The following is a 72,089-nucleotide window of genomic DNA, read 5'->3' as shown; positions in this document are numbered from 1 at the left end:
TACTATGGGGTCATCTATTGGATGTTCCGTATCGATGTACTTTGATTCCATACTTTTATGTGCTTCCCGCCAGACCTTTATCACTTGCGTGACCAGGGGTGGGTCTACCGCCCGGGTATTGCCCTGTAGTATTCTGCCCCAGGGACAACTTATCGTAGATCTGAACCTCACCAAAGCTCTGGCCAGATCTCTACCTCCGTCTTCCACTATCCATGGCCTCGTTTGAGCCAATTGCGTCGCAATATAATAGCTCCTAAGGTCAGGTAGTCCTAACCCCCCTTCACCCTTCTCTCGCATCAAGTTATTCAGCTGTACCTTCGGACGGGCGTTTTTCCACACGAAGGAGGACAGCATACTGTTCCATTTCCTAAATAGGGATTTGGGGAGGAAGATCGGTGCTTGACACAGAATATATAATAATTTGGGGAGGATGATCATTTTCACCAGGTTTACTCTACCAGAAACCGTTACCGGCAGCCTACCCCATGTTTTAAATTTCCCTTCCATCCATTTAATTGCTGGTTGTATATTCAATTGAATGTACTCCTGGGGATCTCCGCTCACCCAAATCCCTAGATACTTAAATGAATCAGACCATTTTAATGCTACAGGGGGAAGGGAGGAGTGGTCGAAAGCGGGGAAGATAGAGGACTTTGACATATTTATTCTAAATCCTGAATAGTCCCCGTATTCCTCAATAATTTTCATGACCAGTGGTAGGGATTGGGTATAATCAGCCAGGTAAATCAGAACATCATATGCATATAACGATACTATATCGCCCCGGTCCTCTCTCCCCATCCCCCTAATACCAGGACTCTGCCTGAGCAGACATGCCAAGGGTTCAATTGCCAGAGCGAACAGAACAGGGGACAAAGGGCACCCCTGTCGTGTCCCTCTGGTCAACTCGAAAGGTGCTGAAGTCCAGCCATTTACAGACACGCGTGCTATGGGTTTAGAGTATAATAGTTTGATCCATTTTATAAAATTTGGACCTATGCCAAAGGCTTCAAGGGTCGCCCATAAAAAGGGCCATTCTACAGCGTCAAAGGCCTTTATCGCATCTAGCGATATTATCGCTGGTTCTTTGTCGCACGCTTCAATCATCTGTAAATGGCTAAAAAGTCTACGTATATTAATGGAAGTGGCTTTTCCGGGCATGAAGCCCGTTTGATCTGGGTGGATAATTTTCAAAATTTGCGAATTTAGCCTATTTGCCAATATTTTGGCTAGGATCTTGGCTTCTGTGGCCAGGAGGGAGATGGGGCGATAGGAATCTAGCTCTGTTTCTATTTTACCTTGCTTTAGTAGGACCACTATTTTAGCCTCTAACATCGAATCGGGGATACTATTCTCCTCAAAGCATTGTCCTAAGGTCTCATGCAACATAGGGGCCAGTGTGTCCGCAAATTTTTTATACACCTCCGATGGTATGCCATCTAACCCAGGAACTTTACCTGCTGGGAGATCTCTGATTGCATTTCTCACTTCCTCTATGTCGAGGGGGGATTCCATTTCCAGACTATCTTCCCTACTTAAAGTTGGAAGAACAATTTGGGCTATGTAACGCTTTATTTGGAGAGTATCTGCTTCTAACCGGCTGACATATAATTGGCTAAAATAATTTTTAAATTCCTGACCGATCTGTGGGGTAGAGCTAATTAAATTCCCTGCTACATTCCTGATAGCCCCAATGTTATTTGAGGGTTGTTCAACCCGTGCTATGTAAGCGAGATATTTTCCTGCTCGGTCCGAATTCTGGTAGTTATTCTGAGATCTATAGGCCATCATTTTTACATTTTCCTCTTTTATTGTGTCCAGCCATTCAGTTTGGGCACCCCGCCACGCCTGTTGAGTTTCAGGAGTATTCGCAGTTAGGTATTTAATTTCTGCCTCAATACAGTTCTTTTCCTTCCTCTCAATCGGTTTTTTACTTGCACTTTTTATACCAGATATAAGTTTTTTTAGAGTCCCGCGTATAAAGGCCTTGAGGGTGTCCCAAGTTACAGCCGGACTTGCCGATCCTTGATTTATCTCCCAGAATTCCTTCCATTGGTTTATTTGTTCACCCTCAAGATCTATATACTTTAGCCATCCTGCGTTGAATCTCCAGAAGCCCCTGCCCCCTGTATCTGTCTCGGAGAACTCCATCAGTAGAGGGGAGTGATCTGATATTCCCCTAGGCTTGTATTCTATCTTCTGAATTTGGGGCATGAAACCGCTGGAGACCAACGCAAGGTCTATCCTGGAGAATGTGTGGTGTGTTGCGGAATAACAAGAAAATTGTACTACTTTAGGATTACGTACTCTCCAGGGGTCAATCCACCCCATATCTTGCACAAAATTTGTAAAGCCCATATTACTCCGGGCTACTCCCGGCTGGCCTTTCCTCCATCTATCTATCTGAGGATCTAGAGTATTATTAAAATCCCCCATACATACAATGTTGGCACTTGGTGATGCGATTACAAAGTCAGAGGCTCTTATCAGGACGTCGAAAGAGAATGGGGGGGGATATAAATTGCCAGCAGAAGCAGAGGTACGGAATTAATAACGCAATCAATAAACACATAGCGACCGCCTGGATCTATACTGACCCTGTTACATATGAATGTCAGTGTTTTCCTAATGAGAACAGATACACCCCGCGATGAAGAGGTAAATGGGGCATGATATGTGTATCCCACCCAGGGTTTCTTGAGGGTCATTAATTTACCCCCTACCAAGTGTGTCTCGGTTAGGCACACAATATCAGCCCCATAGTGCCTGAGTTGGTTTAGAACCAAGGATCGTTTTATTTTTTCGTTAATCCCCCTCACATTCCACACCAGTACCTTAATCATCTAGTGTTAGGGGTAAAACAATTTTCCAGCTTGTTATATACCAATAAAGTAGACCGTACTTTTTCATCCACTAAAACATTGTTACTATTTTGCATTTTTAGTAAGGTTATGCCTGTACAATTTTCATACACACCACAGACATACCAACCCCACAGATACCCCCCCTCCCCCCGCCCTGTATACCTATTTGCCCCTGGCATACCTAGACCCCCACCCCCACACCCATTCTGCTGACAAAACCTTAAAAACAAAAAAAAGAGAAAAAACCTGGAAAAAACAAAAGAATAAAGAAAATACATAGAAAAAGACATATCTATCAACATTGACATCTCCCACACACTGGGAGGCTATTAATAAGGCCACCAATATGTGGGGAGCTCCCTGGCAGAGAGACTATATTATAAGTTACATTGGCCCTTATTCTGATTGATGCGTACTTTTCCGCATACTTTCGGATAGCGTCTTTACGGCGTCTGCGCATGCGTGGAGAACGCAACGCGCATGTGCCACGCCTTGACTCCGTACCTGTTCGGCCAAATCCCGTACAAAACTGTGCACCGCAATCAGTCTGGAAATATGGGCGTATTATGGGCGTCATGCGGAATGACACATGGGCGTAGTTTAAAAGTGGGCAAAACTGGGAGGAAACATGGGCGGACACGGGGGAGTACACTTATGTTGGGGGGCGTGCATTCGGATAGCACTCCGAATGCACGCGAACAAAACCGATAGAAATGTGCGGTGTCCATAAGTCAAGTATTGCTTTGCGGAAACCACTCGGTCTTGCGGTAGGCGAACGGAACGCCTAATGACTACAAGCATTAACACCTGAACCCAATACAATCGACTCCTTTACTCATTACTCACTAATAGGACGCTTGTCAGTGCTTTAATTGAAACCATTGCTGCTTCAAGGAACCTTTACTAAACACACACATATGCTGTACTTGTCCCACACTTTTAAACTGCTAAGAATGGACATCACTGAATATTAATACTATCAATACACATGTGTATTCTACATGTACTAATTAAACCACACAATTTTGGTAAAATAAAGACATTTATTTAAATACATTTCACAGACAATTACACTGTGAAGCAATTAAAAAATAAAAAAAAAAATAATACCAAAAACCATGGCAGGAATGTACCAAAATAAATTATAATACAAAATAAATATAATTGCACACATTCATAGCCACAGCAGAATCATTTGGAACACAAAGGGACTTAGCAACATCACTTCAAGTACAGCTGACAGTAATGGCAGGCAAAAGAGGGCAACAGGGGAACCAAAAATGACATATGAAGCAAGGGCTCATCTGGTTACCCTCAGCACGTGATTGGACACAAGAAGCTGACACACACAGCACAATGAAAGAGTTGGGATCACATAACGGTGGAGATTAATGCAGCCACAAGTTCATTTGCTAGCACGTTTGCCCTTGGTAGGCTCCTTGGCCTGTGCAGCAGCTCTTCGGCCACGGCCAGATGCTGGGGCAGGTGGAGCAGATGCTGGTGAGGGGGTGGATGGTCTACCCCTCCTGCCAGCAGGGAGTGTTGCTGGTGTTAATGCACCAGAAACGGATGACATTAGGACCCTATTGCTGTTAACTAGCTCCACCATAAGCTCATTATGGTGGAGGAGGAGATCATTTTGACGCGTGGCTTGCTCGGCCAGCACCTGAACACTTGCAGCCATGGCCTGATGCGCCTCAGCCATGGCCTGCATGCTCCCAGCGATGGACTGCTGGGTGCTGACCAAGCTCGCCATGACCTTCTCGGTCCTACGCATCCGTTCTGATGCCAACTCTCCCTGCTGGTTAATGTCCCCAAGCATCTGGGCCAAGCTGGCATAATCGGCTTGGACCGATGCCTGCTGCTGCACAAGCCTACCACTGGGGCCAGGTGGCACGGACTCCTCCACCTCCTGAGAAGACTCTTCACCAAGCAGTGGGGTGTCTGTTGAAAATGATAAACACAATTAGGACACATTCTAAGATAATTACTTGCACAAGCTTATGCCATGACAAATATTTACCTTCCAGAAAAGACGCAAACACTTCAGCTGGGGCCTCGCTATCCATCGTGCTCACCCCCCTGACCTCCTCAACTGCTACACAGCACTCGGCCATCAACTCCAGGGGGGTGAACTCTAGCCCTGATGGCTGGGCCCGGCCCCAGATCTCTGGCTGTGTTCCCACCGCTTGGTCATCTTCCTCTTCAGGTTGGTTTTAAAGTCGTGCCACCTGCAATGTAAGTTGACATATTAATACAAGTCACTCCAGATGTTTGCTGTTGCAGCCATTGCTCTGTGCTACATATTACGACATATGCTTAATGTCAAAAAGATAACATTACATTCAACTATGATATCAACCGTTACAATACACATTCACACTCACCCTACTCTAACTGTCAACTAAATAACATGGCAATAATGTCTGTGTATCGTACCAACCTCACCGGCCATTTGCCAAATCCATCTAAGCATGAATTCAAACATTACTTGTCTATTACTGGGCACATGTATGACAAAACAACTTGCCTCTTCTTGACGTGCTCCGTCTCACGAACTTGTGGCGCCACTTCATTAATCTCTGCCGTTATGTCTTCCCAAATCTTCCATCTGCGTGTGTGTTTCATCTTCTCCGGTGGACACTCAATCCAATCACGTGCTCGCGGAACCAGGATGGCAAGCTCCTGTGCTTCATATGCCTTATTTCTGGAACTTGGTTCCTCTGTTGGCCTCTTTTTCCCCCTGTCACGTCCATGCCCACGCCCACTGGCACGTGTCGCTGTACTTGAAGTGCTGGCCATGGTAGTATCTTGTGAAGTCCCCGGTTGTGTTCCAAATGATTCTGCTGAGGCTGCATATGAGGCAGCTGCAGGTTGCCCTGCTGTAGAAGGGCCAGGTGCAGGTTGCCCTGCTGTAGAAGGGCCAGGTGCAGGTTGCCCTGCTGTAGAAGGGCCAGGTGCAGGTTGCCCTGCTGGAGAAGGGCCAGCAGCCTCATCATTTCCCACTGGCTGCCTGTGCAGTGGCACATAGGAGGTGCTGGAGTCCATCCTGTCAAAAAGTAGCTGCAACTCCTGGTCCACCTCTGATTGGGATCCAGACATGTTAGCAGCAACTTTGTCACATTCTAATACACCTTTATATACTGTTTGTGTATCCTGTTTGGCGTACATCAGCGGCAGCTGCGTTCCGTGCGCGAGCGTAACGGGCGCCTGCGTACGGCGCGTTTTTTTCGCGACGCATACGTTGCGAAAATTCCATTGTGTAAAACCTGGCGAAACTTCTACATGAAATATTGGTAACCAATTCTAACATTGCATAGAATCTTCTGATACACCTGTGACTATCGCACAATATACATGCTATTTGGTAGCATGACATGACATTGGGTTCATGACTACTGTGGTACAGATGGGTCACGGTCCATCTTTGCTGGGGATGGCGCTGGCGTCGCCAGCCGCCATCCCCCGCCAGCGCCATGGCGATCGTGAGAAGGGGGCGCGCGCGCACGAGAGGCGCGCGCGCCCCCTTCCGACGGCGCTTCCAAACGTTTCCCCGGGTTGCCGGCGGTAACCCGGGGTCCCCGCCGCCTGCCCGCATCCCCCCTAACCCCCCCCTAACCCCGTCCGTCTCCCTGAGGCGGAGACGGACAGGGTTTCCGCCACGCTAGCGACGGAGACTGAGACGCGCGTGCGTCTCACGCGCACGCGCGTCTCAGTCTCCGTCGCTGCTGGCGAGGCTGCTGGCGGGTCGCCAGCGCGTACGTTCTGGCGACCCGCCAGCAAGGATGTACAATGACCCATCTGTATTGTTGAGTTTGATTGCAATCTAAAAGTAGCCCAATCCCTTAGAAAATCCAGGCCACAAGTCATGCAATACTCATCACTACTGTTATAGACAACACATGTGAGAGGCCTATAAATAGTGAATTGCTGCTAGAATCATTTGTCTCCAGATCTGTACTTGTCAGGGTCTAAGGTAAGCTCTTCCATGGTCCTTGTAGATATGATATCCATTAACAATGTAAGTGTATGAATGTATGCACCATTGCCTCACTGACTACAGATTGTTGGGCCAGCAAAGTCTTTGTAGCATTATTGCAACATGTCACATGTTCACTATTTCACTCACAGGTCTTAAACCTGTGTGTGTCCATCTATTGCAGGACAACATGTCCCAGCAATAGGTGAAATGTGTCAGAGTACATGATGTCGGCAACAAATGCAGACACCTTTGATACTCAAGTAGTGTTTAGTAGTTCGATGTTGTAAGCATCTGTGTGTTTAGGACGGTGTGTATTGAGTTCATATTATTGTTACATCATTATAGAGTCAAATGGATATTCGAGATTTGACGGGGCGGCCATCTATTGTACGTATTGAAGCCTACAAATCTATTTGTTGTCGGATATGCCCATTATGTGCATAGGTGCATCATTATTTATGTTCATTTCTTTATAGGTTGCTGAAGCAATGATGGCATTCATGGCAAGGAGGCTAAGGGCACTTGCGGCTCTCCCCACTCGTCGGCCAAGGAGGCCAGGACGTGCTAGAATCTATCGCACACGGGTGACTCTGTTTAGTATGCCCGATGATGAGGTACTTACTAGGTACCGGTTACCGCCACATGTCATTCTGGATCTGCTCTCGTTAATTGAGAGTGATCTGGAACCTCTTCACGGGATCACAACAGCAATTCCGCCTCACACACAGCTGCTGGCGGTGTTGCATTTCTGCGCCTCAGGATCATTCCAACAAGTAGTGGCAGTACTTGCTGGAATATCTCAGCCGGCCTTCTGCCGAATCCTGAGGCGTGTGACGTCGGCCATGTTTAGGCGCAAGGGGCACTTCATGGCCATGACATTTGCCACGAGACCCTGCGCAGAAGCCAGCAGGCCTTCCATCAAATTGCTGGCTTCCCTAATGTGATAGGGGCTGTGGATGGCACCCATGTACCATTTGTGCCTCCATCTCGAAGTGAGAAGATATATAGGAACCGCAAATTGTTCCACTCACTGAACGTGATGGTGGTATGTGGCCCATCCATGGAAATTCTCTCCTTCAACTCGAAGTTTCCCGGAAGTGCCCATGACTCTCATGTTATCCGACAAACCGGGATTTGGCAAAGACTACAAGAGCTGGAAGGCCGTGATGCGTGGGTTCTGGGTGACTCCGGTTACCCATGTACGCCCTGGCTACTTACGCCGTACAGCTCCCCAGCACCGGGCCCACAGGAGGCATTCAATCGGGCGCATGTTGCCACCAGGCAAGTGGTGGAGCGCTCAATTGGCCTTTTAAAGGGACGATTTAGAGTGCTCCACCGCACTGGTGGTGACTTACAGTATGCGCCTGAAATGGTGTCGAGGATCGTGGGCCTGTGTATATTTTTCCATAACATTGCTGTGCGGCGTGAGATACCCTTTGATGAGTGGGAGGTTCCATCTGAGCCGCAAGATCCGCCCATGCGCCCATCCCGCGCCCCTGAATGCCGGAGGGGATACCAGCTGCGGGACTCTGTGGCGCAAAGATTCTTCAGGTACATTTTATATAGTTGACCAGAACACACCAATTGTTGTAAAAATCACCCCTTCAAATAAGTACAGTGTGTTAGTTGTAAGTCTTACAAAACGACAATTAGCCAGCCTGCCCTCCTAATGGCAAAGAAATAGGAGATATTTTTCATATGTGCTTAGTTTTGGTGGAAGTACAATATAGGTGGTCATTATTATACCTTGTGCAAGGGATCTTATGTGTTTGTTATATCTTCATTATTGTAGTTGATACTATCACTGATGTCTGGTGAGCACATTGATTTATTCTCTAATGTGGTGGTGACTTTTTTCTGTGTTGATGTATGATTTGTTTGCAGATATATATATATATATATATGATATTTGAATTTATTAACATGTTTAGAAATTTCAAGGAGCAGGCAGGCAGCCAGGCAGGCAGGCAGCCAGGCAGCGCTGGTGTATAATGGTGGACTCAGGATACCTGCAAGTATGTGTATGTGTCTTTTAAACATAAATGTACGCATACACATAGATGCATAGAGTAAGTAATGCGAAGTACAGCTACGTTGCTAAGCTATAGCACGCGTTGCTTGGCGGTGCGATGCCTTATTCGATTTGCAAAGTGCATACACACTGTGTTTTATATATATCAGATTTGTTCATTGCCACACATCAGCACTACCGTTTTTAAGGCATGCGAATTTTTCGCCATGTGTGTTGGCGCAGAGACGCTGTTCATGTAAAGATGAACAATAAAGTTATTAACACAAATAACTGTGAGAAACCAATGACAGCACATGATTGGTTGATTGATGCCATTGTTAACATGGCGGAGACACGCAGAGCAGAGGCGTTTTCACCTGCGGAACTGAGGGCTCTGGTCTCCGTCATGGAGACAAGGCTGGGCCGTGCAGGGCCCTTTATAACAAATGGGCAGAAGCGGCGGGCCTATGCTGCGGCAGGGCGCCGGATTTACGCCCGCACCCGGGTGCGGAGGAGCATCGGCCAGTTAGAGAGGCGCTGGTCAGACCTCCGCAGGCGCCAGCCCCAGCTTCTCGAAGAGATTAGGAGGGAGATAGCTGTTTGTGAGTATTTTCGCTATGAAATTTCGCACTTACATCATAGCATATATAAACAATAAAAGTTGTCTCATGAAAAGTGGGTGGGTGTCCATGGGTTTAAAAGTCCATAGACTGTTATGTGTGCTTCTTCCTGGTTAACATGCAGTCATGTGGCTTTTATATGTAATTACATAGCATTCTTGATTCTGATGCATACAATGTGCCAGATCTAATATGTGTTAAACATTGATAAATGCAAGGGTTGTAATGATTGAACAAATTACTAACAATCACATAATAACTTTAATGTCACATTTTGGAGTCCATTAACAGTAAGGAGCAACTTTCAAGCATTGTTTTCGATCATTATCACCCTTCCATGTATCTCTTGTTATGGATTAATACATGTGCCCCAATGACCCTACATTGACAATGATGTTTGTTTTCTACCACACAGCACGAGCCCGAGCACGACAGGCACGGGAACAGGCCGAGGCAGCACGGGAACAGGCCGAGGCAGGCCAGGCCGAGGAGGAGGTGCAACAGCCTGATGAGGAGGTGCCGGCGATGGTCGAGGAGGAGGAGGAGCAAGTGGTGGAGGAGATGGTGGAGGAGGAGGAGCAAGTGGAAGAGGAGGAGCAAGTGGTGGAGGAGGAGCAAGTGGTGGAGGAGATGGTGGAGGAGGAGCAAGTGGTGGAGGAGGAGTATGTGGTGGAGGAGGTGGTGGAGGAGGAGGAGGTGCCTGAGGAGGTGGCGGAGGAGGAGGTGGAGGAGGTGTTGGTGGCGGAGGAGGAGGTGGAGGAGGTGTTGGTGGCGGAGGAGGAGGTGGAGGAGGTGTTGGTGGCGGAGGAGGAGGTGGAGGAGGTGTTGTTGGCGGAGGAGGTGGCTGAGGAGCCCACGCTTGTCCCGGAGTCGGCCGAATCAGAGGGGGAGGAGGCGTGTGAGGCGGTGGAGGCCCAACAGATCGGTATGTATACATAATGCATCATTCATGAATTAGTTGTACTGGTATTTGTTATGTAGCACTGGTGATGATAAATTTTGTTACAATACTATTAATACAGAACCCAAAGTGGGTAGCTACAGATACAGGTACGGGTTAGATGGGGTGTCCAAGGCATCCCTTTCATCCAGGACACCTCTTAATTACACAGGTTTGTGGGATGGCTTGGAGCTCCATTTTGACTGCCACATAACCGTTGTAGTTAAACAGGATCCTGGAGTAAAGGGATGAGTGTATCATTTGTGGATTAAATTCACCTGCTGCAAGCGTAGATTCTGTCCCATCATATAGCGGAATATATGTTTTAGGTGAATGTTATTTATAAACTATATGATGTATGCTATAAATGGAGTATGGGCCGGCCTACCTTGGAATGGAGTCACAAGTTGACAGTGTCCCTGGAGCCTCCTCTACCTAAACACCCCCTGTAGTTCAGATTGTTTTTTTGCCCTCACAGAATTGTAGGTTGGTTTAGACTGAATTATGATTTTGAGGATGTGTACTGTGCATTCCTGACATTTGCATAACTCCCATGCCACGAACCATCACTGAACTTATACTGAGGAGATTGTGACAAGTTGTTATTGACGGAGGCCATGACATGCTTGTCATTGGTTAGTCATGGGTGGGTTGTGAATGAGAAGAAACACTATGACTGTTATGTCTTCTGCAGCGTAAAGGGTAGAGGGACAAAAACACAGTATTTATTAAATAAGTTTGCATGTATGTATATATGTATGTGTCATATTTATTTATCTATGTGTGTCTCTATCTCTCTACATATATATATATATATATATATATATATATATATATATATATATATATATACACATGTCACCTAGCATTTCTGCGATTTATGTAGCAGTATGTGAAATGTATGCATGAATATCATGACTAATTTTTGCCCCTTTGACATGCCCACAGATGACACAACACCAGCAGATGAGGGTGTTCGTGGGGCCCTCCTGCGGATGGGCCACCATTTGCAGCTCCTAATTGCGGATCTTCAGGACCTCCGGGATTTGCTCCTTTAATTTTTTTTTTTTCTTCATTTCTATTTCTATGTTTCATAGTACTATAAATAAATATTTTATGCAAGTTCGAAGTTGTTGGTTTTCTTTGCACATTAAACAGTATATGTGTAGATTGTTTATAATATTTTACACAGGGTCAAATACAAACCATTGCACTTCAATTGCTGTAAGGGTTAATGTGTGCAATGCATGTGTTAGGCATGGTTGTAAGGATATATTGGCATATAATTGATTCCAATTCCAAATAAACATTTTTTTATGAGGATAGGTAATTGAATAAGTGGGTCATGTGATGTATTGCAGAATAGACATAATAGTGGGTATTTTTGCGTAAATACACCGCTTCCGTGCGGACGGACCGCTTGCCATCCGTTCGGATGCGGTATTCCCGTGCATACTCTGTAATACCGTGCAGAATCTGAGTGTTTCCCCCGCACACGCATGGTTTGTATGTCGTCCGTAAACACGCCCTGTTCTTAAAGAGTGAGCCCGTCCGAATGCGGAGGACACGTGGGCGTTTCTACGGACGATGGCCGCACGCGGCAGCACAGCGTGGCGTGCGGACCGCACCGTAAGAATTCGGGAATATCCGCATCAATCAGAATAAGGGCCATTGTTATCATCTGCCTACACCGTCGCCAACTGCCGGTCTCCCGGGACCTGGCTATCCAGCCATTTTGCAGCTTCATTTGGGGTCTGGAAGAATATTACTTCATTATCTGCTACTACCCGTAGCCTGGACGGGAACATCGTAGAATATTTCAGATTGCATTCCCTGAGCCTTTTTTTGATCACATTGAATTTGGCTCTGTCCTTCTGGACTTCCAAGGCAAAGTCCGGGAACACTGATACCCTTGTCCCGTTCCATTCAAGTGCGCCCTCTGTCCGGATTAGGCGTAGTATATTATTTCGGTCTTGAAAGTTCAGGATCTTTACGATTAGTGTGCGTGGGGGGGCACCTGGCGGTAGGGGTCGGGATGGCACCCGATGGGCCCTTTCTACCGCAAATTGGTCTGAAAAAGAGTTTTTCCCAAATTTCTCTATTAGCCATTTTATGATAAACCTAGGTGCATCCACCCCCTCCTGTAATTCAGGCAGTCCAACAAATCGGAGATTGTTTCTCCTTTATCTGCCTTCAATATCCAATAGTTTGGACTTCATTTCTGCCAACTGCTGAGATAGATTTTTAACTTTGTGGACCCATTCATTGTTCACATCCTCCAGGGCTGAAATTCGCACCTCAGTTTCTGTGATTCTCTCCGTTGTAATTTTAAGCTCGCCCTTAATTAATGACATCTCCGTTTGCACAGTAGTTATTTGCTCAGATAAACGTTGCTCACTGTTCTTTATTGCCTCCAGTACTTGCTGGAGAGTGATTTCTGGGCTACTGGGGGGGCTTTTATTTTTTGACGGAGTGGATTGTGGTGTCGACGTCGGGGTTTGTGGCGGATTACCACCCTGGGCACGAGCATATCTCTCAAGGCGGGCAGCCGCCGCAGTGTTACCAGTCTTGCCCATTTTATGGATATATGCAAAAGCTCTGTCCAGTATTGGGCACTACCAAGGTATATTAGTTATGTCCAAATGATCCTATATCGGAGCCTCGCCTATATAGTTTATTAGGCCCTTGGGAGTTTTTTTTTTTTTTTTTTTTTTGCTAGAGGGGCTTAAATTCACCCTGAAGAGAGCCCAAAGCTGATATCGGCCTTATGCGATGATACTGCTTTTGTTCTGGGGTACTCCAGTCCCAGCAGAGAGGCCCGAGCGCATGGATGGCTGGCTGTACTTGCCCAAATTGTCACTGTTTATTCCTATTCAGGCTGTCACAGAAAACAAAGACCAAAGCAGACCCCCACACTCAGTCTATTTATGCCACAATATACCAGAGGAAAAGGATAAACGAGTAATACTGCACCAGATTGACGCGGCTGTTCACTATGAATATCGGGGCTCAAAGTCTGCGGCTTGTGTGCCTTTTTCTTTCCTTTCAGCAGTAGTGGCCTTGTCTTCAATAGCTTTTTTCACCCAGCATGTGCATGTGTCTCTATGCGGTGGGTGCAGGTCAGACCTGGAGGGTGTGGATTGCTGCTGGGCACCGGAATATGCAGGGTTAGTCGGGTTCTTTTGCTGGCGTCTGCTTCGTGCTGCTCCCCGTAGCTTGGGCGTAGTTGTGGCCAGTCCTGACCGGCACTATGGACCGTCACTTTTGGCTTCTGCTGCTGCGGTGCAAAATAGACTATAGCAGAGGTGGAGGTAGGGTCTCTGCTCTCCCCTTCTCTGTCAGCGTCTCTGGCACACTGGCTTCATGTGCCGTTCGTGACCGTTGCCGCGGGTCTCGGCTGTGTGATGCGGGCAGGCAGCAGTGATGATAGGAGTGCTCTCCTCGCCGCGTGCTCACCGCATCTCTATCTGCGTCTCCGGCTCTCACCCGGAGTTGTATCAGGGACGTAGGTGCTGGCGTGGACGGATGACGTCTCTCTGCTTGCGCTTCTCGTCAGGATCACTGCGGGCGGCTTATGTCATAGGCAGGGCAGACAGGCACCGGATGTTTTCTGCTCAGATGCCCGGGTTGTGGCTGCTCGGCGCGGCGTTCAGGTCAGTGTCAACCAGGATCCATGTACCTGCCAGGGAGCTCACACTCCTACCTCCTCACTCCCACACCGCCGTGGCCACGCCTCAGGACTATCGAATACAGTTCATTTTTGGATTTTTTTTGTGGGAAGTTTGTTGTGCATTATCACAATCATCATCCCTGGCCCTCTTACTTGTTTCTTTTTCAACACTTCTGGAAAAAACAAAAGAGATTGTTGTATGTGTTTTTTTAAACAGATTTATTGTGCATTTGTCACCTAATAATATATTTACCTTGATTGTGATGCCTGAGGCCCTTCCTTTGTAAGCATTTCTTCTATAATACGCGATGCCTTCACCACATGATCTAAATTGTTCAATCTATAGAACATTTCTGAAGTTTTGTTTGTATGTGCCAAGTACTTTGCGACCACACTCTTTTCACCATCTGAACACCTTGATGATACAAAGGTTTCACCGATGCACCTAATTTCCTGGCTTGTCTCTGGGGTCAGATTTTATATCTGCAAAGGAAAAAGTGCCACCCCACGATCAACGTCAACCCGAAGCGTGGCGAGCGCAGCGAGCCCGCGAGGGGCGGCGGTACGCGTCCTCCGACCTTTTCCTACCCCCACTATCCACGTCGGCGTGGAGTTGAGAATAGATAGTGTGGTGAGCGCAGTGAGCCACTGAGCCCGAAGCGTGGCGAGCGGACGCGGATACCTTCACCGGTAAACGCGTCCCTTCGTGGGCTTCACAGGTATCCGTGTCCATCCTCCGTCCTCGGTGGCTCGCTGCGCTCGCCACACTATCTATTCTCAGCTCAACGCCGACGTGGATAGTGGGGGTATGAAAAGGTCGGAGGACGCGTATCGCCGCCCCTCGCGGGCTCGCTGCGCTCACCACGCTTCGTGTTGACGTTGATCGTGGGGTGGCGTTAACTATTTTTGGGGGCCATTTCACTGGTCAGGGGGGTTTTTTGGGGTCTCTGGCCCATTTAACATTGTTCCCTATGTTGATTTGGGTAAATTGAGGCATTTTACATTGTTCCCTATGGGAAATCGCGGGCATCGCGTCGGTACCATCGCATGCTTTTTTTGGCCGCATACGATGCGACCAACGCAATTTTGACTTTTTCAATGCGAAATCGCGGGCATCGCGTCGATCGCATCGCAGACCATTAAAAATTACCTGCGATGCCTGCGATTGTGGCCGTGCTAGGAAACAAGTACCCTAATCTGTGGTGTTACTGTTCTTTCTTCACCTCTTGGATCTCTCTTCCTACATATCTGAAGGTGTTATCGTATATTTCAGTAATGTTATCTAATAACATTGAAAGTGATTCAACTCTATAATATGATTTTGACCCAAATAGGTCCAAAAATCCCATTCTCTCATGCCAGGGTGTGTAGATTAGCTTTCTTGCCTTTTTCCCTGCTTCTTTTATTTCCCTTCTGTCCCTGTGTATGGGATTATACTTCCCTACCTGGCCTTCTTGGCCTTTGATTATGTTTTTTAGATCTTCATGCTCTATCACTTGCGCTGCAGGTACTATGCGTCCTAGTGTACAATTTCCATAGTCGCCATAAACAAGCCACTTGTAGGCGTATTTCCCACATAAAAAATACAAGTTCTTTGGGAGAATTGGAGGTATGTGGTCCCACATTTTCCTTAAGTTACCCAATCCTCTTTCTATCGTTAGATTATCAATTACAAACTCATTGGAATTGCTTCCTGTCTCATTCAACCAGTCAGGGAATCCTGGCCCTGGCCATACTCCAACATTTATCATTATCCTTCGCACAGGGTCCCCCTGAGTTGGTGCTGTAAATACTTGATATGGAGGTACTCCTGGTGTGGGATTATAAGGGATAGAACCAACTCGGAAAGGGGCCTTTGTGCAAGGGTAAATTGTCCCCAGGAAGTTGTCTGAGGGGAAATATGTTTCACCATGATCAGTTATGGTTTCACTTTTTCTTTTCTTAAAATCAATGCAAAAAGATATGTTTGGGGCAACTAGGTGTGCTAGCAACTTAGGTGGTTGCTTGCGTAAGTATTGGTTTACTGATGCCTTGAATGGGACATCATCTGTGCGGTCATCATTAAATAGTGTCCATTCATCAAATGTGATGGGGACGAATGTCCACTCTCCTCCCCCTCCTGAAGTAGGACCATGTGAACAGATCCAACAGTTTGTAGTGTTAAGGGAATTCCCTACCAAACTATGCAATTGCAACAACATATTTTGGTTTTCTCCAGTAGGGGCCTTACACCATTCTATGCATGTTTCCTCAGGTGGTTGTCCACAATACTCACAAATACACCTTGAGATGAGTGGTAAATTTCTACATTCATGATCAGGGTTTGCTACTTCCCATTTTCTCACATAATGTGGTCTGGGATAGACTATGGAGGTGCTTTGTACTGTGCTATTGTTATTAACATAATCTGGTGTCTCTAGTACTGTACATCACCATATTATTGCCACTATTGCGGCTGCCAAACACATAATACATCCCCATAGACTTTTATCTGATTTTGGCCCCAATAACATTTCCGCAAACTGCATCTTCAAACTTAACTCGTAATTGTTTACAATGGGAGGCATGAACCCATGTGTCCCTCCCCTCTAGCTTCACGGATGTTGGTGTAGTCAGTAGAACCTGAAATGGACCATCATATCTGGGCTCAAGTGATTTCCGAACGTGTCTCTTGAGATATACCCAATCTCCTGGCTGGAGATGATGAGGATTGTTCTCTGCTGTAGAGTCTGGAAGTGAAGCATAAGCTGCAACATGAAGTTGGGTTAGTGTTTTAGTTCTTTTACATAACAGGTTAGATCTGCATGTTTATGCACAAGTTCTTGTGGGTAGTAACATCCTATCCTAGGTATGCTACCAAATAGGACCTCATATGGAGAGTATCCTGACTTTTTGTGAGGAATGGTCCTCATGCTAAAAAGTTCTAGAGGTAAACATTCTACCCATGTTCTACCTGTGTCCTTCATTGCCTTCATAATCTTGGATTTTAAAGTATAATTAGATCTTTCCACCAAGCCAGAGGCCTCAGGCCTGTGCACCGAGTGGAAAGCCTGTTGCATACCTAAGTCCCTGCATTATGTGTCTCATTACTTCACCTGTAAAGTGTGTACCCCTATCTGACTCAATGACATCTGGGACACCATATCTACAGACAATTTCTGAGAGGATTTTTTTAGCTGTGTTCCTTGCTGTGGCCTTTGCCACGGGGAAAGCCTCAACCCATTTAGTCAGCATGTCGACTATTACAAGTGCATACTCATACACTCCACACTTAGGCATCTGAATATAGTCAATCTGCAGTCTCTGAAAAGGAGCTGTTGCTTTTGGTATTGCCCCTTGTGGAGTTTTTACTCTTATCCCTGGATTGCTTGTTTCACAGATTCAGCATGCTTGTGTGTGAAGTGCTGCTGCTGATTGGAATCCTGGAGCAATCCATCTCTCTTTAGTAATGGCAGTCATTTGATCCTTCCCAAGGTGGGTCTGTCCATGAGTGACTTGGCACATGGCTGGGTATAGTACTCAGGGCAGACATAACAGTTCATCTTTTTTCCGGAGCTCTGTTTCTTCATCTTTTGCTGCTCCTTTCCTTTGCCACTCTGCTTTTTCCACTGGACCTGCTTGGTCTTGGAATTTCTTTAATTGCTGCATAACTGCCATGTGTTGTGGTTCTTCCGTGTCGGTAGTGACGGCATATCCAGTGTAGGGTGTGCCATTTTCATAGTACCTGGACCCATCAACATATAGTTCGTAATAAGCATTGGGTATGGGCATATCTTGGACGTGTGGCAATGTCTGGGTTTCTTGTTCCATCAAAGCAAGACAGTCATGAGAAAAATTTTGAGTACAAGTATTTTCATCTTTGTCCTTACCTTCACCTTCTGGATCTACTTCCATTCTCTGGGCTGCTGTAGATGTTACTGTGCTGACAGAAGGTGCTTGCCCCCTCATTCTCCCTCCTTTTGAACATTTATGTTCATACTCCTTCTGTTCTGGCAACAGGGCGGGGAGAAGCGTTGCGGTATTTAGAGTGAGACACCTCTTGATTGTCACATTGGTTGCACTTAATAGGGACACTTCGTACTTGGTGAGTCTAGCTGCTGAAAGATGTTTGGTTCTTGCTTGTTGTAGGATTTCTGTTACAGCATGCGGTACTTGTATGGTTAGTTCATGATTAAGAACAATGTCTATGCACTTATCCTTCAATATAGCAGCCGCTGCTACAGCTTTAATACATGTAGGTGATCCTTGAATGATATTGTCAAGCCTGCTGGAATAGTAAGCAAGAGGTCTTTGTCTTGTTCCGTGGCTTTGTGTTAACACTCCCAAAGTATGTCCTTTTTCCTCATGGCAATACAAGGTAAAAGGTTTAGAATAGTCTGGTAGGCCTAGGGCAGGTGAAGAGGCAATGGCCAACTTTAATTGCTGAACCGCTTGAGCCATTTCTTCATCTGTTGGATGCGGACCATCTGTTTTGATTGCATTGTATAGTGTTTGCATGTAAACTGATGCAAGAGGTATCCAGTCCCTGCAGTAGCCCACCAGGCCTAGGAATGACCTGACTTGTTTAACAGTCTTTGGTATCTTGGCTTGCAGTATTAGCTTCTTTCTGTCTTCTGTTAGGTGTTTGATGCCTTGAGAGATACAATGTCCAAGGAAGACAACTTTTTGCTTACAGAGCTGTAGTTTTTCTTTTGAAGCCCTGCAGTCTTGTTCTCCCAGGAACTTGAGTAGGGACACAGTTTATTGCTGGCATTTGTCTTGAGTTGTAGTTAACAAGAGGTCATTAACATACTGGATAAGCTGAGTTTCTTCTGAGTAACAGGGTCTCCAAGCCTGGAGAACCAGTGACATGGCTTCAGAATAGTCACTGGGGCTAGTGGTGCCCCCTTGAGGCAATCTTGTCCAGCAGTATTGTTTGCCATCATGTGTAAAAGCTAACAGTTCTTGAGAGTCTTTAGTGATGGGTATCGAGAAATAAGCATTCGACAGGTCAATCACCGTGAACCATGCCCCTGATGGTGGGATCTGATTCAGCAAGGTGTGTGGATTAGGCACAATGGGACAATTAATTAAGTCTCTTGTTGACCTCTCTTAGATCATGAATCATTCTGTATTGGGTCTCTTCAGAACTTGAGATATTTTTCTTTTTCACTGGAAATAAAGGAGTAGACCATGGGGATCTGCATTGTACAATGATGCCGGACTGTACATAAGCTTGTAGTTGTTTGGTGATGGAGGCTCTTTGATCAGGATTCAGTGGATATTGCTTTACGGATACTGGTACTGTTCCTGGCTTTAATCGTAGTTGGACAGGTTGTACGTTCAGCTTGCCAGTGTCCATCTTTCCCTTATACCACAGCTTGTCCGGTACTTGGGATGTGATCCAGTCTGGGAGGATGACTTCAGCAGAATCTGTAATAGATGACTGGGAAAGAAACACATACACAGCTGCATCTATTTGAGGTAGTAAGTCTTTGGATATATTGGATTTATATTTGATCCCAGTCTCTGTATATTCAATTGATGCTTGCATTAATTGCAGAATGTCAGCTCCCAACAAGTTTACTGGACATCTAGATGAGGTAAGAAATTCAATCGGTATAGGCGTGCATTCATCATTAACAAGTAAAGAGGTTGGCTTACTTCTCCTAAGTGGAAGTGGCTGTCCACCCAACCCTGTACCTTGTATAGTGTTTCTGGAAAGTAGCTCACTTGGAACTTCTTCTTCTCTCAGTACAGTGAGACTAGCACCTGTATCAATTAGACATTCAAGTGTGTGTCCTGTGGGAAGAGTGAGAGAGACAGTACCTTTTGGAGAGTTCATCTTTTCTTCAAAATGGAATGCTGCTACGCCTTTTGGAGACTGAAATTGTCATGCCTGTTTTTTGTAAGGCAAGCCATCTGTCAAGTTCTTGCCTTGTAGCCATCGTTGATATTTGTGACAATTTTTTTTAATGTGCCCCAAATTTTTACAAAAATAACATCTGCCTGTAACATCGTTCCCCTCAGAATCACGTTGTACCGGTCTTACCATTGATGGTTTGGTACCTGTCATCTTTGGACCGCTAGTAGGGTCTTTTTGGTTCCAGGGTTAAACGACATTAACCTGAATAATTGGCGTCTTGTTGTTCTTCTCTTTTTTCTCTCTCTCTGCATCTTCCAGGCCTTCCAGAATCTGTAAGATTGCACTTATATCCATAAATTTAACTTTGGGTCGTATAACAAGCAATTGAGCTCTCATTTCAGGACGAAGCCCATACAGAAACTTAGTTTTAACAAATGTTACCGTCATGGAATATGCGCAGCGCAGTCCGGTCGGAGCTCGCTATATTCAAATAGAACTATAGCCCGGGTTAATGGTGAGGGGATAATCAGCAGTTCCAAAGAGAGCGAGCCAGATGGATGGCTATCTTATAGGGTTCAGGAAAGGGGGGGGGGAAGGCCCTTACGATTTGTCAAGGGTTCAAATGTCCAGTCCTCAGTGATTGGGCAAGGTATTACATCTGGCTTAAAGAAGTGCAGGGGGGGAAGGGTACTTTGGTGTCCTTTTGTTTGCTGGCATCGTCGTCGGGGGTCGTAAACAGCAACAGGAACTTGTTACAACTGCATTCCTTTGTCTCACACAGGACACATGATAAAAGTACATATAATAGGTATTTTGTCCGTAATTATCAGACCATAGGACTTGCAAATATTTGGCTGCGACCGGAATGCTGCGCACGGGACACTGAACATAAAGATACCAAACATGTACAGAAGCAATCGTGTATTTCTAATTAAACTATGTGTAGTGCACTAATCCTTTAACTATATTTTATTTAGTGGCACATTATGAATTTATGTGTATTAGTATGGCTGCACTTATGGTCCACTTCGTTACACAGACTCGGGTATTATACTTTATTTGCGCAACTCTGCGAACCAAAATGGTGGCCATACTATCCTAAAATGGCGTGTGTGTAACTCGACTTTAACATACCATGATGCTAAATCCTATTGCTGCTTGTCAACATTTTCTCAGCACTCAGTTATTCCCTGCGCCAAAGACATCCTCATGTTCATCAGTACATTCAGATAATTGCGCACTCAGGGCTTGGGGTAGCCCATGAACCCCATGTTGTTTGCACTTTCTCAACCTGAATATGAATTTCAATGCTTGTTTTAATTTTAAACGTCAAAATAAGTGTGAGATTTTGTAAATTACATCTGCTTTTAAATCGTGGTTTTTTTTTTTTTTACAGGCATGTAAATCACGTTTCAATCCGTACCCAACCATGACTAGTCATGGATTTCAATTATTTCTGCAAAATGGTACATGTTTGCTTTAATAAAGTCCCTAGTCTTCACTGTCTCTTCTATATGTTTTGACATAATATTCATATACCGTTCTACAAGACCTTTAATATTTTCTGATTTTCTTTTCGATGCATAAATCTCATATCTTATATGGTTTAACAGAATATTGACATTTTTCCTCATATGCCCTATATGTTCCCAAATCCTCCCCATAACCACATAATATTGTAGTTCATCATCTTGCCCTAATTGTTCTCCATTTTGTTCCCCGTCAACTATGTCAGGTGATACTATGGGGAGCGTGGCATTAACATCGTTCGATGTGGATATCCCACCACCCATGGTAAAAACACTGGGTATTGTTGATGCACAATCATCCTCTGTGAAACTAACCGGAATTCCTTTTACAGCTGATACAAAGTCATCATCACCATTCTGAGGGGGTTGTGAGGACGACGCTGCACTTGGCGTAGTAAAAATTACTTGCGCATTTATGTCATCATTATTTGACAATGCAACATCAGCAGGCATGTTACCAGCCACACATCGTGTGTCTGCTGTAGGATGCTCCTGTGTATCTGACTTTACAATGAAATCATCATCCATCAGTGGGGTAAACCTTTTTTTTGAGTTGTGAAGTTTTACGAATCTTCAGTCTTTGAATTACCGGCTATGTCATGATCTACAACACCGGTTGAGGTAGGCATTGGTAAATACGAGTGGGTCGACAACCATTTCCTCATTACTCACAGTTGACACGGGTTGTAATGCAATCCTTTTCCGTTGCGGAGCTTTATTTTCCGAATACTCCAATTTCATTTTAAGATCGGTTAACTTTGTCTTGTTTTCTTTGTTTGTTCTGCGTCGTGCCACCCGGCGTTTGTTTTGGTTTGAAATTGTCGCGCTCAGCAGCCATAACCATGGCCCAGATACATCCTTTTGGTGATTGCGTTCAATCAACGGAGAAGTGATTTGCTGGTTCCCCGTTTCAGCGTTGGTTGTCCGTCTCATCATTTTCCCATTTGTGCTAGGTTTCTGCATTTGTGTGCCAACCCCTGATATTATTTTTGCATATTGCAGTGGATCAACTGTAATAAAAATAACATAATTTAATGACACATTCACGGCCTCCCCCAAAAAAAAACAGTTTAAGACCATCGCTTTATAACAATTCACCTTTATATTCAAAGGTCTGGGCCCTTCTTGATCCTGTTGCCAACTTCCAGATAGGTTTTTCAGTGGCTAACCTGACCCCTGGTGTCGGGGGACTGTATTTGGATGCCCCAGCTTCATTCGTGCTGACCCATGGTATCGTCGGATCATATCTATGGGATATCGTGTCCCCTGTAATACATATATTTTCAACTAATGACACATTCACAGACGTATGAATACACCATTTAAGTCATGAAAACAACAACAATCCGTGGCCATTATTCATGAATTTGCAGCATTTAAGACAAGACACTTTATAAAAACAACCCCTGCGGCAAAATTCACCTTGTATAGACGGGTTCTGAAATAACGGCTTATAGAGTCATGATGGCGGTAAATTCCAAATTTAATTTATTATAGAATCCGCGTCAGTTTTGGACATGATCTGTGACACATTTAACAGAGAATAAATAATAAATAATTACATGCAGAATAAAATTAGTATACCATGAAAAAAAGAGATGGGTTATTAAAACACGTGGAAATCTTTGAGAATATATTCATCGCTTTAAGCCAATGCATTAATCGTAATTGTTAAACATTTAATTTCTTTTAACATATAATACATTTTTGATGGCTTACGTGATTTTGATGGACTACCTAAATTTTTGCGATTTGGTTAAATTGGCATATGCGGTGTACTGGTTTTGGTACATCGACAGAAACGGCCTGACTGTGTAATCCGAACCAAACGATCCAACTTCAGACACATGGGGTGAGATTTAATAGAATGAGAGATTCAGAAAGTTAGAGATTTGGTAAGAAATATCCAGGTTTTTTAAAGCGGCAATCATTTACACTGCAAAACCAGATTGTTTTTGAAGTATAAATGATTGCCGCTTTAAAAAACCTGGAGATTTCTTACCAAATCTCTCACTTTCTGAATCTCTCATCCTATTAAATCTCACCCATCGTTTGTGATATCGGAGTCTGTTTAAATATGAGAAATAACAATTTTAATTAAAAATAATTAACAACCTGTAGACTCAAAACAGTGCATGTGTGTAACATTTATTCCCTGCATAATAATGTTTTTGATTTATATAGCAATCCTTTGTCACTAGGCCTCATGCCTCTTAACAGGTCGCGCCGACTAACAACACAAACACGGCAGAACCTGGAATGAGCTAACCGCAAAAAGAATGTGGACAAGTTCAAAACTATATGTGCCGCCTTCTCGATATCTTGTGAGCAGAAGCAGACACACACACACCAGTTATGCTTTTATCAATTTGCAAACACCTTCCTTACCTACCTGAGTCAGACTGTATGCTGCCTTTGCAATGCTTTGGGCCGTGTTTGCTGGTTCATACTGTGTTGCTTAATCCTATTGCTACAGTACTTGTCGACATGTTCTCAGTGCTCAGTTATTCCCTGCGCCAAACACATCCTCATGTTAATCAATTATTTTTTTTTTACAATAATTTGTTAATACATAGAATTTTTGTTTCTAAAATTATCTAATGAAAAGTTGATTAAGAAAAAGAATAAAACTTATCTTCATAAATGATGCTTGCTGGTAACTAGTGAATATGATGAATTACATTCTCTTTGAGGGTACCAGGTATTAGCTCTTGCCGAGACACTCATTTTAGCAGCATGGGCAAATTCTTGGATTTATGCATGAGAGGCAGTGACCAGGGTAGTGGAGAGGCGACAGTACTTGGCCGACCATAGAGGTTTGGAGAGAGTATGAAGGGAGAGATGAAGGAAGCAGTGGAATTAGATTATCTTGTATGTGGGAGAGGAAGATGAGCCTAGCCATAGAGTTGAGGACAGATTGGAGGGGATCAAGTGAGTGATAAAATACCAATACAGTCTCCATCAACTACGCATCCAGCCATAAGTCTGCTCCTTCCCCTCCAAAAGAGCACTTGGTTAACCCATAATCAAAAAGGAGTTCCTTGCCAGGAGAAATGTCTTTTGGAGCCTCCAATAGTATATTTGGTGTGCTAGAATTAGGTAGGAGAATACATGAGGGCTTGATGTTGTATCATTTTTTTTAATGATTTATTTTGCGGCCATATGTGCTTAATATGTCTGGATGGCAACAGCATGGTTCAGATGTTGCATCTATACAGCATTGCTTTCTGTTCAAACCCTTGAAGAAATACAAATACCCATTTTCACTGTCTGAGTATGTCTTAATTTTCTCTCTGCCTTCCTCCTTTGAGATGAAAGATGCATGATAATCAAATACAACATCTCCCTTCCTAAATGAGCTGGTGACAAGCACTTTTTCATTTTTTCTGCCATCAGGAGCAAATATAAGTCCCTTCCATTTCTGGTGTCATACCATTGCTTTAATTTCTTGGTAATCAATATCCACTTGTGGCTGCTGTGGTTTCCAGTTTCCAATGATATCATTCATTCTTGGTATGTTTTTTATCCATTCCTGTAGGTCAATATAGTTCTGAACTTGCCTCTCCTCTGGAAGCCTTTTGCGGAAATGTGCTGTATATAAACATATGGGGAAAGAAATGAAAAAAAGGAAGTGCAGAGAATGGATAGAAATCATATATACTTAGTACATAAATGAGTCAGTCTTCTACAGGTTTGATCTAAAGCAATCCATAAAAGTGTCCTAGTTGAGAAACCGACTTAGTCCATTTTGAATAATATAATTTCTTACCAATTATATCCTCCATTTGCATCTTTCTCTGTGCCTTCCGCCACTTGTCATAACAAAAATGTCCTTCATCATGTACATGATGGAGGCTCCCTGTCCAGGTTGAGGGGATATTTTAAAACAAAATAGGAATACAGTTCATTTTTTCATTTTTCTTTTGTGGGAAGTTTGTTGTGCATTATCACAATCGTCATCCCTGGCCCTATTTCTGGTTTCTGTTTCAACATCTCTTTAAAAACAAAAAGACAATGTTGTATGTATTTTTGGAAACAGACTTATTGTGCATTTGTCACCTAATAATATATTTACCTTGAGGGTGATGCCGGAGGCCCTTCCGTTGTATGCATGTCTTCTATAATACACGATGCCTTCATCCCATGATCTAAATTGTTCAACCTGTAGACAGGGCCGGTGTAAGGCTTCTCAGCACCCTAGGCAAAACTTCAACCCACAGCCACCCCCCACTCCCATACTGCCACCACTACCTACTTTCCAATCCCTTAAGACATGGGTCCTCAAACTGCGGCCCTCCAGATGTTGTGAAACTACAAACCCCAGCATGCATTGCCACAGTTTTAACACTCCCTTATAGCAAAACTGTGGCAAGGCATGCTGGGATTTGTAGTTTCACAACATCTGGAGGGCCGCAGTTTGAGGACCCATGCCTTAAGACATACTTGCCTAACATTCTGGAATGGCAGGGAGGCTCCCAGAAATGTGGTGGTCCTCCCAGCCCTCCAGGAAGGTGGGCAAGCCTCCTGCTTAACCAGTAGGCATCCCTTTGCCACCCACAATAGAGTACAAGGAGGAGGGGGCAGCAAAGTAGGACAGTATGCCTCAAGTAAAAGTATGGAGGTAAGGTCTTAGAAGTTCCACAGCAGCCACCCGCATTATGTACAAGAAGGATCCTCATAGACATCAATGATTTTTTGATAGGCAGACTTGGTGGCACACCCCAGATCCTGGCGCCCTAGGCAGCTGCCTAAAGCTGCCTAATGGTAGAGCCGGCCATGTCTGTAGAACATTTCTGCAGTGGCGTTTGTATGTGCCAAGTACCTTGCGAAGACACACTTTTCACCATCTGAACACCTTGATGATACAGAGGTTTCACTGATGCACCTAATTTCCTGGCTCGTCCCTGATGTCAGATTATATCTGCAAAGGAAAAATAAATAACCAATCAGCAATGTAGAAATAGAGATAAGCAACCGACACCAAGGTGTATGTTGCTTTAAGAAGCGCAGTCTTGCTCAGTAATTCAAACACATTAGAATTTATATAAAAATGAAAATATTTATTAAAATATCACATATAATATACCATTTCATTAAAGAATTGTGCACAATATTAACATAGACAGACAAGACATACAACACATAACATATAAAGGTTGCAGCTTTGCATAAACATTTGCTTTGAGGCTGTATCTGCAATTCTCAGTACTTGAGACTAAGAGGCATTTATATTTACCAGTCCTGCACTTGGATTTAGGACCCTGGTATGGGTCTGACGCTTGTGGGATGAAAGGACAGGATCAATCTGTCCAATTACCAGATGAATATCCGGATAAACTTCCAATGGGGAGTTTTGTTCCTGCTCCCAGGCACCCAGTTTGGGTATTTGTAATCCACGTGAAGCGCTGATGGCTGTATTAGCAAGATTGCAGGATCATGTACTGTGGGGCTCACTCCAAAATACGCGTTTCTCCGCCTGTAAACACACTCGGCGGCTTCCTCAGTTTGAGCCCATGCAGCAATGGTGTGTGTTTTATAGCGCTCCCGTTCGTGCCCTCATTACACCCGCACTTCCGGGTTTTGAGTTCCAAGCCTCTATATCAAATAGATGTATTTATAGGCTCCGGCAGCCATTTTGACACATGTGTTCCAAGCCTCAATTTGGGATTGCATATGCTCACAGCCGATCGCCTCCAGCTGCTTTTTATGTCCTGCTCATTAAAATAATGTAATCGCCTCTCAGGTTATGTGTATCTTCACCTTATGGTGTGCCCCAATATAATGCTCCAGCCTTTTTAGAAAATATATATTGCAAAAAACGCCTCTTTATAAACTGCATTCAATTCAGAGTTTTGCTGCAACACTTAAAGACCTACACACACACATATAGAACATACATTAAGAACTTATTAGTATCTTTATACATAGAACATAAAAATTAATCACGTTGATTGTATTTAGACATAGTGATCATAAAATAAACATTAAAAACAATACAAATAATAATTGATCCACATAGAGTATATAGCAATCCGTATATCCAGCTATGTATATACCGCATAGCAAGTTTATGCAAAAAATGGCTATCCAGGGAGATTTTTTTATATTAATAATAAAAAATGGCTATATTAGATCTATTATCGGGGTAATCAACAATTAATAATACTTTTATTATAACAGTCTCTTCCTCCCCCCACCCTTTGTTGGCCCACCCACCCTTCCTCCCCCCGCCTTTCCCCCCCCACCCCCACCCCCCTAACCCTCCCCCCCCCCCTATTTTTAATCATATAAAGTGGTTATGGTGGGGACTAATTCCACCCACCTCCCTAATATCAATTCACCAATGTGATGCTTATCCACAATGCTTTGCATGTGGGAAATAAAATGAACATGTTTTATGCCGATAAACATTCATCTTCACTTACCTATGGTGGAATCTTTCCAGATCATTTGAAGGATTATATATTTGTTAACCCGATGTGGAGATAAAAAAAACATTCACTCTCAGGGGCCTTTTCTGATAAGAATGTATTCCTGGATTTTCCTGTATTAGACATCAAACCACTGAAAGGAAAGAGATGAACATGTTATCTTTGCAGACAAAGTGCTTGAAGAATAAAGGACAGTAGATTTGTGGCTAACATCAAAGGCAAATGTGGATATGGAATCAGTAAGGATGGTGTAATGGTTACATTACTGCCTCACAGCACTGAGGTCATGGGTTCCATCCCCCACCATGGCCCTAATTGTGCAGAGTTTGTATATTCTACCTGTGCTTGCGTGGGTTTCCTCCGGGAACTCTGGTTTCCTCCCACAATCCAAAAATATACTGGTAGGCTAATTGGCTCCCAACGTGTTCATGTGGTAGTGAACATAGATTGTAAGCTCCACTGGGGCAGGGACTTATGTGAATGTTCAAATGTTATATGTAAAGCGCTGTAGACCCTATGTGAGCTATATAAGGAAAATACTAAACCATTTAAAACCTCTCCTTCTAATGATGCACAAATATATCTAACTTCATAAAATATTGTTAATTTTAACATCTGTGGTGGTATTTAACATGCTGAATATCCATGTATGAGTTACAGCTATAAATAATTATATTTTGATACTGTTTTAATATTTTATATTAAATTGATACAGCTGGCCTATCAAATGTGGGCATGGCACCATATCTCTTTCATACCCAATCTGACACCTGATCTACTGTAGTCTTCTGACCTTGAGTGATCGTATTTCATCATCGTGATCGCAAGGCATTGCCTGGCCAGACGCTGCGCATGTGCAACACAATGGAAACATTAGCTTGCTGCACATTTTAACCGGTAGAACCAGAAAGAAAAGACCGCGAGGTGGATACACTGTCACTTTGACAAAACCAAAATACTTTGTGACATCGCTAAAATCCTTATAAATTATGCGCGGGTGCTTTATAGGATACAGTTTTGTTTTGTTTACAAATGGGTACAGGCTGGTAAAGTCAAAATAGTGAATTAACTCATCAGCTGCTGCTTTGTGGTACAACTTTATGGCATTAGTACGGCCACCGTAAAGAACCGCATGAGGATCCAACGGTTCGGGTAATTCTTTACCCTTCAGAATAGTCTGTAGATCCGCGTCAACCTCTAACATATTCTTCCACTGAAATTCCAAAATTGTGCGAATCTGAAAACCGCACCGCTTAAGGAAATGCATATTGTGCTGTAATTGGCCATAAGTTGTTTTCGTAAACTGGTTTACATCATCTGCATTGTATCAAAATCCGCAACCGTGATAAAAACAACCTTGGAATTTAAAAGCTGTGGGCACGCCATTAATCACGGCGTAAACATCCAGACTATACTTGCCGACTTTCTTTTCACCCCCTTGTAAAGCGTGTTTTATGCTAAACCCTTCTTTGTGTTCAATATACATTAACCATTGTATGGCTGGTGTTGAGAAACACTTCTGGGTCTTGTGATAACTATCGCCTGGCACAAGGGCCAATGTGTTTTCCCGCAAAAACTTACAATGGCACATAGCCATGCAAACCGATGCCAAAGTCGTCAGTTGAAAAGGATCAACATGCCTCTTAACAAATCTGGGTCCATCTTCATCAGTTATTAGAACCTCCTGTTCTGTCATGGCAATAACCGCATCTCTAAAAGAACTACAGGCTTTTTGTAGAATCTTTACATCCTCCTTACAATAGCGGATAAACTCGGTCTGAAAGTTAAAGGACATGTACTTGTTTTTTTCGTACCAGTCTATAAACGCCGTCTTATCATCTGGCATCATGTATTCTAGGCCAAAATAATCTATCACCGGCATTGGGCCTATGTAATCCTGGTAAGCCGCCTTGTTAAAAAAATGCGGGAAGTGATCTTTGGAGCCGTTAAACCCCATGGCTTTGGGAGCCGACTGAGTTTCATTGGTAAAAAATTTAGAGAATCGATTAATCAAATATTTAACGGTTATACAAATAATGTTGCCATTAGCCGAGCTAAGAGTTTTAATTTCAGACGTTCTTTAATCAATTGGCGCAAAACAAAGTATGCATCCTAATGCCCCGAATTATGCGCTATCAATGTGTAATGCTCAAATTTAGGCTTCATGAATGTCTTTACAAAGTCTTCGATACAAGCAACACCCTTAAACTCCCAGGTTCTCTCATCCGCTAGTGTTAGAGCGTAACAGTAGTTTGGTATGTGCAAACCTGTCTCCTGCATACATTCATAATCGTAAAATATGTATTTCTTATTGGGTTCCTCTGGTTTGATCGCTTGTATATAACACAGGTGATCCACAAAACCAGCAACATTTACTGCACTTTAGGCCCTGACATTTATGAATCGGTTGGCGGTAGAGACAACACCTGTCACAATAAACATGTTGAAGACAGGGTATTTTGTTATCCAGCACTAAAGATTCATGTGTCTTTAAACAGGCTGTTGAACAACAAAAGATCCTACAAACCGAACACCTTAGTATTGTTGAACCGTCATCGATACAATCTTGCCTGTGACACGCCTTACAAAAGAAAACACAATCGTGATTGTGTCTATGATGGAAGCAACTGTTGCACCGGAAGCAATAAAATCTTCTACAAAGAAAAGCATTGATATCTTTGATTCCATAGTAAATGATGGTCATGATATAGCACAAACAATGTGTGGTTCTGAATCTGCATTCTGAAGCGAAATAATGCCAGTCATCATTGTTAAAATATAAAATCTTGATTGTCACTTTTAAGTGAATTTCAAAAAATACAACGTCGCTAAAGCTGAGTTCCTTATCAATTGGAAGATTCAATACCTTATGCAACTGTATCGCTCTCTTGAATCACATGGTCAGTGGCATCACTTTTATCCAGAAGTTTGCAGATACTAGCCGATAGACACAATTTAGACCCAATGTTCTTGAAATCATACAAGCAGGGCCAGCGAGCCACTCAGCAAAGCCTGCAAAGCAGGGAGGCGCTGGGCTGTATAGGCACTCTCTCCCTGCTCTGCGACTCTCTCTGCCACTGTGTGGTGCTGCCGCTGTCAGTGTATGACAGGCAGCAGGGGAGGATTGGCCATTTAAGTCACGGGAACTTTCCCGGGAGGCCTGCCGCATGTGAGGCCGAAAGTTGCCCAGACATGGATGGCTCCACCCACTCGCGGGTGTAGCGCCACCCACACAATTCGGCCCCTCCCGCCGACCCGTGATTCGCGGTAAAATGCTGTAGATGAAAAGTGATGTTCCCCAGTCCCCCATGATCTCTTGTGGCAATGGCATCCTCCTCTCTCAGGAACTGGGCACTCTAAAAAACGGACGTAAGTGTCTGTGTTTCTGTTGTGTGTTTGTATAGGTTCTGTGGGGGTGATTCGGGACTGTTCCTAAAGCAGCAGTCGTTCCCTGCTTAGCGAGCGGCTTATTGCCACCCACCAGGCAAACAAACGCCCAGTCCCCGGACAGTGCTACTATCGTCCGCAACTGGTGTGAGCACATGTAGAGGCAGCGCTACTAATATTAGCAACTGATGTGAGCATGTGTGTAGGCAGCGCTACTAATATTAGCAACTGATGTGAGCATGTGTGTAGGCAGCGCTACTAATGTCGGCAACTGGTGTGGGCACGTGTATAGGCAGCGCTACTTATGTCGGCAACTGGTGTGGGTATATGGTTACACAGTGCTGCTAATGTTGGCAACTGGTGCGGGCACTACATATAAGCAGAGAAACTACTTTTCGCAACTGGTGTGGGTGTTATGAATAAGCAACACTACAAATGTGGGCATATGCAGGAGTACTCGGGGTATTGTGTAGCATAATGTGTGTCGATGCCATATGGGCATTATAGTGCATGTGTAAGGGGAATTGCGGTGTGTGGCATAATGTGTAATGGGCATTATGGTGTTCTGCATATTGTGTAAGGGGCATCATTATGTGTGGCATAACGAATAATGTGCATTACTTTGTGTGGTTCCTACTGTGTCATGGGCCTTGAGGTGTGAAGCATAATGTGTTATGGGGATTATGGTGTTATTGGTACTTTTTATGTGACCACGCCAATTCCAAATGAAGCCACGCTTCTACAATTTTGCGTGCGCCTCCGGAGCGCACTGTCCCTGTTTTTTTACGTATGGCACCAAAATGGCTAGTTATGGCACTGGTGCTGTGTTAGCTGAATAAGATTGTGCTATTGTGTGGTGTAATATGAAGTGGGAGCACTATTGTGTGGCCACACCCCTCCCTTTGTAAAGTTTGAGTGGGCGCGAATTTATAGTTTGCAGGAGGGTGCCAAACACCCTAGCACCGGCCCTGCATACAAGTGACGACTACGCCTTTCAATGATTAGGCTGTGGGGTATTCTTTTAAGGCCACGCCCTGTTAGGGCCCCGCCCGCTTTATTTCTAAAAACACTGATCACAGACCTTATACCATCTGATAATAAAAATTCAACATTACTCTGAAGCGTATTTGTAATCTGATTAAAAAAAACTGACAGCGTCTAATGTCTCTTGCGGCTTTCTATGTGAATAGATGGCGTTGTGTAAACCACCACCCTCCAATCTTAACTGCACCCGGTCGTTCGGGTCAACGCCAGCCAGGAAACCATTGAGCATTGTCTGTATAGCACCATGCACCGCTCTCACACCCTCTATAAATGATGTAACCCTATCCAGATTAACAAAGCGAAAATGATTGTGATATTCAACGGCTCTGAAATTAGGATGGTGTCGTTCATACCGATTAATTGCTTCTAAGTATACAGACTGATGACCGTCGTTATTACCGGGTGATGGGGACCCGGTGTACATCGTCACTTGTCGAGGGTTGCGCACCCCGTTCAGCATTGACGACCAACGACCCATCATCCGGTAACGTGGGGGGGTCTGTGGCTGCTCTAGATTATCAAACTGCACCCGCAGGCCACGGGCTATTTGCCGAGCCCTGCGGTGTTTGATCTTTTTCAAACTGAATAACAATTTTAAAGCTCTTTTCAACCTTCACCGTAGAAATAAATTTGACACTTTGTAAAATGCATTGTTTTTAATACTTGATTTTTTTCCTTACAGACATTTAAATTTAAGAGTCGTTTCAAGCCGCTACCCCCCATACATAGTCATGTATCTGTCTCAACAATTCCTGGAAAATGGTGAATGAGCCCTTACAAAATCCCTTGTGTATGCATTCCGCTCAAGAATTTGCACTGTTACATCAATATAACGGTTAATAATGCTGTTAAGAATATATTTTTTACCCTTCGGCTGATTTTCATATTCGCCCATTAACTCCTTTCCACATTCAGCCATATCTTTTGTTATTTTCTCCATAAATCTGATATCTGAACAAAGCCGGCCTATCAAAGCATAATATTGTAATTCACCCGCTGAGTCTAGTTGATCAGCATTTTCCTGTCCGACCGTTACATCGTTTGTTAGCGGGGCAATATTGATATTCCCTATTCGATGGCGTTCCGCTAACAGATGCTGCAAGATCAACAGTGCGCTTTGTTTTCGGAAGACTATCTGTTGTAAACACAGCGGGTATTCCTGAAACCGCAGAAGAGTTCTCAACAATACTATTCTCAATGCCGTAAGTTGTTGACTCTACAACCGGTGTAAAAAACTCTTGAGCATTCATATCGTTAAACAAAGCATCGCTAGGCATGTAATGTGCTTCTGTAACAGGCCTTTCCGGCATATCGGGGATTAGGATTGTATCAGTCCGTGGCATAGGTGCAACCTTGCTCACATATTTAGTGCCTGCACCATTTACACTGTGTACTGGACCGTCAGAATCATTACATAGGTGTGAAGTATCACGACATCTCCTGCGCTTAGGCATTACACAATCGTTATAATCCAGTTTCCTTTTCAAAGAGTCACAGCCTAAATCACGCTCAGTGTGCTTTGTCCGTGCCATACCTGGACTCCTCTTGCTCGGTTTGCTTTGTCTGCTTTGTTGGTCCATAACCATTGACACAGAGTAATTTAAACTTTGTCGACTGTTCAGCGGTGTTGAGACCGGACGATTCTCTGCATCTTCATTGTAGGAACGCCGTTCCCGCTTCCTGCTTGTCGTTGGTCTGATCATTTGACCCGAATTTGTGCTGCAGCCGGGCATCTCGGGGTCGCGTTGTTGCGCCTCAACTGTAATAATGGCGTTATAAATTAATTAATAATTCACAGGATGTGGGTGCTGAAAAACAATATCTTAGATGTTGCATCATTCAACCCCAATTGTTTTTAACTCACCTTGTATAAAATGCTGCTGGTTAGATTGTATGTATGTGATTTTGCGACAGAATTTGGTTTGCAAACTCTCGCAACATGAGATCGGCTGACTCTGTCCCGATTGTTGGTGCTTCTAACGATTGCGACGGCCGCAGTTTTAACATATCCCGCAATATGAATTGCGTCACTTCTGCACCGATTGTTGGACTGTCTAATTGTGTAATAGAGTAAAAAGTATACATTTAGTATGACCCCATTATAAAAGGTAAAAAACGTGTAATAAACAACATTGGCTACAGAGGATTACAAGCTTAAAGGCCTCGTAATAAACGGCATCGGCCATAAGAGCTTACAAGCTTAAAGCCCTTTTAATTTAATTTTTAAATAGCATCAGTTATAACAGGTCCCCGTTCATTCTTGTACTTACAACTGTTCTCTGACTGCGGCGGGTCGGCGAACCCCGTAGTGCGATTCTGCAATGAGCCAAATGCATTTTCAAAAGCTTGATTTGTGCCGGCCGGATCGGAAATACCCATCAGGCTGTCGCCTGCGTTGTTTAAAGGATCTGTTGGTTTATAATTAGACATTTTCAATTAGATTAAAGTTGAAAAGCTTGTTTATATCAAAATAAAGTATAAAAAAGTATATATAGTAAAGTATAAAAACAATCATAACAACATGTAATGTGGCGTATAACGAATAATTAAACTCACTTCTGGTTGGTAAGCAGGGCATTCTGGTACATTTATTAGACATCCAAAAATTGAAGGATGCACTCACATTAACTTGTTTATGCAAATTCCAGAGTTTGGGGGATTATGACCCTTTTGATTCCTCAGAACTATGAGGCAGTAATGCTAACCATTAGACTATTTTTTTAAATCATATATGGGCACCCCAAAATATGTAAGCACCTCTCAGCTAATACCCAGAACATTTATGTGGTGCCCATTTACTTACAACCTGTCCAGTATACCCATAATATATTTCTCATTTTTGGAAAACTTCCAGATTGTAATGATTTATAAGCTGGTCAAAAAGGTGCTTATATAAAGGAAATATGCATAATAAAAGTATTTTTTTTTTAAATATATTTTGTGTTTAATACAAAACAAGAAAAATAAAGCAGATGACAAATAAGATCATGGTCAAAGCATGGCAACATTACAATACATGTCAAATGAATATAACAGTCATTCTTGAAACGCCATTTGCAAACATCACCTGACATCAATAAAAGACCGAAAGGTGCAGTTATATCAAATACTAAAATAAGTATTATAATGGAGAATCTATAGAAGACACAGGGGAAAATGGGGGGGGGGGGGCGCAAAGGGGGTGAACATGAGGGACATAATGTAGGAATATATGATTAAACAAGGACAGTAGGTCCAGAATCACCGAAACAAAGCATAGTTATTGTGTAAACTGAGTGGTAGGTGACATGGTCACAGCAGGTTCCAGGTGGTATTTTTTTTAAATAATCTCAATATATGATTCTGGGACTGAGCATCGAGTGTATTAATGAAGTATTCCCATTTGTTATAAATGTCTCTATCAGGAATGCACGGACGGTGTAATGGTTAGCATTACTGCCTCACAGCGCTGAGGTCATGGGTTCGATTCCCACCATGGCTCTAACTGTGCAGAGTTTGTATATTCTCCCCGTGCTTGCGTGGGTTTACTCCGGTTTCCTCCCACAATCCAAAAATATACAGGTAGGTTAATTGGCTTCCAACAAAATTAACCCTAGAATGTCTGTGTGTGCATGTACATGTGGTAGGGAATATAGATTGTAAGCTCCACCGGGGCAGAGACTGATGTGAATGTTCAAATATACTCTGTACAGCGCTGCGGAATCTGTGTGCGCTATATAAGAAACTGTAAATAAATAATAAATTTAAGAAAAAAAAACAACTTGATAAAATATGTTTTTATTGATAAAAATATTAAAATATTAAAAGAGCTTGTAGTGGAGCTAGGGCAAAAAGTGTGGGGGTGGGCACAAAAAAAATGAAACTCCTGTGAGAAACAAAAAGGAATTAAACCATTAAAATCAGTTTGGTAGATGCTAAATCCTAGTTACTAAAAGAACCCTTTCTTATGTTAAAGGATGGAGTACTACTTACCACCACATCCCCCCCATTCCATCTGTGCAAGTCAGGCTAACATACTAACCACTACCTCCCCAAATAAAGTGGTATTCAATGGGTTACGGTACATCTGGTAGAACAGACTTAGGTCAACAGTCATAAGGTCGACGCCGGAAGGTCGACATGAGTTTTTCACTGTTTTTTGACCCGAATGTCGACACAGTTGAAGTTGAACAGCAGCCGCTCGCAATGCTTCGGGCACGGTGCCTCGCTACGCTTGGCACACTTTTATTCTCCCACCACGCCCTAGTGGATGGTAGGGCATGAAATACCACCTGTCGGCACAAATAAAGGGAAAAACTCATGTCGACCTAATGACTGTTGACCTTAGCCCATGTCGACCTTCGGGCCAGTCGACCTTATGACTGTCGACCTAAATCTGGTCTGACAGATGACCGTTTCCGATTCAATGCAGTGGTTTTTATGGAGAGGAGGAATTTAATTTCTGTGAAACCCATTTTGCCATATTCAACATTAGCCTGGGATCACCACTGCGACAGGTCCCAGCGAGGATCCCCTTCCATTAATAGGTCAGCAAAACTTCATTAAAAGCACTTTCCATTCCTTTTTTGCCCCCCATGACCTGCTATGTAAATGGATAATTTTATCAATTGTATTTTTACCGACTTGTATGCCTTGACAAAGGGGCGTTGTAGACCCGAAATGTTGGACTTTTTATTTGGTGTGAAATACACGTTTGCCATTCTGACAAGTCCCTGGAGTGCCTCTTTTTTTCTCACTGCATCGATAATCATTGATGGGCACCGGGGCATTTACATCAGAAGGGAGTGTATCCACACACACACACACACACACACACACACACACACACACACACACACACACACACAGTCCATCTTCTGTATAACTCATAGACTGTTACATGATATGTAAGGCCATTAACTAAGAAGGTTATTTAGCTTAAAGTATCTGTCAGCCTTTATATAAGCAGTATACATACCGTGGTGGTAGTAGTGGTGGTTGTTGGGGGGGGGGGGGGGGGTGCAAGAACTAAACCTGTGAAAAAAAAAGGAATTAGAGCAGTTATAAAATCAGTGTTATTTTTTCTGTTTGGTAGATGCTAAATCCTAGTTACCAAACGGACCCTCTAATTTTAGGGGATGGGGCAATCTCCCCACCATTCCAATTCTGCAAGTCAAGCTAACATAATAACCACTACCTCCCCACCGAACAAGGGGGTATTCAATGCCGATGGCAAAGTGGTTTTTATGGAGAGGAGGAATTTAATTTCTGTGAAACCCATCTTGCCATATTCAACATTAGCCTGGGATCACCACTGCAACAGGTCCCAGCGAGGATCCACTTCCATTAATAGGTCAGCAAAACTCCATGAAAAGCACTTTCAATTCCTTTTTTGCCCCCCCCCCCCCCATTACCTGCTATGTAAATGGATAATTTTATCAATTGTATTTTTACCTACTTGTATGCCTTGAAAAAGGGGCGTTGTAGACCCGAAATCTTTTATTTGGTGTGAAATACACGTTTGCCATTTTGACAAGTCCCTGGAGTGCCTCACACACACAGTCCATCTTCTGTATAACTCATAGACTGTTACATGATATGTAAGGCCATTAACTAAGAAGGTTATTTAGCTTAAAGTATCTGTCAGCCTTTATATAAGTAGTATACATACCTTGGCGGTGGTGGTGGTAGTGGTTGTTGGGGAGGGAGGGTGCTATATGATTTGACATCACATTCATATACATTTCTACAAGATCTTTAGTGATTTCTGGTTTCCTTTTCAATCCATAAAGCTCATCTTTTATACGGTTCAACAGGAAATTGACATTTCTACGCATATGTCCTATATGCTCCCGCATCCTCCCCATAATGGCATAATATTGTATTTCAGCATCTTGTCCTAATTGCTCTGCATTCTGCATCAACTATGTCTGTTGATACTACGGGTGGCGGGACTTCATCATCGCCCGATGCGGTTGCCTCGCCGCCCGTAGTAAAAACACTGGATATTGTTGCGTAATCATTACCAATTGCTCTAACAGGGATTCCTGCTACAGCTGTTACCATCTCATCACCATTCTGCGGGGTATGTGAGGATGACTCTACACTAGGGTTAGTAAAATACATTTGCCCATTTAAGTCCTCATCATTAACGGATAATACATCAGCAGGCGTGTTACCGACCACGCTTTGCGTTTCTGCTATAGGCCGCTCCTGCGTGTCTAAAATCACAAACACAGTCATCTGTCAGCGGAGTGAATCTTTTTCTGGACAGTTGTGAAGTTTTACAAATCTTCAGTCTTTGTATTACCAGGTATGTCAATGTCGAATTCTGTAGGTGGTGCAGGTGTGGTAAATACGTGCGGGTAATCCTCATTACTCTTGGTTGGCACTGTTTGTAATGCGATCCTTTTTCGTTGAGACCTACCTTCCAAATATTGCAGCCTTCTTTTAAGATCTGATAAATCTGTTTTGTTTTCTTGACCTGTTCTGCGTTTTGCGGTGCGACGTTTGCTTGGCTTGAAATCGTCGCTGTCAGTGGCCATAATCTCGGCCCTAGATACATCATCTTGGTGATGGGGCTCGATCATCGTTTTAGCGCTTTCTCGCCCCTCCGTTTCAGCATTGGGTGGTTGAGCGCCCCTGGCTGCTGCTATCGTTTTTGCGTATTGTCGCGGATCAACTGTAATAAAAATAACACCGTTTTAGTTACACAATAATGGACACAAAGACAACTGCTTTATAACATCTTCAGGAACACCTCACAAAGCCCATCCCTCCATGTCTGTTTGCATCTACACAGTCTGTTTAATACCCGTGGTTTCCAATTGTAAAGAGCAATGGAAAATGCTGTCCTATATAAGAAACTAAATAAATAAAAATAACATACCTGGGTATTTTTCAAAGGAATGCGCCGACATGGTTCTTTTAGTCGATGCCCAGATAGGTTGTTTGGCGTCTGATCTGACACCCGATGTCGGGGGGGGGGGTGCAAAAACTAAACCTGTGAAAAAAAAAAAGGAGTTAGAACAGTAATAAAATCAGTATTATTTTTTCTGTTTGGTAGATGCTAAATCCTAGTTACCAAACGGAGCCTCTAATGTTAGGGGATGGGGCAATACTTACCACAATCTCCCCACTATTCCAATTCTGCAAGTCAAGCTAACATAATAACCACTACCTCCCCACCGAACAAGGGGGTATTCAATGCCGATGGCAAAGTGATTTTTATGGCGATAGGGAATTTGTAACTTGCTTTATAACAATTTGCTTTATAACAATTCACCTTTATATTCAAAGGTCTGGGCCCTTCTTAAACCTCTTGCCAACTTCCAGATAGGTTTTTCAGTGGCTGTTCTGACCCCTGGTGTCGGGGCACTGAATCCGGATGCCCCAGCTTCATTCGTGCGGACCCCTGGTATCGTCGGATCATATCTTTGGAATATCGTATCCCCTGTACTACATATATTTTCAACTAATGACACATTCACAGACGTAAGAAAACACCATTTAAGTCATGATAACAACAACAATCTGTGGCCACTATTCATGAATTGGCAGCATGAAGCAGCATTTAAGACAAAACACTTTATAAAAAAAAAACCCTGAGGCAAAATTCACCTTGTACAGACGGGTTCTGAAATAACGGCTTATAGAGTCGCAATGGCAGTAAAATCCAAATTTCATTTATTATAGAATCTGGGTCAGTTTTGAACATGATCTGTGACACATTTAACAGAGAATAAATAATAAATTATTACATTACATGCAGAATAAAATTAGTATACCATGAAAAAGAGATGGGTTATTAAAACATGTGGAAATCTATGAGAATTTATTTATCGCGTTAAGCTAATGCAGTAATCGTAATTGTTAAACATGTAATTTTTTAACATATAATACATTTTTGATGGCTTACATGATTTTGATGTAATACCTAAAAATTTTTTCTATTCGGTCAAATTGGCATATGCGGTGTACTGGTTTTGGAACATCTGCAGAACCGGCATGACTGTGTAATCCGAACCAAACGGTCCAACTTCAGACTCATCGTTTGTGATATCGGAGTCTGTTTAATTATGAGAAATAACAATTTTAATAAAAAATAATTAACAACCTGTAGATTCAAAACACCACATGGAACCATTACTGATTTAATGAGCCATTCGCAGTTTCACTGTACCGGCCGTGTGTACTTACACGTTCATGGCTTAATCTTTGAGACAAGCATATGCTACTGGCAGGATCAACCAGGTAGCTCTCGGGTCATTTATTCCCTGCATAATAATGTTTTTTATTTTATAGAGCAATCCTTTGTCACTAGGCCTCATGCCTCTTAACAGGTGGCGCCGACTAACAACACAAACACGGAACTACCTGGAATGAGCTAACCGCAAAAAGAATGTGGACAAGTTCCAAACTATATGTGCCGCCTTCTCGATAGCTTTTGAACAAAAGCAGGCACACACCAGTTATGCTTTTATCAATTTGCAAACCCCTTCCTTACCTACCTCCAGACTGTATGCTGTCTTTGCCATGCTTTGGGCCATGTGTGCTGGTACATACTGTGTTGCTAAATCCTATTGCTACAGTACTTGTCGACATGTTCTCAGTGCTCATTTATTCCCTGCGCCAAACACATCCTCATGTTAATCAATTTTTTTTTACAATAATTTGTTAATACATAGAATTTTTGTTTCTAAAATTATCTAATGAAAAGTTGATTAAGAAAAAGAATAAAACTTATCTTCATAAATAATGCTTGCTGGTAACTAGTGAATATGATGAATTACATTCTCTTTGAGGGTACCAGGTATTAGCTCTTGCCGAAACAATCATTTTAGCAGCATGGGCAAAATCTTGGATTTATGCATGAGAGGCAGTCACCAGGGTAGTGGAGAGGCGACAGTACTTGGCCGACCATAGAGGTTTGGAGGGAGTATGAAGGAAGCAGTGGAATTAGATTATCTTGTATGTGGGAGAGGAAGATGAGCCTAGCCATAGAGTTTAGGACAGATTGGAAGGGAGCGATTGAGTGATAAAATACCAATAAAGTTTCCATCAACTACGCATCCAGCCATAAGTCTGCTCCTTCCCCTCCAAATGAGCCCTTGGTAACCCCATAATCAAAAAGGAGTTCCTTGCCAGGAGAAATGTATTTTGGAGCCTCCAATAGTATATTGGGTGTGCTAGAATTAGGTAGGAGAATACTTCAGGGCTTGATGTTGTATCATTTATTTTTTTATGATTTATTTTGCGGACATATGTGCTTAATATGTCTGGATGGCGACTGCATGGTGCAGATGTTGCATCTATACAGCATTGCTTTCTTATCAAACCTTTGAAGAATTACTCAGACAGTGAAAATGGGTATTTGTATGTCTTCATATTCGCTCTGCCTTCCTCCTTAGAGAAGAAAGTTGCATGATAATCGCATACAACATCTCCCTTCCTAAATGAGCTGGTGGCAAGCTCTTTTTAATTTTTTTCTGCCATCAGGAGCAAATATAAGTCCCTTCCATTTCTGTTTTGATACCATTGCTTTAATTTCTTGGTAATCAATATCCACTTGTGGCTGCTGTGGTTTCCAGTTTCCAATGATGTCATTCATTCTTGGTATATTTTTTGTTCATTCCTGTAGGTCAATATAGTTCTGAACCTGCCTCTCCTCTGGAAGCCTTTTGCGGAAATGTGCTGTATATAAACATATGGGGAAAAAAGGAATTGCAGAGAATGGATAGAAATCATATATACTTAGTACATAAATAAGTCAGTCTTCTACAGGTTTGATCTAAAGCAATCCATAAAAGTGTCCTAGTTGAGAAACCCCCTTAGTCCATTTTGAATGATAATAGAATCTCTTACCAATTATATCCTCCATTTGCATCTTTCTCTGAGCCTTCCGCCATTTGTCGTAACAAAAATGGCCTTCATCATGTTGTATACTATCTTTATATGATGGAGGCTCCCGGTCCAGGTTGAGGGGATATTTTAAAACAAAATCGGAATACAGTTCATTTTTTGTTTTGTTTTTTATTATTTATGGGAAGTTTGTTGTGCAATATCACAATCGTCATCCCTGGCCCTCTTTCTGGTTTCTGTTTTAACATCTCTTTAAAAACAAAAAGACAATGTTGTATGTGTTTTTGGAAACAGACTTATTGTGCATTTGTCACCTAATAATATATTTAACTTGATGGTGATGCCTGAGGCCTTTCCTTTGTAAGCATGTCTTCTATAATACACAATGCCTTCACCACATGATCTAAATTGTTCAATCTGTAGAACATTTCTGCAGTGGCATTTGTATGTGCCAAGTACCTTGCGAAGACACTCTTCTCACCATCTGAACACCTTGATACAGAGGTTTCACTGATGCACCTAATTTCCTGGATCATCCCTGGTGTCAGATTATATCTGCAAAGGAAAAATAAAGTGCATAAAATAAAATAAAACATTTTAGTGATTATAGGAGCAAAATTGACCAATGTGTTTATCCACAATGCTTTGCATCTGGGAAATAAAATGAAAATTTTTTATGCCGATAAACATTCATCTTCACTTACCTCTGGTGGAATCGTTCCAGATCATTTGAAGGATTATATATTTGTTAACCCGATGTGGAGATAAAAAATATTCACTCTGAGGGGCCTTTTCGGAAAAGAATGTATTCCTGATTTTCCTTTATTAGACATCAAACCACTGAAAGGAAAGAGATGAACATGTTACCTTTGCAGACAAAGTGCTTCAAGAAGAAAGGACAGTAGATTTGTGGCTAACCTCAAAGGCAAATCTGGATATGGAATCAGTACGGATGGTGTAATGGTTAGCATTACTGGTTCACAGCACTGAGGTCATGGGTTCCATCCCCACCATGGCCCTAATTGTGCAGAGTTTGTATATTCTACCTGTGCTTGCGTGGGTTTCCTCCGGGTACTCCGATTTCCTCCCATAATTCAAAAATATACTGGTAGGCTAATTGGCTCCCAACGTGTGCATGTTCATGTGGTAGGGAACATAGATTGTAAGCTCCACTGGGGCAGGGACTGATGTGAATGTTCAAATGTTCTCTGTAAAGCGCTGTAGACCCTATGTGAGCTATATAAGGAAAATACTAAACCATTTAAAACCTCTCCTTCTAATGATGCACAAATATATCTAACTTCCTAAAATACTGTTAATTGTAACAGCTGTGGTGGTATTTAACATGCTGAATATCCGTGTATGAGTTACAGCTGTAAATCATTAAATTTTGATACTGCTTTAATATTTTATATATAATTGATCAAATTAAATGTGGACATGGCACCATATGTCTTTCATACCCAATCGGACACCTGATCTACTGTAGTCTTCTGACCTTTATCCATTGACTTGGTTCCCTATGAAGATATAAACAGAAAAACTCTCCCACACATTAAAAAATCCCCTGATCATCGGTTGCCTTGAATTTCTGCTACACTTTGAGAGTACTACAGATCAAACTTTGCCTCATTTTTGCCATCCATAAGGTGTTCAGCCTCCTTAAGATCCCTTTATGTTACAATAATATTTCTCCAGTCCATCAATTATGTTAACTGTTAATCCTCAGTACTGATATAAACTTCACATTATAATACAGGTATGTCTATGACTTGTACTTACCTGGACTAAACAAACCACAGAAAGAAGGTGGACAAGTTCCAAACTATATGTGCCGCCTTCTCCCAAGCTTGTGAACAGAAGCAGACACCCCAGTTGTTATGTTTTTATCAATTTGCAAACACCTTCCTTACCTACCTGAGTCAGACTGTATGCTGCCTTTTTTATATGGATATGTCTGAAGTAGACAAAGGAAGAACACAAGGGGTTTTGGGGCACACTTATGAATAATTATAGTGAGGTAATGCAAGATTGAGTTAGAATAAAATATAACTTTTATTACACAAGTTAAAATACGTCAATTCAAAAATCAAATCATTTAATTTATCATATTAAAATTCAGAAGAAAAATACAATTACAAATTGCACTATTGTGAGGCGAAAATGATTAACAGGGAAGTAACCAATACCGGTTAAATACACACGAGAAATTTATGTAAGCACTAGGAAATATTATGCAAATGTTTTATAAATACTGTTGCTCCTCTTGTTGCACGGCCCGCACTGTGTAATCACATTCTGTTAGATAATCGTGGGTGAGCATCCACACGGGGAGAGAGAGATATTGTCCAATTTTCTGATGCAGTATAGAAGAAAGCTTCTTGCTAGATCACTTGTTGCTTCTGCTGTCTGGGTATGAATACTGCACCGGATATTCCCTTATGGTCTCCCAAGAGGTACTGATCCGGCCAGTCACTGCTTAGCTGCTGAGTTCAGAAGGGATCAGGCGGCACAGTGATGTATGGCCGTATAACCTTACAGACGAGAGGCCCCAGAGTGGTGCGAGGAGCTAAGTGCCACTTCTGCTGTTCCTCTGATGTGACCCAGTTGAATGAGAGAGTGTTAGAGTTGGTATAGATAAATGAATAGTTTCAAAATGTGTAGATAGAGGAAAATGAGAATGAATATGTGCCCACTGTTTCAGGGGTGTGTTTGAATTGCCAGCAATAAAGTGCTGTGCATTCATGCACATACAGGGGTCAAAGGAGTTGTTCATTTGTTGAATAACAATGTTGCAATATTTGCAGTATAATGCCTAAAGTATAACTGAAACCAATTATTAAATCTCATGCAGCCGAATAAGATACAAAGAAAGAATCAAGGTCACTCTACAAAGAGACAGTTTAAGTACAGAAGAAGCAATTATTAACCGAAATGACTGTGCTAGCAAATTGAGGCTTAAATTATTAACTGAGTAAGTATACTGGCAAATTGCGTTACTCTGTGTAACCTAAGAAAGAGCAGGTTATTTACAAACCAATGGAAACAATGTGCATACAATATGTTGTTAAGTATACTGGCAAATTGAGGGTTACTCTAGATCACCTAAAAAGAACAGGTTATTGGCAAAAACAATAGAACCAATGTGCATACATCGTGCTGTAATGCTATTTGTAACAAGTGGTCCGGTGATTACTGAGATCCTAGCACTTTAGTATGGAATTTTTTACAGTCTAGTATTGTATCCTTTAGTGGTTATTAGCGCAAATATCAGTCTGATAGTAACATTCATTACACAGCGGTATTTGGCTGAGAGTAAGATTGTGACCGCTCAGTATTTGCAAGGTTGGCTTCCAAGGGGAGACGGTACCTTATATTTGTTGTGTGTCTGCCGTAAGGCCGGGCAGCAGTAGGATGCCGCACTGCACCCGGCGAGCGCTCACTTGAATACAGCGATGTGCGCAGCATTTGGGCGGGTAAGTCCAGTGCTCAGAAATGCCGGTCAGTATAGCGGGGGGTTCCCCCATTTAAGATGCTGCGATCTTACCTAGAGAGAAGTGTGGAACAGTGCCGATGGGTTCTCTGGATGAAGACATGTTTCCCCTTGGGGGGGGGGGGGGGGGCTTGTTCACAGTGACGTGGGTCCGTGGGATCTCCTTGCCTGTATTTTATGGACACAGCTAACCAATGAAAACAGTTAAAGGTGATAGACCGTTGTTAAAACCAATAAAATGGTTACTATCCGGTTCACTGGGTTAATTTTTCATTAACAGCCGTCCTGATTATGGAACCTGATTGCTGCGGCAGCCTGACATTATACGTGGTATTCAGTATTTGCTATGTGGCCATTAATTATGCATGTGATAATTAACCTTAATGATTAAAAATGACATATAGTATGAGCAGGAATATATAAAGCTATATAGAAAAAAAGAGTGAAGAATGACAAAATATAATGTTTTATGTATATAAGAGGGAAAACATCAAATAAATGGTGTTTAATAAAGTTTACTTTGTCGGGGGCGATTAGCCGTATTGTACTGGGATGGCTGAGAACAGCACATTAGACGTGGGTTCTGTCACTGCCCTGTTATGTTAGTGATGTGTGACTGAATACTACATATAGTTGGTCACTGATATAATGACTGTCATATCTTAATAAGACTGTTAGTAGGTAAACTGATGCTTTTAGTCCTAATGTCGTGTTATATTTATTTAACTATGCGTATCACCTGGAGTAACGATCAGAATCATACATATGCAGATTAACACACAATAGAAGTATGCAGATTAATGCATTTTAGGTGTTTAAATTTGAAGCATGAACGTAGCATGTTTAGAACCATAGGCGTGCGCACGGGGGGTGCCAGGGGTGCACTGGCACCCCCTAATGACCAGCATCAACCAATGATCCCCATCTACCTTCTCCCAAGACTGCGGTGCTGGCGCCGCAGTCTCTGTTGGTCTGTCAGCGCTGCGGTGGTCACTCCAAACATGGCAGCCGTCTTGTAGGAGACATAGACTGCAGCGCTGGCAGAGGCAGGGAGCCGGCGCCGCAGTCTCTATCTGCGGTGGCCACTCCAAACATGGCCGCCGCCTTGTAGGAGACAGACACTAGAGGTCAACATGACCTCTAGTGTCTAAGAGGAGCGCAGCGCGCCCAGCACTACCCGGCTGGAGCGCTATTTACCATGGGGGGAAGTGACACCTCAGTTTGTAGTACAGAGTTGAAGCCTCTCGGGGAGCCCTTTGATCTGTCCCTGGACCCTCAAGCCTCCCTGACACCCTGCAGCTCCCTCCACAGATTGGTGAGTGCCCAAGGATTGCTGTACCCACCAACCCCTGTGTGTGTGTGTGTGTGTGTGTGTGTGTGTGTGTGTGACACCCTTTGTACAGTACTATCTCTGTGTGTGACCCCCTCTACCCCACCTCATCCCTGGTGTTTGACCCCCCCACATACCCCTTTCATCTGTGTGTGTGACACCTTGTCCCCCGCTTCCCCCTTCCTCTGTGTCTGTGACCCCATCTACCCAAATTTACCTGGTGTCTGATCCCCTCTTACCCCTATTCCTGTGTGTGACACCTTGTACCCAAATACCCATCTTCCTCTATGTGTGTGACCCTGCTCATCCCCCTATCTATGTGTGTGTGAGACACCATGCCCCCACCCTTGCCATGCTACCCAACCTTATCCCCTGGGTGTGACCCCCTGTACCCCTACCCCAATTTCTGTTGCACCCTCTACCCCCATCCTGTGTATAACATATGGTACACTCCTATCTCTGTGTGTGTGTGTGTGTGTGTGTGAGTGAGACTACCCCAGTATTTTTTAGGCGCCTTTTATCCGCACACTTCCCATGTCTGTGTCACCCTGTACCTCCCTTCTATATAGAAGAGGGTTTCTTTGAGTAATTTTGCTATCGGGCCCACTTCTAGATACGCCCCTGAAGGAACCCCCTTGGCAACAAGCATGTAACTCCCCTCTGGGCAACAAACATGTAAGTCCCCTTGGCAATGAGCATGTAACTCCCCCTGTCAATGAGCATGTAACTTCCCCCATTGCACATAGCAACTAGAATGAAACCCCTGGAAAGAAGCATGGATTTTCTGGCATTGAGCATGTATCCAGTGACAATGACTATGTAGGTAAGCGGCACTTATGTGGCATAATATGCAATAGGCATTATGGTATGTTGTATAATGGGCATTACGGTGTGTGGTAATCTGTAACTTGTAATGGACATTATGGTGTGTGGCATAAGTGTAATGGCATTACAGCATGTGGCATAATAGGTAATGAGCATTACGGTGTTTGACATTATGTGTAATGGCGCTCACTGTTCCTGTTTCTGGTGTGTGTGTGTGTGTGGGGGAAATGATTCATTCATTGATGTCCAGTAGGTGTTAGACACACCCAGTAAGCGGTGATAGACCTGCCCCTCCAATGGTGCACCCCCTATTAAAATGGCCTGCGCACGCCTATGTTTAGAACCAAAGATTTTGATAGTCTGGGGATAAGGATTAGAGGAGGAACAATGATTGTAGGATTATGTTGTTGTTAAATAGTAACAATTAGTTTGTTTATGACAAGAAGAATGTGGAAAAAGAGAAAGGGCCCGAAAGGGGCCTTGAATGATCTTTTAGAGGTACCAAGGCGAGCACGTATATTCTTATAGGAATGGACTAAAGTCCATGCCCTCATTAAGACCCTTGGGTGACAAGGTTCCCAGCTGGGAGATCCACCAACTTTCTCTTTGTAGAAGAATTTAATTAACATCCCCACCTCTGCGTCCAAGGTGTATCTGTTCCAGTCCTGAGAAAGTCAGTTTGGAGGAGTCAGAGGAGTGGAATTTAAGAAAGTGCCTAGCAACGGATGTTAGTTGTTTAATCTTGAGCCTGTCATTAGCCGCATTTCTAATGTTCCCGATATGCTCCAGAACCCGATGTTTCAGGGGTCGAGATGTCATCCCCACATATCTCATTTTACAGGGACATGAGGTACAGTATATTCCGTTGGGACTCTTACAGTTGTAGTACCCACAAATGGTGATAGGATCTCCAAAGCGATTGTCGATGGTTATGGTGTTCCTGATGTGCCCACAAACTTTTCAGTTGCCACACCGGTAACTGATTTTGATTTTTGGTTATTTCCGTCGTGTTCTGATGTAGTGTTTCCGGACCAAATTATCTTTAAGGTTCGGAGCTCTTTGCCAGCTGTGATCTACGTGGGGTTTCAGGCGTTTTGCTAGGTCATTGTCTGTTAAGAGAATGGGCCAGTGTTTTTGAATGATGCCTTTAATGTCCCTCCAATCTTGACAGAAGGTGCCTACCATCCTGATGGTTTGTGGTTCAGGCTCTTTGATGGAATTTCTGAAGAGAATTTCATCTCTGGGAATTATTTGAACCGCTCTCTTTGTTTTTTTAATTATTCTGTTGGAATATCCCCTTTCTTGAAGTCTGAGTGATAGTTCTTCACACTTCATCTGAAATACCGTATCATCCAAACAGTTGCGACGGACTCTTAAAAATTCACCTTTGGGCAGGTGTTTAACTGTCCGTAGAAAGTGGGAGCTTGTACTGTATAGCAGATTGTTAGTGGAGGTGGATTTCCTGTAGAGCTCAGTGCTCAATTTGTTGTTTTCACCTCGGTAAAAGCGAGATCTAAGAAGGTAATGCTCGTAGAACTACTTTCATGGGTAAACCTGAGGTTCAAATTATTCGAGTTTAATTTGGTAATGAAGGTTAGTAGTTGGTCCTGTGTTCCTTTCCAAATGATGAATATGTTGTCGATGTAGCGTATCCAATTATGGATGCACTCTACATCGGTGTCATCTTGAAAAACACATTCCCTTTCCCACCATCCAAGGAAGAGGTTGGCCTAGGTTGGGGCACAAGCTGCGCCCATCGCGGTCCCTCTACCTTGGATGTAATAGTGGTCACCAAAAACAAAATAGTTTTTGTGCAAGACCAACTCGAATAATTCAAGAAGGAAATTATGGAATGGAGTAAGGCCACCGCCCTGCTACCCAATTCATGTTTAATACAGTTGTACAGGGATTCCACGTCCAAAGAGACTAACAGATGGTCATCATCGGATATCATGTACCTTTTTCAATACCTCTGTGTTATCTTTGGTGTAAGAAGGGAGGCTGGTCAAATGGTGACATAGGTGTATATCAAGAAATGAGCAGGCGTTCTCTGAGGGATCCATTCCCTGAAACAATTAGCCTTCCTAGTGGTTCCAGTAGTGATTTGTGTATCTTCGGTAGAAGATAAAATGTTGCCACTCTGGGATTTGGGGTTTGTAAATAGTTTAGTTATGATTTGGTAATAATTCCATTGCTAAAAGCTCTGTTGATAATTCGGTCATACTCCTTGTTTAAAGTTGATGGTAGGGTCAAAGAGTTTTTTTGTAGCAGGTCTTATCCTCTAGTTAATTATGGACTTCTTTAAGGTAAAGGTTACTTGGCCATAGGACAATGTTTCCCCCTTTGTCCGAGGGTTTTATTTCTATATCTTGTAATTCTTTGATTTCTCTAAGGGCCCTGGCTTCTGATTTGGTGAGATTGTTATGATGTCTTATATGCCTGTTCTTCCGGTGTAATTGGTCAAAATCATTGGCTACCATGTTCATGAATACCTTCACTTCTGGGCAGATGGCTTCATTTGGATAGAAAGATGATTTTTTCTTACATATTATTCTACCTTTGCTTCCTATCTCAGGATTCTGGAGATCCTCTAAATACTGGATAGCCTGTATCTCTCGTGCGGACCATTCTGTGGTGGGTTCCGTTGATTCCTTCGGTGGATGCATCGAATGAAATTTATTTAGCAATAATTTGCGGCCAAACAGGTGTAAGCTGGTTTCTCATTTAAATCTATCAAACCTACTCGTGGGGGAAAAATAAAGTCCTTTTTGCAGAACTCTACACTGATCAGGAGTAAGTGTTCTGACAAGTCGACAATTTGAAGTCCTGTGGTGGATGTGTCTACAGAGGTCTGTTTCTCTGGGATTATCGACTGGGTGGTCTCGGTTCCCATCTGGAACAGTTTCTTCTTTTGCTTGTTACAGCTTTGTCTGGACTTCCTCCTCCTCTTCCCCGTCTGGGGCCACTGCCCTGCCAAAATCTAAAAAATAACCTCCACGTTGGGCTGATCTATTAGAGTATGAATTATCACTGAACTCTTCTGTGCTGGAGTAATCAGATTCTGACGTGGAGAAGATGCCTCTTGGATCATGAGTTCGTGATGCCCTCCGGGATTGTTGGGATCTGGTCCAGTTGAAGATTGTATGCTGCCTTTGCCAGGCTTTGGGCCATGTGTGCTGGTACATACTGTGTTGCTAAATCCTATTGCTACAGAACTTGTCAACATTTTCTCAGTGCTCAGTTATTCCATGCGCCAAACACATCCCATCATTTGAAAATACATAAGATTTAAAATCATCGGTACTTGTTTAGTTTCACGGCGGCAGCATGGCCACGTGCTACTTCCGGGTTGCGATTGCCACACTTTCTAAAAGAAAGTCCATGCCAACGTGGATAGTTCATACCCCCACTATCCACGTTGGCATGGAGTTTATTTTAGATAGTGTGGTGAGCATAGCGACCCACCAAGCCCACAGTGTGGGCGAGCGCAGCGAGCCCCGCAAGGGGACACAGACCAGGAAGTAGCGTGCGGCCATGCTGCCGCCGTGAAATTAAACAAGTACCAAATCATCTAATGAAAAGTTGATTAAGAAAAAGAATAACACTTATCTTCATAAATGATGCTTTTTGGTAACTTGTAAATATGATTAATTACATTCCCTTTATTAGATATTAGCTCTTGCCGAGACAATCCTTTTAGCAGCATGGGCAAAATCTTGGATTTATGCATGAGAGGCAATCACCAGGGTAGAGGAGAGGTGACAGTACTTAGCCGACCATAGAGGTTTGGAGGAAGTATGAAGGGAGATAAGGTTGGAGATGAAGGAAGCAGTGGAATTAGATTGCCTTGTATGTGGGAGAGGAAGATGAGCCTAGCCATAGAGTTGAGGACAGATTGGAGGAGATTGAGTAATAAAATACCAATATAGTTTCCATTAGCTACTCATCCAGCCATGATAAGTCTGCTCCTTCTCCAAATGAGCACTTGGTAAGCCCATAATCAAAAAGGAGTTCCTCGCCAGGAGAAATGTATTTTGTAGTGACCAATAGTATATTTGGTGTGCTAGAATTAGGTAGGAGAATACATGAGGGCTTGATGTATAATTTTTTAGAATTATTTGTTTTGCAGCCATATGTGCTATTTATATCTGGGTGGCAACTGCCTGGTACAGATGTTGCATCTATACAGCATTGCTTTCTGTTCAAACCTTTGAAGAAATACAAATACCCATTTTCACTGTGAGTATTTCTTCATTTTCTCTCTGCCTTCCTCCTTTGAGATGCATGATAGAAACATAGAATTTGACGGCAGATAAGAACCATTTGGCCCATCTAGTTTGCCCCTTTTTTTACCCTTCAGGTAATCTCAACCCTTTTTAATCCTTATTTCTTTGTAAAGATATTTATATGCCTATCCCAAGCATGTTTAAATTGTTCTACTGTCTTAGCCTCTACCACCTCTGATGGGAGGCTATTCCACTTATCCCCTACCCTTTCTGTGTAGTAATTCTTTCTAACATTTCCCCTGAACCTTCCTCCCTCCAGTGTCAGTGCATGTCCTTGTGTTCAATTACTTCTTTTCCTTTGAAGAAAAGTTCCCTCCTGTACTATGTTAAAACCCTTGATATATTTGAAGATTTCTATCATGTCCCTCCTTTCCCTTCTCTGCTCCAAGCTATACATGTTAAGATCTTTTAGTCTATCCAGGTGAGTTTTGTGATGTAGGCCATGCACCATTTTAGTTGCCCTTCTTTGTACACTCTCTAATGTATTTATATCCTTCTGAAGATATGGTCTCCATAACTGGACACAGTATTCCAGATGAGATCGTACCAATGACCTATAAAGTGGCATTATTACAGTACGTCTTTTTTTCTGCTACTGATTCCTCTCCCTATGCAACCAAGCATCTGACTAGCCTTCCTCATTGCTTTGCTACATTGCTTTCCTGCCTTTAAATCACTTGAAATAGTGACTCCTAGATCTCTTTCCTCCTCAGTAGTTTCCATTATAGTACCCTTGATACTATATTGAGCCTTTGGGTTTTTGAGTCCCAAGTGCATAATTTTGCATTTTTTAGCATTAAACTGTAGTTGTCATGCTCTTGACCAATTCTCAAGTTTACTTAGATCATCAGTCATTTGATTTACCCCTCCTGGTGTGTCTACTCTGTTGCATATCTTTTTGTCATCTGCAAAAAGGCATACCATTTGCAATGTCACTAACAATTATAATCACATACAACATCTCCCTTCCTAAATGAGCTGGTGACAACCACTTTTTCTTTAACTGTTAAACATTTAATTTGTTTTAACATGTTATACATTTTTGACGGCTTACATGATTTTGATGGACTACCTAAACTTTTGCGATTCGGTCAAATTGGCATATGCTGTGTGCTGGTTTTGGAACATTGACAGAACCGGCCTGACATCGTTTGTAATATTGGAGTCTGTTTAAATATGAGAAATAACAATTTTAATTAAAAATAATTAACAACCTGTAGATTCAAAACACCACATGTGCGTAACATTTATACCCTGCATCATAATGTTTTTGATTTATATAGCAATCCTTTGTCACTAGGCCTCATGCCTCTTAACAGGTGGTGCCGACTAACAACACAAACACGAAAGTACCTGGAATGAGCTAACCTCAAAAAGAATGTGGACAAGTTCCAAACTATGTGCCGCCTTCTCGATAGCTTGTGAACAGAAGCAGGCACACACCAGTTATGCTTTTATCAATTTGCAAACACCTTCCTTACCTACCTGAGTCAGACTGTATGCTGCCTTTGCCATGCTTTGGGCCGTGTGTGCTGGTACATACTGTGTTGCTAAATTCTATTGCTACAGTACTTGTCGACATTTTCTCAGTGCTCAGTTATTCCCTGCGCCAAAGACATCCTCATGTTAATCAATTTTTCTACCATAATTTGTTAATACATATAATTTTTGTTTCTAAAATCATCTAATGAAAAGTTGATTAAGAAAAAGAATAACACTTATCTTCATAAATGATGCTTGCTGGTAACTTTTGAATATGATGAATTACATTCTCTTTGAGGGTACCAGATATTAGCTCTTGCCCAGAAAATCATTTTAGCAGCATGAGCAAAATCTTGGATTTATGCATGAGAGGCAGTCACCAGGGTAGTGGAGAGGTGACAGTACTTGGCCGACCATAGAGGTTTGGAGGGAGTATGAAGGGAGAGATGAAGGAAGCAGTGGGATGTGGGAGAGGAAGATGAGCCTAGCCATAAGTCCCGTACACACGGTGGAGATATATTGCTCAGTTTCTCCTTTTCATCAGCGACCAGAGATGGTTGCTGATGAAAAAGAAACTGCCGGGGGAGCCCGGCAGTGGTAATCAGCTGGTCACAGGAGCATGTTCCTGCGACCAGCGATCACTACAGGGGTAAAAACGGGAGCGCGCACCCGGCGATATATCGCCGGTGCACACTCCCATCGTAGCGACCATATTTACCGCAATATTGTACAAAATCGGCCCTGTGTGTACGCACCTATAGAGTTGAGGACAGATTGGAGGGGAGTGAGTGAGTGATAAAATACCAATAAAGTTTCCATCAACTACGCATCCAGCCATAAGTCTGCTCCTTCCCCTCCAAATGAGCACTTGGTAACCCCATAATCAAAAAGGAGTTCCTCGCCAGGAGAAATGTCTTTTGGAGCCTCCAATTGTATATTTGGTGTGCTAGAATTAGGTAGGAGAATACATGAGGGCTTGATGTTGTATCTTTTTTTATGATTTATTTTGCGGCCAAATGTGCTTATTATGTCTGGATGGCTACTGCATGGTGCAGATGTTGCATCTATACAGCATTGCTTTCTGTTCAAACCTTTTAAGAAATACAAATACCCATTTTCACTGTCTGAGTATGTCTTCATTTTCTCTCTGCCTTCCTCCTTTGAGATGAAAGATGCATGATAATCACATACAACATCTCCCTTCCTAAATGAGCTGGTGACAAGCACTTTTTCATTTTTTCTGCCGTCAGGAGCAAATATAAGTCTCTTCCATTTCTGTTGTGATACCATTGCTTTAATTTCTTGGTAATCAATATCCACTTGTGGCTGCTGTGGTTTCCAGTTTCCAATGATGTCATTTATTCTTGGTATGTTTTTTATCCATCCCTGTAGGTCAATATAGTTCTGAACCTGCCTCTCCTCTGGAAGCCTTTTGCGGAAATGTGCTGTATATAAACATATGGGGAAAAATTAAAAAAGGAATTGTAGAAAATGGATATAAATCATATATACTTAGTACATAAATGAGTCAGTCTTCTACAGGTTTGATCTAAAGTGGTCCAGGTTGAGGGGATATTTTAAAACAAAATCAGAATACAGTTCATTTTTTTTTTTTTTTTGTGGTAAGTTTGTTGTGCATTATCACAATCGTCATCCCTGGCCCTCTTTCTTGTTTCTGTTTCAACATCTCTTTAAAAACAAAAAGACAATGTTGTATGTGTTTTTGGAAACAGACTTATTATGCATTTTTCACCTAATAATTTACCTTGATGGTGATGCCTGAGACCCTTCCTTTTGTAAGCATGTCTTCTATAATACACGATGCCTTCACCACATGATCTAAATTGTTCAATCTGTAGAACATTTCTGCAGTGGCATTTGTTTGTGCCAAGTACCTTGCGACGAAACTCTTCTCACCATCTGAACACCTCTGATGATACAGAGGTTTCACTGATGCACCTAATTCCCTGGCTCATCCCTGGTGTCAGATTATATCTGCAAAGGAAAAATAAAGTGCATAAAATAAGAAAATATTTTAGTGGTTATAGGAGCAAAATTGACCAATGTGTTTATCCACAATGCTTTGCATCTGGGAAATAAAATGAACATGTTTTATGCTGGTAAACATTCATCTTCATTTACCTATGGTGGAATCTTTCCAGGCAAATGTGGATACGGAATCAGTACGGATGGTGTAATGGTTATAGCATTACTGGCTCATAGCACTGAGGTCATGGGTTCCATTCCCACCATGGCGCTAACTGTGCTGATGTTTTTCCTCTCATCATTGCACTTAGGTGTCAGTAGTCACCACTTAGTGTCTAAGCATAAGTCAATTACAGTGTCATTTTCAAATAATCTGGGACCTCGCATAGTATTTAATTTACACCATACAAACACCCAGAAGGTGAGCGCAGTACCTCCCCATCTGCAAACCACTTGTAAACAGAGTCTGGACCACTCTAGGTCTGCAGCCCCTTCGCGCACAGGTAACTCTAGCGCTACACCAACCCTGTTTAACCTAATTGTGCAGAGTTTGTATATTCTCCCCGTGCTTGCGTGGGTTTCCTCCAGGTACTCAGGTTTCCTCCCACAATCCAAAAATATACTGGTAGGCTAATTGGCTCCCAACATGTGCATGTTCATGTAGTAGGGAACATAGATTGTAAGCTCCACTGGGGAAGGGACTGATGTGAATGTTCAAATGTTCTCTGTAAAGCGCTGTAGACCGTATGTGAGCTATATAAGAAAAATACTAAACCATTTAAATCCTCTCCTTCTAATGATGCACAAATATATCGAACATCATAAAATACTGTTCATTTTAACAGCTGTGGTGGTATTTAACATGCTGAATATCCGTGTACGAGTTACAGCTATACATCATTATATTTTTATACTGTTTTAATATTTTATATTAAATTGATACAGCTGGCCTATCAAATGTGGGCATGGCACCATATGGCACCATATCTCTTTCATACCCAATCTGACACCTGATCTACTGTAGTCTTCTGACCTTTATCCGTTGACTTGGTTCCCTATGGATATATAAATAGAAAAACTATCCCACACATTAAAAGTCCCCTGATCATCTGTTGCCTTGAATTTCTACTACACTGTGAGAGTACTACAGATGAAACCCTGTCTCATTTTTCCTGCCATAAAATGGTGTTCAGCTTCCTTAAGATCCCCTTATGTTACAATAATATTTCTCCAGTCCATCAGTTATGTTAACTGTTAATCCTCAGTACTGATACAAATTTCACATTATAATACCAGTATGCCGATGACTTGTACTGGAATGAGCCAACCGCAAAAAGAATGTGGACAAGTTCCAAACTATATTGCCTTTCCCAGGTTCCCTCGCAAGCTTGTGAGCAGAAGCAGACACACACACACACACCAGTTTTGCTTTTAGCAATTTGCAAACACCTTCCTTACCTACCTGAGTCAGACTGTATGCTGCCTTTGACAGGCTTTGGGCCGTGTATGCTGGAACATACCGTGATGCTAAATCCTATTGCTGCTTGTCATTTTCTTAGCACTCTGTTATTCCCTGCGCCAAAGACATTCTCATGTTCATTAGAGCATTCAGATAATTGTGCACTCAGGGCTCGGGGAAGCCCGTGCACCCCATGTTGTTTGCACTTTCTCAACCTGAATATAAATTTCAATGCTTGCTTTAATTTTGAACTTTAAAATAAGTGTGAGATTTTGTAAATTACATCTGCTTTAAACTCGTGGCTTTTTTTTTACAGGCATGTAAATCACATTTCAATCCGTACCAAACAATGACTCACGGATTTCAATTATTTCTGCAAAATGGTACATGTTTGCTTTAATAAAGTCCCTAGTCTTCACTGTCTCTTCTATATGTTTTGACATAATATTCATATACCGTTCTACAAGACCTTTAATAATTTCTGATTTCCTTTTCGATGCATAAATCTCATTTTTTTATACGGTTTAATAGAATATTGAAATTTTCCCAAATCCTCCCCATATTCGCATAATATAATCAAAAAGGAGTTCCTCGCCAGGAGAAATGTCTTTTGGAGCCTCCAATAGTATATTTGGTGTGCTAGAATTAGGTAGGAGAATACATGAGGGCTTGATGTTGTACCATTTTTTTTAATGATTTATTTTGCAGCCATATGTGCCTAATATGTGTGGATGGCTACTGCATGGTGCAGATGTTGCATCTATACAGCATTGCTTTCTGTTCAAACTTTTGAAGAAATACAAATACCCATTTTCACTGTCTATGTCTTCATTTTCTCTCTGCCTTCCTCCTTTGAGATGAAAGTTGCATGATAATCGCCTACAACATCTCCTTTCCTAAATGAGCTTGTGGCAAGCACTTTTTCATTTCTTCTGCCATCAGGAGCAAATATAAGTCTCTTCCATTTCTGATGTGATACCATTGCTTTAATTTCTTGGTAATCAATATCCACTTGTGGTTTCCAGTTTCCAATGATGTCATTCATTCTTGGTATATTTTTTGTCCATCCCTGTAGGTCAATATAGTTCTGAACCTGCCTCTCCTCTGGAAGCCTTTTGCGGAAATATGCTGTATATAAACATATGGGGGAAAAAATGAAAAAAGGAATTGCAGAGAATGAATAGAAATCATATATACTTATTACATAAGTGAGTGAGTCTTCTACAGGTTTGATCTAAAGCGACCCATAAAAGTGTCCTAGTTGAGAAACCCCCTTTTCCATTTTGAATGATAATAGAATTTCTTACCAATTATATCCTCCATTCGCATCTTTCTCTGTGCCTTCCGCCACTTGTCATAATAAAAATGACCTTCATCATGTTGTATACTATCTTTATATAATGGAGGCTCCCGGTCCAGGTTGAGGTGATATTTTAAAACAAAATCGGAATACAGTTCATTTTTTTTTTTTTTGTGGGAAGTTTGTTGTGCATTATCACAATCGTCATCCCTGGCCCTCTTTCTGGTTTCTGTTTCAACATCTCCTTAAAAACAATAAGACAATGTTGTAAGTGTTTTTGGAAACAGACTTATTGTGCATTTGTCACCTAATAATCTATTTACCTTGATGGTGATGCCTGAGGCCCTTCCTTTTGTAAGCATGTCTTCTATAATACACGATGCCTTCACCACATGATCTAAATTGTTCAATCTGTAGAACATTTCTGCAGTGGCATTTGTATGTGCCAAGTACCTTGCGACGACACTCTTCTCACCATCTGAACACCTTGATGATACAGAGGTTTCACTGATGCACCTAATTCCCTGGATCGTCCCTGGTGTCAGATTATATCTGCAAAGGAAAAATAAATAAAGTGCATATAATAAGAAAACATTTTAGTGATTTATAGGAGCAAAATTGACCAATGTGTTTATCCACATTGCTTTGCATCTGGGAAATAAAATGAACATGTTTTATGCCGATAAACATTCATCTTCACTTACCTAAGGTGGAATCTTTCCAGATCATTTGAAGGATTATATATTTGTTAAACCGATTTTGGAGATAAAAAAATATTCACTCTCTCGGGGGCTATTTCTGATAAGAATGTATTCCTGATTTTCCTGTATTAGACATCAAACCACTGAAAGGAAAGAGATGGAAATGTTACCTTTGCAGACAAAGTGCTTGAAGAAGAAAGGACAGTAGATTTGTGGCTAACATCAAAGGCAAATGTGGATACGGAATTAGTACGGATGGTGTAATGGTTACATTACTGGCTCACAGTACTGAGGTCATGGGATATATCCCCAACATGGCCCTAACTGTGCAGAGTTTGTATATTCTCCCTGTGCTTGCGTGGGTTTCCTCCGGGTACTCTGGTTTCCTCCCACAATCCAAAAATATACTGGTAGGCTAATTGTCTCCCAACGTGTGTATTCTCATGTGGTAGGGAACATAGATTGTAAGCTCCACTGGGGCAGGGACTGATGTGAATGTTCTCTGTAAAGCACTGTAGACCCTATGTGAGCTATATAAGAAAAATACTAAACCATTTAAAACCTCTCCTTCTAATGATGCACAAATATATCTAACTTCATAAAATACTGTTCATTTTAACAGCTGTGGTGGTATTTAACATGCTGAATATCTGTGTATGAGTTATAGCTGTAAATCATTATATTTTGATACTGGTTTTAATATTTTATATTAAATTGATACAGCTGGCCTATCAAATGTGGGCATGGCACCATATCTCTTTCATACCCAATCTGACACCTGATCTACTGTAGTCTTCTGACCTTTATCCGTTGACTTCGTTCCCTATGGAGATATAAATAGAAAAACTCTCCCACACATTAAAAAATCCCCTGATCATCTGTTGCCTTGAATTTCTACTACACTTTGAGAGTAAGGGGGGAGATTTATTGCTAGCAATATATTCTTGAGCAATATATTGCCCAGTGTCTCCTTTGCATCAGCGACCAGAGATGGTCGCTGATGAAAAGGACCTCTGCTGGGGGAGCTGCAGAGGTAATTAGCTGGTCACAGGAGCAAGCTTCTGCGACCAGTGATTACAATGGGGCAGAAAACGGGAGCGCGCACCCGGCGATTTATCGCTGGTGCTCACTCCAATCACTGGCAATATGGTCGCCTGCGACCATATTTCCAGCGATTATAGCCCTTATCGCCCCCGTGTGTACACAGCATACTACAGGTCAAACTTTGCCTCATTTTTCCTGCCATTAGATGGTGTTCAGCTTCCTTAAGATCCCCTTATGTTACAATAATATTTCTCCGGTCCATCAATTATGTTAACTGTTAATCCTCAGTACTGATACAAATTTCACATTATAATACCAGTATGCCGATGACTTGTACTGGAATGAGCCAACCGCAAAAAGAATGTGGACAAGTTCCAAACTATATTGCCTTTCCCAGGTTCTTTCGCAAGCTTGTGAGCAGAAGCAGACACACACACACACACACCAGTTATGCTTTTATCAATTTGCAAACACCTTCCTTACCTACCTGAGTCAGACTGTATGCTGCCTTTGCCAGGCTTTGGGCCGTGTGTGCTGGTACATACTGTGTGGCTAAATCCTATTGCTGCTTGTCATTTTCTCAGCAAATTTCACATTATAATACCAGTATGCCGATGACTTGTACTGGAATGAGCCAACCGCAAAAAGAATGTGGACAAGTTCCAAACTATATTGCCTTTCCCAGGTTCTTTCGCAAGCTTGTGAGCAGAAGCAGACACATACACACACACACACACACCAGTTATGCTTTTATCAATTTGCAAACACCTTCCTTACCTACCTGAGTCAGACTGTATGCTGCCTTTGCCAGGCTTTGGGCCGTGTGTGCTGGTACATACTGTGTGGCTAAATCCTATTGCTGCTTGTCATTTTCTCAGCGCTCAGTTATTCCCTGCGACAAAGACATTCTCATGTTCATTAGTACATTCAGATAATGTAGCCCGTGCACCCCATGTTTGCACTTACTCAACCTGAATGTGAATTTCAATGCTTTAATTTTGAACGTCAAAATAAGTGTGAGATTTTGTAAATTACATCTGCTTTAAATCGTGTTGTTTTTTTTTTACAGGCATGTAAATCACATTTCAATCCGTACCCAACAATGACTCACGGATTTCAATTATTTCTGCAAAATGGTACATGTTTGCTTTAATAAAGTCCCTAGTCTTCACTGTCTCTTCTATAGGTTTTGACATAATATTCATATACTGTTCTACAAGACCTTTAATAATTTCTGATTTTCCTTTTCGATGCATAAATCTCATATCTTATACGGTTTAACAGAATATTGACATTTTTCCTCATATGCCCTATATGTTCCCAAATCCTCCCCATAAATGCATAATATTGTACTTCATCATATTGCCCTAATTGTTCTCCATTTTGTTCCCTGTCAACCATGTTCGTTGATATTATGGGCAGCGTGGCATTAACATCGTTCGATGTGGATGTCTCACCACCCATGGTAAAAACACTGGGTACTGTTGATGCACAATCATCCTCTGTGGCACTAATTGGAATTCCTTTTACAGCTGATACCAAGTCATCATCACCATTCTGAGGGGGTTGTGAGGACGACGCTGCACTGGGGGTAGTAAAAAATCACTTGTGCATTCCTGTCATCATTATTTGTTATTGCAACATCAGCAGGCGTGTTACCAGCCACACATCGTGTTTCTGCTGTAGGACGCTCCTGTGTATCTTAAATTACAATAACATTATCATCCATCAGTGGGGTAAACCTTTTTCTTGAGTCGTGAAGTTTTACAAATCTTCAGGCTTTGAATTACCGGCTATGTCACGATCTACAACACCGGTTGAGGTAGGTATTAGTAAATATGTGTGGGTCAACCACCACGTCCTCATTACTCACAGTTCACACTGGTTGTATCGCAATCTTTTTCCGTTGCGGAGCTTCATTTTCCGAATACTCTAATTTCCTTTTAAGATCTGTTAACTTTGTCTTGTTTTCTTTGTTTGATCTGCGTCGTGCCACCCGACGTTTGTTTGGTTTGAAATTGTCGCGCTCAGCAGCCATAACCATGGCCCAGATACATCCTTTTGGTGATTGCGTTCGATCAACGGAGAAGTGATTTGCCGGTTCCCCGTTTCAGCGTTGGTTGCCCGTCTCATCATTTTCCCATTTGTGCTAGGTTTCTGCATTTGTGTGCCGACCCCTGATATTATTTTTGCATATTGCAGCGGATCAACTTTAATAAAAATAACATCATTTAATTACACATTCACGGCCTCCCCCAAAAAAAACTGTTTAAGACCATCGCTTTATAACAATTCACCTTTATATTCAAAAGTCTTGGCCCTTCTTGGTCCTGTATCCAACTTCCAGATAGGTTTTTCAGTGGCTGATCTGACCCCTGGTGTCGGGGCACTGTATACGGATGCCCCAGCTTCATTTGTGCTGACCCCTGGTATCGTTGGATCATATCTTTGGGATATCGCGTCCCCTGTAATACATATATTATCAACTAATGACACATTCACAGACGTGTGAAAAACACCATTTAAGTCATAATAACAACAACAATCCGAGTGGCCACTATTCATGAATTCGAAGCACGATGCAGCATTTAAGACCAAACACTTTATAAAAACAACCGCTGCGGCAAAATTCACCTCGTATAGACGGGTTCTGAAATAACGGCTTATAGAGACACGATGGCGGTAAATTCCAAATTTCATTTATTATAGAATCCACTTCAGTTTTGGACATGATCTGTGACACATTTAACAGAGAAAATATATAAAATTATTACATTACATGCAGAATAAAATTATTATACCATGAAAAAAGAGAGATGGTTTATAAAAACACGTGGAAATCTTTGAGAATATATTAATCACGTAAAGCCAATGCAGTAATCGTAATTGTTAAACATGTAATTTCTTTTAACATATAATACATATTTGACGACTTACATGATTTTGATGGACTACCTACATTTTTGCGATTCAGTCAAATTTGCATATGCTGTGTACTGGTTTTGGTACATCGACTGAACCGTCATCCGAACCAAAAGGTCCAACTTCAGACACATCGTTTGTGATATCGGAGTCTGTTTAATTATGAGAAATAACAATTTTAATTAAAAATAATTAACCTGTAGATTCAAAACACTGCATGTGTGTAACATTTATTCCCTGCATCATAATGTTTTTGATTTATATAGCAATCCTTTGTCAATAGGCCTCATGCCTCTTAACAGGTCGCGTCGACTAACAACACAAACATGTGGAATGGCCTGGAATGAGCTAACCGCAAAAAGAATGTGGACAAGTTCCAAACTATATGTGCCGCCTTCTCGATATCTTGTGAGAAGCAGACACACAGACACACCAGTTATGCTTTTATCAATTTGCAAACACCTTCCTTACCTACCTGAGTCAGACTGTATGCTGCCTTTGCCAGGCTTTGGGCCGTGTGTGCTGGTACATACTGTGTTGCTAAATCCTATTGCTACAGTACTTGTCGACATTTTCTCAATGCTCAGTTATTCCCTGCGCCAAACACATCCTCATGTTAATCAATTTTTTTTTTACCATAATTTGTTAATACATAGAATTTTTGTTTCTAAAATCATCTAATGAAATGTTGATTAAGAAAAAGAATAACCCTTCTCTTCATAAATGATGCTTGCTGGTAACTTGTGAATATGATGAATTACATTCTCTTTGAGGGTACCAGGTATTAGCTCTTGCCGAGACAATAATTTTAGCAGCATTTGCAAAATCTTGGATTTACGCATGAGAGGCAGTCACCAGGGTAGTGGAGAGGCGACAGTACTTGGCCGACCATAGAGGTTTGGAGGGAGTATGAAGGGAGAGATGAAGGAAGCAGTGGAATTAGATTGGGGACTAAAAGTGGCCCTGGAAAATTTCCGAAAGTGGCCTCATGTGGGCGGCAACAAATCAATAAAGGGCGGAGCCAAAATAACGGTATGCGCGATTATTACATCACTATACTTAGATACATTGATGACAGGCAAATTACACACCGTAATGCCCATTACACATTATGTCAGGGCTTTTTAAATTCTCGTAAAATAGGGATAAAATGGATAATGCGCGCCGCAGGCGCGCGTCGAAAATTCGCACCGTAATGCCTTTTACACATCATACACCCATTACATAGTATACCACATGCAACGATGGCCTGCCAGGCTTGCTGGTGCCGGGCCCCCGGCCCCCCCAAATAACAATTACACTACGGCACTATGGCTAGTGCCGTACAAGAACCGTTGTTAGTGTTACCCTATGATTTTTATGCTAGCCCCTAAGAGAGAGATGGAGCGGAGCGCAGAGAGAGAGATGGAGAGAGGAGAGTAGGGGTGTAACAAGAGCTGAGAGAAGCGAGAAAGAGAAAAGGGAAGGAAGAGAAAAACGGGAGAGAGAAAAAGAGAGAGATGGACAGCGGAAGGATGCTGAGCAGAGCGAGAGTTGGAGAGTAGAGAGTGAGCGAGATGGAGCATAGAGAGATGGAAAGTGGAGAGAGAGATGGAGAGCAGAGAGTAGGGGCTAACAAGAGCTGATAGAAGCGGGAGAGAGAAAAGGGAAGGAAGAGAAAAGGGGAGAGAGGTTTCAGAATGGAGAGCGAAGAAGGAGAGCAGAGCAGAGAGAGAGAGAAGGAGACCAGAGAGAGGAGAGAGAGGACAGCAGAGAGAGAGAGAGACAAGGAAAGCATGGAGAGAGAGGAGAGTGGCGAGAGAGGAGAGTGGCGAGAAAGAGAGGAGAGTGGCGAGAGAAGGAGAGCAGAGAGAGGAGAGCAGAAAGAGAAGGAGAGAGAGGAGAACAGAGAGAAAGAGAGAGATGGAGAGCAGAGAGAGAGAGAGAGAAGGAGAGCGGAGAGAGAAGGAGAGCAGAGAGAAAGAGAGTGAAGGAGAGCAGAGAGAGAAAAGTAGAGGAGAGAGAAGGAGAGCAGAGAGAGATAGGAGAGAAAGAGAAGGAGAGAGAGATGGAGAGAGAGAGAGACAAGGAGAGCAGGGAGAGATAGAGGAGAGTGGTGAGAGAGAAAGTAGAGTTTAGAGAGAGAAAGGGGAGTGGCGAGAGAGAAAGAAGGAGAGCGTCAAGAGAGAAAAGCAGAGTGCAGAAGGCAAGAGAAGGAGAGCGGTGAGAGAAAGAAAGAGTGGCGAGAGAGATAGAAGGAGAGTAGTGAGAGAGAAAGGGGAGCAGCGAGAGAAAAAAGGAAAGGGGAGTGAGAGAAAGAAGGAGTGCGGAGTGAGAAAAGGAGAGTTCAGAGAGAGTGGAGAGCTCAGAGAGAGAGAGAGAGAGAGAGAGAGAGACAAGGTGAGCGCAGAGAGAGACAAGGAGAGTGCAGAGAGTGTGTGTGCAGGGAGAGAGAAGAGAGGAGAGCAACGAGAGAGAAAGAAGGAGAGTGGCAAGAGATAAATAATGAGAGTGGAGTGGGAGAGAAGGAGCGCGCACAGAAAGAGAGAGAGGAGAGCGAGAGGAGTACAGGGAGAGAGAAGGAGAGCAAAGTGAGAAAAAGAGGAGATTGGGGGAGGAGATAGACCAGAAAGGGAGAGAAATAAAGAGAGGGAAGAGTGGGGGAAACAGAACCCAGCAAAACCCCCCTACTTTACTTTCAATATATACAAGACAAATAGTGTACCTGAGGCAGCAGGTCAACAGCATGTGTTTTGAGGGTCAGGGCAACAGCGGGTCCCATAGTGGAGGCTGAGGTGGCCAGTCCCATGGAGGAAGCAGCGTCGGCGGGTCCCATGGAAGAGACAGAGGTGACAGGTCCTGTGGAAGAGGCAGGCAGAGGCGGCAGGTCCTGTGGAAGAGGCAGGCAGAGGCGGTAGGTCCTGTGGTAGAAGCAGCGAGTTCTGTGTGGAGGGAGCTCTGTTCAGCCAGCATGGAGAAGACTGAGGCGACGTGTCCAGGGCCGGTAAAAGAAGAAACGGGTGTAGTTTAGTGTACCACACCATATACCCCTTATACACATTATGCAACACAATAGTAGACCCCCTTTACTTGCCCCTTACATATTATGCCACACGGAATGGGACGAAATTCACATTATGCCACACAGAAGGAGTCAAAATTCCCATTATGCTACATGAAATGAGTCAAAAATTCACATTATTCTACACGGATTAATGCCAAATTCATTACAACACAGATTAAGTCAAAATTCTTGGAGAAGGACTGACAGAGATGCAGGAATAGAGACGGGGGGATTCAGGGATACAGACAGCGTGCAAGCAGGGAAACTGATGGTGAGGACGCATGGACAGTGATGACGAGGATACAGAGATAGTGAAGCACTATAGCAAGCTATTTACTGTGCAAGCCTACCAGGAGTCCAGTGGTGCTCCAGTGGCAGCAGAAATTACAGCCAGTCACACCCCACGTGGGTACCCTGTGTTGCTCCAGAGGCAGCGGGGATTACAGCCGGATGCAGTCCCAGCAGAACCCAGCAGGGGTCCAAAAAACTGGCACATCACTGTAGTACTTAAAAAATACGTTTATTTTAAAGTTTATTTATCAGTCTAGGTAATAAAAGCTACTATTTTTGAAGTACTGCAGGGCCTGGTGGGGTTCCTGAGGGATCTTGGAAACCTGGAGGACTGTGACCCCACACCCACTAGACAGTGCCCGGCATGAGCACCAAGGTAATGGAGGAAGGCGAGCCCTGGATAGTGCGGTTAGCCCAGGGAGGCTGCACCAGCGGCGTAACTATAATTTGGGCGCCCCCACGCCGATAATAAAGCACCTCCACCTCCCCGGCCGCCCATGCCCCCCCATCCCCCGCATATTTACCTGTATTCGCTGCACTGGTCCCGGGTCCCCTCCTGGCTTCATTCTGATGCTAAACACGGACCATCACAAAATGGCCGCCCTCATACAGCAGACAGTTTCATAGAACAGTCTGCTATATGGGGGCGGACACTTTATGATAGCTCGTCGCAATAGCATCAGAATGAAGCCAGTAGAGCCGGGACCACCGCAGCGAACACAGGTAAAGCTGCGGGGAAAGGGGCATTATAATAGCACCGCAGCCCCCCGGCGCCCGCACTTACCCAGCGCTTCCCCGCGACCGTGGGGACTGCGGTGCTATAGTTACGCCACTGGGCTGCACTTTCATAAAGTGGTGAACGCGGCCTGCAGGAAGGCAGCAGCTGTGGTTATTTACCACGATGGGAAGAGTGGCAATGCCATGGTGCCCATGGCTCACCTAGCTAGGCACGTGCCAGCTAACCCTGAGGGTGCTCCCACACTTGGCCCTGTTCCCCTTTCACACTGCTTTGCATATGTATGTTGCTCTTTATATATAATGTGGTGGGCGGGGGGGGGTAGGCAGACCATTTGCCTAGGGTTCTGAGGAAGGTGGAGGGGGAGAGAGGGAAGGGGGAGAGGGGGAAGGGGAGAGGAGGGAGGAGAAGAAGGAGATGGGGCAGGGGAGGGGGCGCAGGCGTTTGAAAAATTTGTGAATGTAAACACAGTGTAACTCCTCTCATCTGCACTGCACTCTCACCGGCCGCATCTGCTCCTTCTCCATGGTGCCAACTCTTCTCCTCTCTCTCTCTCTCCCCCTGGGCGCAAAGTCTTGTTCTGAGCGCCGGGGGGGTGTTTCTTTCCGCAGGGCCGAGTCTCCTATGTCTGCTCCAGGGGCGCCGTCTCATCATCTTTCTTTCTGGTGCCGGGTATCCTCCACTCTTTCCCCGGCGCTGAGTCTCTCCTCCTCTCTCTCTCTTAGGATCCTTTCAGCCGGGAGCTGCGCTGGCAGGACACAGCAGCACAGGACGTTGATTGCGCTGCGCTGCTGTTAATGTATATGACCAGCTGTGTCATGTGCGCTGCGCACATGACACAGGTGGTCATACATTAACAGCAGCGCAGCCCCCAGCACAGGCTCCCACCATCTGTCCCAGCCCACTTATCAGGCTGCAGGGCGCCGCACCAGACGAACTCACCCGCCGCCACTTTTCCCCCAGTAAAGCAGGCCCCAACCAGGCTTAGAGTGTGCGGACTGTGCGCATGTGCAAATGTCGGCGGCGGCGGCCTCACTAGTGTCGGCCTCCCGGGAAAGATCCCGGTAGATATAATGGCCAAACCGCCCCTGAGCCTAGCCATAGAGTTGAGGACAGATTGGAGGGGAGCGAGTGAGTGATAAAATACCAATAAAGTTTCCATCAACTATGCATCCAGCCATAAGTCTGCTCCTTCCCCTCCAAATGAGCACTTGGTAATCCCATAATCAAAATGGAGTTCCTCGCCAGGAGAAATGTCTTTTGGAGCCTCCAATTGTATATTTGGTGTGCTAGAATTAGGTAGGAGAATACATGAGGGCTTGATGTTGTATCTTTTTTTTATGATTTATATTGCAGCCATATGTGCTTGATATGTCTGGATGCCAACTGGATGGTGCGGATGTTGCATCTATACAGCATTGCTTTCTGTTCAAACCTTTGAAGAAATACAAATACCCATTTTCACTGTCTGAGTATGTCTTCATATTCGCTCTGCCTTCCTCCTTTGAGATGAAAGATGCATGATAATCACATACAACATCTCCCTTCCTAAATGAGCTGGTGACAAGCACTTTCTCATTTTTTTCTGCCATCAGGAGCAAATATAAGTCCCTTCCATTTCTGTTGTGATACCATTGCTTTAAGTTGTTGGTAATTAATATCCACTTGTGGTTTCCAGTTTCCAATGATGTCATTCATTCTTGGTATGTTTTTTGTGCATCCCTGTAGGTCAATATAGTTCTGAACCTGCCTCTCCTCTGGAAGCCTTTTGCGGAAATGTGCTGTATATAAACATATGGGGGAAAAAATGAAAAAAAGGAATTGCAGAGAATGGATAGAAATAATATATACTTAGTACATAAATGAGTGTCTTCTACAGGTTTGATCTAAAGTGATCCATAAAAGTTTCCTAGTTGAGAAACCCCCTTAGTCCATTTTGAATGATAATAGAATCTCTTACCAATTATATCCACCATTTGCATCTTTCTCTGAGTCTTCCGCCATTTGTCATAACAAAAATGACCTTCATCATGTTGTATACTATCTTTATATGATGGAGGCTCCCGGTACAGGTTGAGGGGATATTTTAAAACAAAATCGGAATACAGTTCATTTTTTGTTTTGTTTTTTATTTTTTATGGGAAGTTTGTTGTGCATTATCACAATCGTCATCCCTGGCCCTCTTTCTGGTTTCTGTTTCAACATCTCTGGAAAGCAAAAAGACAATGTTGTATGAGTTTTTGGAAATAGATTTATTGTGCACAATACAGTATTCACATACAGGAAGGCAACAGTTACCGTCTCATCAACCCGGTCCGAGCTCCCTATATTCTATCCAGAATATAGTCCAGGAAGAAGAAGCACAATGAAGGAGCTCTTACGTTATGCTTAACCTCTTATAGTGTCCAGGTAGAGGGGGCAGTGAGGGTCTCCATTGGTCAGAAGGTCAGGTGTCGCTTTTATTTGATTGGTGCAGGGGAATGCACCTCAGTCTTTGTCTTTAGGCATCATCATAGGGGTCATAACTCAAGCTGTGACAACCTATTCCATCCGGATCTCCCAGTTACACTGTCCTCGTGGCAAAGTGACCATCAAATATGTAATTGTTCCATAACTTTTGGCTGTTACAAGTTGCAAACTTTATACCAGAACCGGAGCGCTGCGCATGAGAGACGGAACACACAGATGCAAAATATGTACCAGAAAGATAGTGTTTTACCATTTAAACTATGTGCTGCGAATTAAAACCCTTTAGCTATATTTTATTAAAATGTAAGTGTGGGATATGAATTTATGTGTAGTAGTATGGCTGCACACAGGGTTGGCATTATTATTTCACCTGGCTTCTATACTCCATTTACGTAACTCTGCGAACCAAGATGGCGGCCAGACCATTCTATTGTGGTGTATATGCAACTCGACTTTGACATGATTATAGGAGCAAAATTGACCAATGTGTTGCTTATCCACAATGCTTTGCATATGGGAAATGAAATTAATATGTTGCATGCAACAGTTTGTTTTATCTCTGTTTACAGTTGTAAAGCGCAACAGAATCCGCTGCGCTATATAAGAAACTGTAAATTAATTAATAACTAAGCAATTCATCTTCACTTACCTCTGGTGGAATCTTGCCAGATCATTTGAAGGATTATATATTTGTTCACCTGATGTGGAGATAAAAAAATATTCTCTCTCAGGGGCCTTTTCTAAAAATAATGTATTCCTGATTTTCTTGAAATAGACATTGGACCACTGAAAGGAAAGAGACAAAAATGTTACCATTGCAGTCAAAGTGTTTGAAGAAGAAAGGACAGTAGATTTGTGTATAACATCAAAGGCAAATGTGGATACGAAATCAGTACGGATGGTGTAATGGTTAGCATTACTGCCTCACAGCACTGAGCTCATGGGTTCTATTCCCACCATGTGTTATATATACGGGGCAGTACGGATGGTGTAATGGTTAGTATTACTGCCTCACAGCACTGAGGTCATGGGTTCTATTCCCACCATGTGTTATATATACAGGGCAGTACGGATGGTGTAATGGTTAGCATTACTGCCATACAGCACTGAGGTCATGGGTTCTATCCCCACCATGTGTTATATATACGGGGCAGTACGGACGGTGTAATGGTTACATTACTGCCATACAGCACTGAGGTCATGGGTTCTATTCCCACCATGTGTTATATATACGGGGCAGTACGGATGGTGTAATGGTTAGTATTACTGCCTCACAGCACTGAGGTCATGGGTTCTATCCCCACCATGTGTTATATATACGGGGCAGTACGGATGGTGTAATGGTTAGTATTACTGCCTCACAGCACTGAGGTCATGGGTTCTATCCCCACCATGTGTTATATATACAGAGCAGTACGGACGGTGTAATGGTTACATTACTGCCTCACAGCACTGAGGTCATGGGTTCTATCCCCACCATGTGTTATATATACAGGGCAGTACGGATGGTGTAATGGTAAGTATTACTGCCTCACAGCACTGAGGTCATGGGTTCTATCCCCACCATGTGTTATATATATGGGGCAGTACAGACGGTGTAATGGTTACATTACTGCCTCACAGCGCTGAGGTCATGGGTTCTATCCCCACCATGTATTATATATACGGGGCAGTACAGATGGTGTAATGGTTACATTACTGCCTCACAGCACTGAGGTCATGGGTTCTATCCCCACCATGTGTTATATATATGGGGCAGTACGGATGGTGTAATGGTTAGCATTACTGCCTCACAGCACTGAGGTCATGGGTTCTATTCCCACCATGTGTTATATATACGGGGCAGTACGGACGGTGTAATGGTTACATTACTGCCTCACAGCGCTGAGGTCATGGGTTCTATCCCCACCATGTGTTATATATACAGGGCAGTACGGGTGGTGTAATGGTTACATTACTGCCTCACAGCGCTGAGGTCATGCGTTCTATCCCCACCATGTGTTATATATACAGGGCAGTACGGATTGTGTAATGGTAAGTATTACTGCCTCACAGCGCTGAGGTCATGGGTTCTATCCCCACCATGTGTTATATATACGGGGCAGTACTGATGGTGTAATGGTTATATTACTGCCTCACAGCACTGAGGTCATGGGTTCCATTCCCACCATGTGTTATATATACGGGGCAGTACGGATGGTGTAATGGTTATATTACTGCCTCACAGCACTGAGGTCATGGGTTCCATTCCCACCATGTGTTATATATACGGGGCAGTACGGATGGTGTAATGGTTAGCATTACTGCTTCACAGCACTGAGCTCATGGGTTCTATTCCATTTCAACATCTTCCCACCATGACCCTAACTGTGCGGAGTTTGTATATTCACCCCGTGCTTGTGTGGGTTTCCTCCGGGTACTATGGTTTCTCCCACAATCCAAAAATATACTGGTAGGTTAATTGGCTCCCAACAAAATTAACCCTAGAATGTCTGTGGGTGTGTGTACATGTGGTTGGGTATAGATTGTAAGCTCCACTGGGGCAGGGACTGGTGTGAA

At 42.9% G+C, this 72,089-nt stretch overlaps 1 pseudogene; it reads right to left on the bottom strand.

The window, feature by feature from the left end:
• Window positions 1–44,579: 44,579 nt before the first annotated feature.
• On the bottom strand, window positions 44,580–44,696 carry LOC146040870 (5S ribosomal RNA; annotated as a pseudogene).
• Between the last annotated feature and the right edge of the window lie 27,393 nt (window positions 44,697–72,089).

This window comes from Crinia signifera, chromosome 1 (assembly GCF_055691185.1).
Source record: "Crinia signifera chromosome 1, ASM5569118v1, whole genome shotgun sequence".
Classification (NCBI taxonomy): domain Eukaryota; kingdom Metazoa; phylum Chordata; class Amphibia; order Anura; family Myobatrachidae; genus Crinia; species Crinia signifera.
The sequence above is the reverse complement of the archived record's forward strand: the minus strand, read 5'-3'. Positions and strand labels throughout refer to the sequence as shown.